Source organism: Protopterus annectens, chromosome 15.part0, assembly GCF_019279795.1.
Source record: "Protopterus annectens isolate FY-2018-M chromosome 15.part0, PAN1.0, whole genome shotgun sequence".
In the NCBI taxonomy this organism is placed as follows: domain Eukaryota; kingdom Metazoa; phylum Chordata; order Ceratodontiformes; family Protopteridae; genus Protopterus; species Protopterus annectens.
Genome location: NC_056749.1, coordinates 422,609,832 through 422,681,920, shown reverse-complemented (window position 1 = coordinate 422,681,920; position 72,089 = coordinate 422,609,832).

The window sequence follows — 72,089 nt, the reverse complement described above, 5'->3', positions numbered from 1 at the left end:
CAAATTAACCAATTAACCAATAAAAAGCTAAAAACTGAGCCCCGTTCCAGCAGTCTTCAATCAGACAAGTTCTAACTGCACACTCCTGCCACTAGGGTGCAGGGGAACTTTCCCCCCCAAAAAGCTGGCCTGGATTAGCAATGAAGTTATACAAACAAAACTAGGTTAAAAACTTCGCTAATCATGCCTACCACACATGCATAACACTGCCACACTTCCTAAACCATGGTACGCTTGATTAGCGAATTTAAAAGTCTTACCTATGAAATGTCCGTGTTTGCGCTGTCGATGTTTTAATGTGTCGGTGGAGTGAATGTCGGTCTTCCGACTTGTCGGTCGATTGAAATGTACCCATATATATATATATATATATATATATATATATATATATATATATATATATATACACACACACACACACACACACACACACACACACACACACACACACACACACAAACATCTTCAAAAGTTTGGAATTATTTAGTGTAGGATAGGGGTTACTTAAAGGAAATGTTTATTGTCCTTGTTTCATCCTTGATAGTTGTTTATATACAAATAAACAAAACAGTTAAATGGATTCTTATTTATTTCACTTTATTCCACTACTATGGAATAAATTGTCACTTTCAGAATAAAATGCAGAAACATTAGCTGCATTTAAATCTAGCCATGAGCACATGGAAGTCAGGAGATTTATGTTGATGCAAAGGGAATCTGCATTCCTTGATTTTCTTCAGACCTACATGCAGCTAGAACATACTATTACATTTTTCCATTTTTATCAAAACCAGTATATATATATATATATATATATATATATATATATATATATATATATATATATATATATATACCTGTAACCTGTACAAGTCAATTGAAAAACAAACAAATCTGTTAGGGGAAAAATATAAAAAATAAAAAATGTACAATATGCTGGTTGCATAAGTGTGCACACCCTTAAACTAATACTTTGTTGTGTGTGCACACACTTAAACTAATACTTTGTTGAAGCACCTTTTGATTTAATTACAGCATATCTGTTCATCAAACATGTCAATATTAACTCATGTTTGCCTTTTGCCAACAAACAGTGTTTATTTTCCTATAAAATTCCATATTTCCTATTAGTCCAGCTTCAAATACTATATTATTTTACTAGCTGTGGTATGAATCATAATGCTTAAAAAAAAAAAAAATATATATATATATATATATATATATATATATATATATATATATACCAGTCTGTTTTGAAATCCCAAAGCCCAGAATATCGATGTTTAAAATCCCAAGATGAAATAACGAAACTGCAGAAACTGAAACGTCGGATCTTTATAAGAGTAAGTATACACTTTGCCAACATGCCCTTATCTCCACTGTAGTGCGAACCTGGAGTTGTTATATATAGCTAGGGGTTGTGGGCACATAGTCCCCTTATTTAGGTGGGTTTAGTTACCTCGGTGCCAGTCTCATCATTTGGCCAAGTGTATACTTACCGTAATAAATATCCACTTTTGAGTTTCCATGGTTTCGTGATTTTCGTCTCAGGATTTTTAACTTCAATATTCTGGGTATCTGGATTTCAAAGTAGACCCATGTATATGTATATATATATATATATATATATATATATACAGTGAAAGAGAGAGAGAATGGTGAATATTTACTAAACATTGACTTCAACAACTGTATAAGTTTTGAAATTTTATGATAAAATATCCCATATACTTTTACAAAATGTACATTTCCATAATATGTGTTTTAATTTGGCCTGATCAAATTCATACACTCAATATATTGGTAAAGCATAATTACCCAGAGGTGATAATTTAATGGTGGTAAAATAATCATTATGGATGACCATAATTTCAACATTATATGAGTATATATTATTTCAAAAATTTATATCAAATTTCTAGTGATAATCCCAAATTTCAGACAAAATAATATTTGTTGTGTTCCTGGGTTCCCATTGTGTGCTTCAAGATCTAATTGTGTTAGTGCCCAAAACTCTGGGAAATTAAGGGCAACTGGAAGACATATATAAATATGAGTCTGAAATTGTGATGTTTTGGAGAATCCCCTTTTATCTAAGGTACAGTAATCTCAGAAGTAGTAGAGATCAGTGGTAGAGGGAGGGTTGCTCCACACAAAAACATTTGAATGTACAATAGTAGCTTTCATATTGTGATGTTAGAGCTGGCCAACAGGACAACCCATTCATCTGTAAGCCTTTAAGATGTCTCACTAGTGTCATGAAATATACAAAGTTAAAAAAATGAAAAAAATGAAAGGACTATTGATGATCTTATTGTAAAGGTTACATAATGTCTGTATGTCTGGAATCTAAATTGTCTATGAGTTAGCCTTGTTTCATTTCATTATATCTATGGTAAGTACAGGAAACAGTCTACATTCATTAACATGCACTGATTGATTATTACTTAGATTCTATTATCTACAAGTTATTTTTATTCTGACATATAATTATAAATATATCAGTTAAACTCAAAAAATGAAAAGTTTGAAAACAAGGTGGTGTACTCAACGTCTTCATTCATTGTCATACTAAGATTGTTTTAAATAGGATGACATAACATGGGTTCTTAAGACATTTAACCATTTCTGAAATAGGATGACATTAAACGGGTTCTTAAAGACATTTAACCGTTTCATTAAAAACAGTGCATCTTTAATAAGCTAAGAATTTCTAAACTGTTTATAAATAATACCACCAGTGAAATAAAGGAAAGACATTTTGAACATCACTGCATTATTCATGGAATGTTAACTGGATGCTGTGGATATAGCCAATAACTTCAGTGTATATTTTTCAAAAAGTTGTGTCATCAGTTGGTAGTGTAAGTAAAAATATTTAATACTCAAAATAAATAATTGAGCCTGTCCAAAACTTACAGAAGACATAGCTAATACTTAATTTATAAAAAGTTAAGGTAGTGGCATAGGTCCTGACTGTATAGCATGAAATTTTACTGTGAGTTTATGAATTCCCTGATAATTTTATTTAATCCACTGAAATGGTTCCACGGTCCTAAATGTTTGCCAATGTAGTACCCATTCAGAAAAACTGAATACATGGCACACTTAATAGACCAATTAGCCTAACATCTTTGTTTAGGAAATGCTTTGGAAGATGCAATGAGTTATGATAATAACATTGGTTTGATTACTTGATTGCAATCAACACAGTTTTACAAAAAAGGAGGTCAGCATTTCCCAGCTTGGTTGACTTTTATGAACTCATCTTCACACACGCAGTGTTTAACTTTGGAATTGATGTTTCCCATAGAAAATCACTACTGAAATAATATAGTGGTTGAGTGTGCCTGGTATTTTCTCTTCTTTCTGTAGTTTGCTGACCATGGAGTTAAGGAAAGAAGTGTGGGAGGTACACGGGTACTTGTTGTCCCCTGGAAATATGTCCATGAGCTGAATTTTTCACTTTTTTATTCCAGTCAACATTTCAGCTAGTTGAACCCTGATCTGCAGAATTATATGGGAAGCAATTTTGGATTTCCTATTGCATTAATCATAGGTGATCTCATGATATTTGCCTTTCTTGGATTCCATCCATTTTCTCCTTTTATTTGTTTAGGTAGTCTAAGCTTCTTAAACCGGCATACACAATAATATAGCTGAAAGTTGGCTACTTTTTCTTCTTCCTTCAAAACTTGGGTTATTAAGCTTATCCTTAAGGTTTCACTATTCCAAATGAAAGCCTTAGTATGATTATTCCTGCATTTTAAACTGTTATCAATACAATGAATAATATGCAAATTATATAAAACATTGAAACCCACACATTTTAATCGCTGATCTCATGGCTAAAATATTACAGTTCATAATGTTGCTCCTGTCAAAGTCCATATTAATTTCTTTGAATGACACATAATAAATTAGATTATTTATCTTACAGATAAAGACATTTTTATTATTGTCTGAGTATGTTATTTAGGTGAAATGTACTGTGTCCTCATTTTTTTAAACTGTTTCACATAGTTATTGATTAAAAGATAGAAGAATGGTTTTATCCAAATTTTACTATGATCCTGAAGAAGAAGAAAAAAAACATTTATAACTTGTAAGAGCCATATTATAAATGAAAGAAAGTGGTTGGGCTACCTTTGATATAACAATTGAGTTGGTTAATTAACAGAGTAAGGTAACCAATTTATCTTTCAGGGAGCAAACGGGAATCTACGAACACGTGTTGACATTAATAGGAAAAATAGTAAGTCATGAGATTATTTGGCATCATAAATGTAAAAAGGGATTTACTAGATTGTACGTATATGCCTATGTATCTAACTTTTCATCATGATCATCTTCTGTATATTCATATTTTTAGTTTTCTGGCACCTTTTCTTGTTGCCTGCTTTTGTCTACTGCAGGCTTGATTTCCATTGCCACTCCTTTCAGAAATGCTTCTACTCATCTGAGCAATGATTTCATTTTTGACTTGATTTCTTCTTGATTTGTAACTTTCACTATGTTTGGATCTGATGACATTAAATATATATATATATATATATATATATATATATATATATATATATATATGCAGTTCCAGAAATGCAAACCTATGGAGGCCCATACCTCCTGTTGACTGAGAGATATATTTATTTTATTTATTGATATTTACTGACATTTGATGACCAGGAAAGTATGACTGGGAGATATCCAATTCCATCAGAGGCCCAGGAAGAAAAGCTCCAAATTATCACAAAACGTTTAAAAACAATACTTTTACACTCTTCAAAAATAAAACAAAACATCTGCATTTTTAATAATTGCAACAAATTAGTGTTTATATAAAAATGGTTAAGAATTGTTACAAGTTATATTGCAATCATTTAATATTTCTAGACATTTTAGACAGTTTGTAGAGAAATTAAGGGTTATTTAGTCTAATGCAAACAGGAATTGGAATATGAAGTGAGGGAAAAACAGGCTTAGGCTTATGGTATAAAGCAGAAAAACTGTATAAACCAAAAAAATGCTTTGAACCTCAGAGACGCCGATAAAGTTCCAAACCTCATTGTTAAATGAACATTGAAAAAAGACTAAAAATGTAATGAGCGCTTTCATTTTAATAATAGGTTCATAGGTTCATAGATTAGTACTAAGCTAGCTGCCCTTGCGAGCCATTTTAAGCCTAGCCAATTATCTCTTGTGAGACTCAAACCCTGTACCTTGTGCTTGTAAGACAAACACCTTAGCCATTAGGCCACCCTCCCAACAGAACTCCTCAGATAAAAAACGTGTTACAGTCATGCTGTTTAAACTGCTTAAAATCATGAGGTCTTGCATAGCATGACAGACAAGCCTCCAACAAAATTATACATTTAAACTGGAAAACATCTTTACAAATACATTGAAAGTTATGCAGGTTCTTAAGACATTTAATAAAATGAAAACTAGATGCAAAGTGAAATAAAGACACTGTTATTCCCCAAAACACAGGGGTACAATGGTTCACTGAATTCCCATTTGAGCATGGTGTATCTCAATTTCAAGTCAACACTTTTAAGACACTACTTGAAATAGAGCTGAATATTCTGCAGTGTACAGGGGTTGCTATGGGCTCACTGTGTGGGGAACATTTTGCCAACAATTGTTATGACAAAATTAGAAGAAATGTTTCTCTTTAACTCTGACTACATGCAATTCTGTGATCTTTATACCCTTTATTTGGATGATATTTTTTTAGTTTGGAATGGTGACTATGCTAAATTTAAAGAATTTTTCAGCTATATTAGTCCAGAGGTTTCTCTAAATTCGTTTATGAAATCAACGCTATTTGTATTCCCTATCTAGACATTTTACTGATTAAAGATTCTGAGAACTGTAGGTACATTCTCAAAAGCATATTTGCATTATTCTAGTTCTCATCTTTATCACTTAAAGCATGCAGTAGTAAAAGGCCAGTTTGTAAGAGCTGCATGCATGGTGTCAAATTTTGATGATTTTTTGGATGAATGTGCATTCACTAAGAACATGTAGTTGGCTAGGAGCTACCCATGTAAGTTTGTCAATGATTTAATGTTTGAAGTTATAAATAAGTATGAAAGGGGGTGTATCTATTTTAAAGCACAGTTCACCTGCTAGTCAAGAACTTAATAAGCAAGACCTAGTGATAACTGATAATCAAGGACCTAATACTAGCAATGACAGGTCTGCACTTGTGAACAGTCCCTACCCAGCCACCACAGAATATATCAGCTTGTTTATTATACAGTACAATGCTGATAGTTCTCTGATTCAGAAACTACTTGATAAGAATTGGGGCATTTTAAGAGAGGACAAGAATATTCTTGAAAGAGTGGTTGAGAAACCTAGAATAGTTTATAAGCACAGAAGTAACTTAAAATATATTCTTGAATGTTTTGGCTCCTCAGTTAGTAAAATCTGTCACAGCAGTAGAATGTCAAAATGTGGGTGCTACTCCATCTGTAAACACATACTAACATGTGAATGTTTTCAGATAAATGGTTGTGATTTTTTCATACAAGGCCTTTGTAATTCTTACACTACTGGTGTGGTGTTCCTAGCTCTTTGTCAAAATTGTCCAGCCTATTATAAAGGCAAAACAGAACAAAGACTAAAAGACTGGGTCTCTAAGCATATTAATGACATCAAAAATAAGAAACAGACCAATGCTTCAGCCAAGCATGTTTAGGGGCACCTTCTCATTCCTTTAAATGTGTTATAGTTAAAACAGTGTCAGTGGGGGAATACTGTGGTCTATGGCAACTATTTTTAGAGAAATGTGAGCTATTCTGGCAACTAAAATGTAATGCTAATAGTTGGCCAGGGTTAAATGATCAAGTCTCAGTAAGTTGTTTGTTAAAATTGAATGCACTGCAGAGATGACTGGCTTTATTTCACTTTGTTTCTAATTTTCATTTTATAAATGTTTTAAGAACTTGCTTAACTTTCAATGTATTTTTAAAGATGTTTACCACTTTAAATGTATAATTATGTTGGAGGCTTGGCTGTCATGTGATACAAAACTTCATTGTTTTAAACAGTTTTAAACAGCATAGTTGTTAACACTTTATTTGAGGAAGTTTTAATTATTAAAACAAAAGTGCTCATCACATTCCTACTCTTTTGTAGTGTTTATTTAACACAGGTTTGGAACTTTGTCAGTCTCTGTGGTTCAATTCACTGTTTTGTTTTAGGCTTGTGGTATATTTAGAGAGAAAGTCAGGGAAGAGAATTTGATAGAAGTAGGGAAGTAATTGAAGAAGGGAGAGTAAGGCAGTATAAGGAGTGAAAATGTATTTGTTCACATTTGGAAATATAGTTTATCCTGGTTTTGAGCAAGAACAGATTTTAGCTAGGAAGTCTTTCAGAGTGGTTTTGAAAGATGGGAGGGAAGGCATTGACCTGATGGATGCAGGTAAGGAGTTCTAGGCCTTAGCAACCTTGTATGAGTACAGACAATGCCCAAGAGATGTGATAGGTTTGTAGACAAACAGTAGGTTTTTGGTTACTTGATCACAATGACTGACTGGGTACATAGTTGTGTAGAATGTTTTTTAGTGCTGGCAGATGGATGCTGGATAATTTTATAGGTGTTAAAAAGCTGCGTATATGTTGGTGAGGCAATTCTAACCAATTTAAGATGTTTAGTGCTATACAGTGGTGAGTTCTGAAAGGGGTATTTGCTGCAAATTTAGAAAATTTGTTATAGCATTGTTCACGTTTTAATTTTTGTGATGCTTGAAGATTGGTAAGTATGGGAGCACAATAAAGAAGTGTGGAAGGATATAAGTAGTGGCAAGTGTAGTTTTAGTTGTGTCAGTGAGAAAGTTTTTGGCTCTGTAAAGCATCCCTAGTTTTTGATAAGTTTTTCTTATGCAATTTTGTATATGCAAGTCAAATATAAGCTTATCATCCTTTAACACCGTTAAATGGATCCTTAGGCTACAGTCACATAAATATGGGCTGAATGAGAAAATAACTTTAAAGCCGTTCCTAGCATCTAGGTCACTCAAACACTAACATCTGGTTAAATAATACTCCAGTTAGGTGGGCTTAAATGTAATATATGTTCATTGGTTTTTACATGTTTTTATATGTTTTTATAGGTTTCTATATTTTCATAGGTTTAGTTTTCATGATTTTTCAGTTTTTAAGTGTTCAAATGTTGTTGTGAATCCTCACAGATGACACACAGAAGCCATAGTGATATTTTTGTACTATCACTATGAGTACAAAGCTTCCTTATGAATTAGATAGTTGTCTAATTTTAAATTGAAAAGCACTAGCACTTTAACTCATTAATAACACAGAGTCAATTATGTAAATGTGTTAATTAGCTTTCTATATACAAGATGTGATTCACATTGTATTTTATTGAGGTCTGAAGAAGCGTCTACATGACGTGAAAGCGCTTACCTTTGTTTATCGTGTTTTCTAAATAAAGGATTGGATTTTTGCAGCTTTGCAGCTTTGCCAGATTTGTTCACAGTTTATGGTGCACCATTGGGATTTTGTACTTGGTTTCTATAGCAGTTGTTATCCACAAGGTGCTTCACTCGAGAGGAACATCATTTGCGTATAAGTTAGAGTTTATGTCCAACCAATTGAAATTCACATCACCTAGTGGTATTGATTGGTCCTAAGAAGCACTGGATCAGTTGGACAAGAAAACAAAAAATTGCTTCATGCTTATCAAATATGTGAAAACATTAGAATGCTTCACAATCGTACTAAAAAACAAATATACGTGTTTTAATATATAATTTGATAAGCGTGAAGCAATTTTCCGTTTTCTTGTCCAAATGATCTGACACTTCTCGAGACCAGTCAGTCATACTAAAGCCATATGTTAGAACAGGAAGAAGAAGATAAGTTATAGCATGAACTTTATTACTAGATGTCAAAGCAGTTTTATACACGTCGTTGTGCACATTATAAAAAGCCAGAGTTTTTCATTAAAACTGCAGACAAACATTTCAACACTTCTTAACTATCAACCTTGATTTACTGTATAAAATAAACTTCTTTGCATAAATGGAAATAAGATGTGAGGAACGAATAACAACTTTTGTCACTTTTTAGCCATTCCAGATAGCTTGGAACTTAGCAAATTAAATTTATATTATCTTGTAACGCACAAAACAATAAGAAAAAGGTCACTCAGGACAGCCATATAGACAAAAATAAAAAAAACTTTGAAGCAGGCCTATGCGAAATATGCAGATGACACATAACAGTGGTGGTCAGACATGGTAAAGGGAGAGGAAACACCCAGGTTTTAGTCTGGGGTAGGGTGCGTGGAGATACATTCTCTACCAACATCCACACAGTGGGAATTGCTCCTCATCCTGGGAGTTGGGGGTTGGCATAATATTTACCTCACAGACACAAAGTACAGGGTTTGATTTTCACCTTTGAAAGGGAAATTGACTAGATTTAAAATAGCTCACAAAAGCAGCTAGCTCGGTATAAACCTTATTATTGTTGGGGGCTGGCATGATGGTTAAGGTGTTTACATTGCAGACAGAAGGTACAGGGTTTGATTCTCAAATAAGATAATTGGTTAAGCTTAATTATACAATGACCCCCTCCCCCCATTAATATTCCAAAATGTGCATGCTGATTGGTCAGCATGCTCGTTGTAAATCAGACTTATACTAATGGAAAAAAGTCCGGTCGTCCGGACTTTTTCCATTAGTATAAGTCTTGATTTTTTGTGTTTTTGATAGCAACAGAGAATGGAACAGCTCTGTTGCTGTAATCTCGCTATGTTAAACTCGTTTAACATAGCGAGACAGCTTTAAAAAAGGGAACGGAGATCTTCCTTTCTCTGTTGCTTTTTTAAAGCTATCTCGCTATGTTAAACTCTTTTAACATAGAGAGACACATTTAAAAAAGCAATGGAGATATTCCTTTTTCAGTTGCTTCCACACAGCTCTGATGTACTGCGCAAACATATGCATGCGCAGTACATCAAAACTGCCGCTGAATAGCAGACAGCTGCGGAAGGGCAGCACAGAGGCATTATACAATGCCATTATTTAAGAAAAGTAAGTATTTTTTTCTTAAATAATGTCATTCTATAATAGCTATAACCCACTTTTGGGTGTGGGTAATGCTGAATTTACCCACGTTTGTCTTTGTTTGGCCACTTGGGCTTCGCCCTCATGACCAAACCACAACAACCGTGGGTAAATTCAACATTACCCACACCCAGGTGTGGGTTATTGCTTAAATGGCCCACAAGGGTAGTTAGCCTAGTAATAACCTATGAACTTATGACCCCTTAAGGACAGGCAAGTTTTCCAGATCCACGGTTTCTGAATTGCTACTTTTTTTTTTTTTTACTTTTTATAGGTTTTCATTAATTTATTTAGGATAATAAAGCCACACCTCACGAGCTGTATACATGACATGTTTTGCCCTTTTCATAGGCTTGTCAGTGCAAGTCTACTTACTGATTTTGATAAGTCATGTGATGTATTTTGAGTATTAAAACGATGTATGAGACAATTCTGCGCGATAAGGTATCTTTTATTGGGAAGCAGTATGCAAGTGCTCACTAACCGATAGTGCAATAAACATGATTTATTTAGCTTTTATGCTTTCTGACCTTTCTCGTTTTTTTAGCTTTTACTCTCAGTCCACTTCTCAAAGAAACAATGCATATTTTTAGGTTTTTTCTGTGTTTTTCTTTCATTAAGGATAGGTTTATTTCATTTTGACTCAATTTTCTGTTTTTTTCTGCACCAGAAATATGTTTTATTTTCCTTCACCCTGTCTAAAGGTGCACGTTAGCTAATAAAAAAGTTATATATAAGACAAGTTGATGATAAAATAGAAATAATAGTTCTGGTTTTCAAAAGTTAGAAATAATTTGGGGAAGTCTGTAGGTGACTGCAAATGCAACACACACACACACACACACACACACACACACACACACACACACACACACACACACACACACACACACACACACACACACACACACACACACACACACACACACGTATATACATATGTATATACGGGTCCCTAGCAGATTATTGAAGTTTCAAAACTTCAAAAGTCATATGGTCAGGACTATATGATCAAAGGTTTGAAACTCTGAACGTTTTCAATGGAGATCAGGGTACAGTACAGAAAGGGAAATCAACCCTTTTTCACAATGCAGTGCAATCTCAGAGTTGATAGATTTAATAAGCAGGGGGTGTGGGGGGTGCAGGGGGCTCAGAAATGTTAAAAATAAAATGTTTCTATTTATTATTTTTTTTGTTTTAATCTTCAAATTTCCGAAACTTCGATCATATGGTCTTGTCCATATGAATTTTGAAGTTTCAGAACTTTGATAATCTGGCATATTTCCATATTTATACATATATATATATATAAATATATATTATATATATATATATATATATATATATATATATATATATATATATATATATATATATATATATATATATATATTATATACATATATATATATATATATATATATGTGTGTGTGTGTGTGTGTGTGTGTGTGTGTGTGTGTGTGTGTGTGTGTATATACACACACACACACACACACACACACACATATATATATATATATATATATATATATATATATATATATATATATATATATATATATATATATATATATATACATACATATATATATATATATATATATATATATTATATACATATATATATATATATATATATATGTGTGTGTGTGTGTGTGTGTGTATATGTATGCATGTGTATATTGGTGTGTGTGTTTCTAGTTTATGAAGTGCCATGATTATAGACCAGTATCAGGAAAAGGGAAATCAAGTTAAGCACTACTCTAGCATGAGACCCTATATTAACAGCACTTAGGTATGTAACAGCTGTTAAGCACCTTTCTTTCTAAAAATCTATGAATGTCAGGTCTCCTGCTAGGCACTAAATAACAACATGATCATATCAGCCTGTATACCACAGCAACAGTAAAAACAGCTTAGTTTCTGCCTTGCTGTGTATGTCTCACAACTTGCCCTGTCCCTCATAAACTTGTTTCATTTTTCTGGTAAATCACTGAGAATTACAGTCCATCAGGAATTCCAGAAACAGTTTCACACAGTATGTACACATCATTGTTTGTGCAGGATTTGTTATGGAGATAAGTTTAGGGCATCTGTCCTTTTATTAACATTTTAACTGAGTTAGAGCAATATTTAAAAACTGTGTGTGTGATCTTTTGTCCCACCCACAAATGTTAAACAAATAAGATGATTTGTGTTCTGCCACTGTTTGTTTGACAGAGCTCATTAGGGTCTTTACTGGGTTTTAAAACTGGTAAAATCCTTTGCACTTTTTTTTTACTGTAACCAGTAGTACATGAAGCAGACAGAGCTCCATCCACTACAAAGGATTGCAACTGGATCTCAGATTTTAACCTTTAATAATGTATTCTCAACATGGGTGCCAAGATTCACCTCTCAAGCTTTGCACTTGAGGAGAATTTCTTGGTATGCATGTCTCAAATACATAATAATGTGGTTACAATCAGAGAACAAATCATAATACTTTATATTCGTGTATATGTGATTAAACCTAAACATTGTCACCACAATAAACAGAACATGCTGGAGGGATAGATTCCTGTCCCAGAGACTTCCCATACTCTGGAATAAATTACCTATCTATGTCAAACAAAGCTCCTCATTAGCACTCTTCAAGAAAAATCTTGATGATTGGATATGAGATAGGAAATTCACCTTGGGGATCACGTCTGTGGCTCTGCTTAACGGGGGCACAGGAAAATAATTTTCTTGGGTGGCGAAAGCCAGTGTACCTTTTTGGATTGGCTTATATAGGCCCTAGGGTCAATAGCCTAGTACCTACTTATGAACCTATGTACATTTTGGCAAAGGTAGCTTTGACTGATATATAAATGGTTGAGAAAAAGGCCTGAAAGTATATTTCATTACAGGTACATTTGCCTGAACAGCCATTTCATTGAATACCTTCTATACAACACAAACACCACAAAAAAGCCCACTTGCAACCACTCTATGGGGGGGGCTCTATTTCCTACCATACCAAATTACTCGTTTTTTACTGAGTTTTGGGGTCCAAATGAAGCGGTGTCACAATTCCTGAGTGGCACCCCTTTATTTCCAATTTTTTTTCCTTTTGTTTTTTTAATTTTTTGATTTTCACATTGTCGGAGCTGGCGTCATCACATGCGCAATGACGTCAGCTCCATCAGGGCTACCAGCCAGTCGAAATTAAGCTCAAGGAGCTCAGATCATTTCCTGCTGGCCTGGAAATGCGAGCGGGAATGAACGATAATGGATGGATTATCGGCAGCAGCACTGTTCGGGGGAATGGGAAATCCTCAAGAAATGATAACGGACTCAAGTAAGGAACGAGGTGTGTGTGTGTGTGTGTGTGTGTGTGTGTGTGTGTGTGTGTGTGTGTGTGTCTATGCACAGAATCTTATCTTAGTTTCATACTACTTTGAGTTTCTGCAGAAATACATATATGAAGAGAATCATGTTTACAGTTGTGCCCAGTATTACATTTGTTACATTTTTTTCACATAAAACTTCTCTTTGGCAAGGTAAACAAAGAACTAGCTTCAACTGAAATGCATACAATTTTTATTTATAATATTAGCTTTGGGGCAAACAGTCTATAACCTGATGATAAATAAGAAAACTGTCTACCATATCACTGTCTAAATCTGCTTGTGGTGACAGTTGTAAAACAGGAACTTTGACTTTGTTAACATATAAGGACTGCTAGGTCCTTGGAGACTGGTCATTTCTACCTGCCCGTGTAACTAACAGACTTATCATATCTGCACTTCTTTGTCACTCCTTCCTCTCCCAACACATTCCTTCCAGCACGAATCCTCTTTATTTATCCCACAGATGTATCCAGAAATGTATCACTCTGTGTGACAAGGTGTTGTCAGATATATTTCTAGAATATATCATTACTGTTTAGGTCCATAGCAGGTGAGAATGTTTTAGAACATCTTTTTCCTTGACAACTTCCTTCCTATAAACTTTTTCATCACTTTGAAGGAAAAGTGGTAAAAAACAGGTGGACTTATTGTGAACTTAAAGAAATGAGGTGTTCACAAAGGGTGGTAGATTTCTGGAACAGACTTCCAACAGAGCTACAGAATATTTAAAATCAGTTGTGAAGCCAGCCAGAATGAAATATATATCTTTTGGTTCATGTTTCAAGTTGGCATCTGCCTTGCTAACCAAAATCAGCTATCCTCATGCCTGTTAGAGAATATTCAGATTAGATGCTGTCATTTAAAAACAAGGAAATGCGGATCTGTCCTGATTGTCAGCTACATTTCTTGAATCTCAAGATACATTGTCTACATTTATTTGCGGACCACTTTTCCCAACCTGACTAGCCTTCCCTGACCTCCCCATTCACCAGCAAAACAGACACAGCTCGTGCCACAGTGTCCTAGCCTGTCCTGTTAACTCATTCCCTCCAGTAGAGCTCTTTTGAGTGTGTACCTTTAACTCCTAGTGGGCGTGGCTTCAACATTTAAAAATTGAAGTTATCATCATACATTTTTAACAAATACCAGTTGACAGATGCATTTTCTTTGGATGTGGTATGGGTTTCAATGCTGTTTCAATGAATGTGAATTTCAAGGGCAGAGAAGTTTTAATGCCAAGTCTATTTTCATGGTGAGACAGTATTGCTTTATTTAGCAAATGTCTGTTAGTGTTTGTGCATTGTTGTGCTGCAAAATGTAAAAATAAAATCCAAATAATCATTGTAGAAGTAAAGCAGTATACACAGATTAGTGTTTATGGTAAATGGGGCGAAATAGCCAGGTGGTGGAACATTGGAATGGCTGCAGGGGAAATCTGGTACCATATTTTGGTTGTCTGTTCTTCAGTTTGCGTTTGAAAGTTGGTATCCCACAATTCCATTGGAGTGGGTGGGGTTACATAATTATGCATGCAAATTAGATGTTAATCAGCGTACAGATTTGTACCTATTTTTCATGGGCCTTCTCCAGATTTTTGATGTTTCCAGGTTGAGAGGTATGCTTCCCATACATACCCTTAATTATGTATTCCATTTCCACTGTCACTGTCATTTACTAGTGGAGAAAAGAAAAAAACAAAATACACAAAGACAAGCTTCTACAAATCTGAGGGCACAACTTGACAGTGAATATTTCCAATAAATAATAATGTGGTTACAATCAGAGACCAAATCATAATACTTTATATCCATGTATATGTGATTAAATCTAAACATTGTCACCACAATAAACAGAACATGCTAGAGGGATAGATTCCTGTCCCAGAGACTTCCCATACTATGGAACAAACTACCTATCTATATCAAACAAAGCTCCTCATTAGCACTCTTCAAGAAAAATCTTGATGACTGGATGGGAGATAGGAAATTCACCCCAGGGATCACTTCTGTGGCTCTGCTTGACAGGGGCACAGGAAAATAATTTTCTTGAGTGGCAAAAGCCAGGGTACCATTTGGCTAGGCTTATATAGGCCCTAGGTCCAATAGCCTAGTATCTACCTATGAACCTATGAATTCCAGAAAACGTTGAGCAAAAGAGTTGGTACATGAGTAGTTTCCCCAGTTAATGGTGGGGTAGTTGAAACATCCATTATTAGGGTGTTGGGTTGTACCCTAGTATTTTCCAGTGAATCAAGAAATGAGGAGTGGGAATCCTGGGGCATGGTGAGGAATCTGTAGCAAGCTACAATTTGGATTGCAGTCTTGCCCAGAGTTAGTTGCACTTGGATAATCTTGGATGCATTATGCTGAGCAAGTAGCCTGGAGGTGTGGATATCCTTAATGAATATGGATACACCTCCGCCTTTAGTATTTCCATCCAGGTTAGGTGGCCTAAAGGTGTGGTATGAATTATAGTCTGGTAATGCAGTGGTGCTTTCTAGAGCCTTAAACCAGGTCTCTGTCAGTGTACTCCCAAGAGCACCCCGGCACTATCAGGCTTTACCTCATATCATGCGTTCCGGCCCCAAAATCCGGACAACACCAAGAAAGGAGGGGGGGTGTCTATATTCATCAAGGACACTCACACCTCAAGGTTGGTGGCAATGCACGATGCATCGGAAACCATCCAGGTGCAATTAACCTTAGGCAAGACTGCTCTGCAATTTGTAGCATGTTACAGGCCACCCTCTCAATCTCAGGAACCTCACATAGCTTTCCTGAAAACACTGGAGGGTATAAATGTATCTCCAAACACCATCATACTAGGTGATTTCAACTACCCGAATATAGACTGGGATCACTACTCAAGCCCCAACACTCTAGCCCAAAGGTTCCTAGAGTTCATAAACTCAAATGCCATGGAACAACTAGTCACCATCCCCACAAGAGGAGATAACATACTAGATCTCATCATCACGAACATGGGGTCACAATGTTCAACACCGGAAGTATACCCCTCACTGGTGAGATCAGACCATAAACTAATCTCACTGGAAGTCCACATCCCGCCCCCACCTGAGATAAAAAAGACCACAGTGAAGAACTTCTCAAAAGCCGACTTCACACTTCTAAAGACTAGTGTGGTCTCTTTTAAGGCCCCCGAGACTGTGGAAACCATTACTCAAGCCGCTGAATCACTTACAAATGCCTTCTACCAGCACCTACAGGACTGCATGGATCAGGCAATACCAAACAAAACAAAGACTCTTTGTACCAAAGGCAAGCGTCCAGTCTGGTGGACCCCAGCCATAAACAAGCTCTACAAAAAAAGGAGGAAGCTACTACAAGATAGAGCAAAATCCTCAAAAGGGAAAACACCCTTGATCATTATAAGTAAAAAACTAAGATCTCTCTTAAAATCATCCAAGGCAAATTTTGAGAGAAAAGTCGCTAAGGACTCAAAGGACAATCATAAGGCCTTCTTTTGCTATGTTGGAAATCTGGGACGAAACTCCCAGATATGCTCAGAATTAGTTCAAAATGATGTAAAAATTACTGAACCTACAGACATTGCCAACATACTGGCTGACAGGTTCAGTGCAAACTTCTCCCCCCCCTCCCCCCCAAAAGGTGAGATATCTATACCAGAGAGTTATAGCCCCCCCAAACATCTCTAACGCTCAGGTGAGAACTGCTCACTCCAAGGCAAAAAACACAGCATCCATGGGACCAGATGGTGTCCCCGGATGTGTGCTCCACGAACTCAATGAGGAATTAAACCCGCAGTTAGGGCAGCTGTTTAATCTTAGCCTCACCTCAGGATACATGCCTAAGGAGTGGCGTACGGCAATTGTGGTCCCACTTCACAAAGGCGGTGCTTCCACCGACCCGGGAATTTACCGTCCCATCAGCTTGACAAGCCTGCTCTGCAAAGCTATGGAGAGGATCATAATGGAACTCATAAATAAAGACATAGGAGACTTGCAGACTTTGGATCTGACCCAGTTCGGCTTTGTCAAAGGCAGATCATGCCTTTTAAACTTGGTTGACTTTTTCGAGACAGTCACCAAGGCCATTGATGAGGGAAAGGCAGTCCACACAGCCTACCTCGACCTGGCAAAGGCTTTCGACACAATACCCCACTCAAGTATCATTGAAAAACTCATCAGCTTAAATGTAAACCCATACGTCACAAGATGGGTTGCAAACTGGCTAAGTGACAGAACCCACAGGGTCAGAGTTGCTGGCGCCATGTCAGACTCAAAGCCTGTCACAAGTGGTGTCCCACAGGGCTCAGTCCTGGGCCCTCTCCTGTTCGGCATCTACTTTTCAGAAGTACAAGCAAACACAGGAGGATTATGGCTGACAAACTTTGCAGATGACTGCAAACTGGGTGCCATAGTTGAGAACACATCTGACACAGATATCCTTCAGAAGGGTCTTATAGAAACGGATAACTGGTGCCAGAGCCATGGCCTAAAGTTAAATGCCAAAAAATGCATAGTCATACCCTTCAGGAAAAACAAGGTTACCCCTAGCTACCATATAGGCGGCAACCCACTAAGCACAGAAGAGGTTATCAGGGATCTGGGGACCCAGGTTGACAGTAACCTTTCATTTGACACTCACGTTGCCAAAGTAGTTAGGAAGACCTTCTACATTGCCCACCTGATCATGAAGGGATTCACATCCAGATCAAGGGAAGTCATCGTCCCCCTGTACTCATCACTCATCAGACCAATGATTGAGTACAATGCCCCATTCGGAATGTATCTGACACGACACCTGCAGCAACTGGAAAGGCCCCAAAAGTTCCTCACAAAAAGGATAAAGGGTCTCAAAAATATGTCCTATGCTGCCCAACTGAAGGAACTTCAGCTCTATTCAGTCGCCACCGTCTGCTCAGAGGTGACCTGTGCCTGACCTACAAGGCCATGTCCAACCCAGAATTGATGAACATGCTTCACCTCAAAAAATCTAGATCCCTCAGAACTACAAGGGCGGGAGACTTAAACCTTGGCACGGTTATTAATAGGACGTGCTGGAGGGACAGATTCATCACCCAGAGACTCCCTATGCTGTGGAACAAAATCCCGGTACATGTGAGGCAGAGCACCTCGCTGGCTTTGTTCAAGAGAAATCTTGACCAATGGATGGGAGATCGCAGATATACCCCAGGGATTATCTCAGTGTCACTGCTTGACAGAGGCACAGCAAAATAATGGGCATAGTATCCTCCAAACTAAAGGGGTGGCGAAAGCCACAAAACTCTGGGCTAGGCTTATAAATGCCCTTGGGCAGATAGCCTAATATGAACCTATGAACCTATGAACCTACAAATGTCGATGTTCTCCATTTTAAGGAGTGCCTTGAGTGAGTGCATTTTGAGGTTTAGACTTCTAGCATTGAGTAGCATTACCCTCAGATTTTGCTTGCTTGTACCTGTTATGATAGTGAATTTGTCATTTGAACCTTGCCTAAAAAAGGCATTATAGGGGTGGCAAGAGCCTTAGCCAGTATCTGGAATCCCAAGGACAATAGGTGCAGGGTATCTCTGGCAAAGCATCGTGGTCTGTCGATCATGTCATCCCAGGCAGACAGATACTGGATCCCCTTAGAATGACACCAGAAGCTTAGCCAATTGTTGAAGTCAATCATTTTGTCTTTGTACTGTGGTATCATTCTGGGTAATGGCAGGATGCTACTCAGGGCTAGAGTCGTACCTGCCTGGGCAACAAGATCAGAGAGCTCCTCCATGTCTCTTTTCATGTAGTCCAGGGAGGTACATATCAGATCATTCACACTAACATGGACAATGACAGAATCATATTTGTACTTCTTGTGGAGTGAACTGAGTGTGTGCATTATGTGGTGGATCCTAGCACCCAACAGGTAGCTAACAGTAACTTTCTCCTTGTTTAGCCTGGTGAGTGGAACATCAGTGTGCCTGACTATAGAGTCACCTATGACTAGAGTGTTGGGTATGTTGTTATGCCTTATGGGGTGTGGTTGAGTGGCACACTGTATTTCTGGGCTATGCATAATTTGGGTTGTGTTGGGCGGTGGGGTTTCCTTTAGTTTCTGCTTTGGCGGTCTCCTTTGCTTGGGCAGATTTTTACTGATGACTTCCGCGAATGTAGGTGTTTTGTGTTCTATGTGTGTGCTTTGGTGGTGTAGGTTTTGAGGGACTATGTGATGAGTGTCATGTGGTGCAAGTGTTTACCTTCTCCTCTTGACTGTCTAGTCCAGTCTTGGGTGAAGAGAGCTTTGCTGCAAGTTTGGCTATATAAGTGCATCTCTCACAGGTTGTAGTGTTGGGTGGTAGGAGGAAAGGGTTTTCTGTGTACGTGAGGCAATTGCTGCATTGCCCAAGGTGCCCAGATTCATCAGGTAGACAGGAGAAAACACTGTGAGCTGACTCTTACACATACTTGGATAGGTGCTTATTTATTAAGTACTAAAAACTGTTTTGTTGAGTGCTGTAGTAATTTGTAGCTTATTTAGTGCTTACAGCTAGTTTTGAACAAGTGCTAAGCTCAAAGAATCAGATTTTAGTGCTAAAACTAAAAACCTGGCTAGTTCTAAGGGAAAAGAGCAGACTTTATGGCGCCATGAATAGTTTAACCTTAGGTATGCGGCGATGCAATTTTTTTTATATAACAGTAGCAAATGAGCAAACTGATTTAAACAAATTAACCAATTATCCAATAAAAAGTTAAAAACTGAGCCCCATTCCAGCAGTCTTTGATCAGACAAGTTCTAACTGCAAACTCCTGCCACTAGGGTGCAGGGGAACCTTTTCCAAAAAAAGATGACCTGGATTACTGCTCAGGTTATACAAACAAAGCTAGATTCAGCAGGTCTGAATCTAGTCTAGGCTACAGCAAATAAGGTGTACCATTTTCAGAAAGAAACAGTTCAGATAAGCAGGCACAATAAGCCTTTAACCAGAAACTCCCAGCTCAGAAGGGCAGAATCCACCCTCTCCTCCACAAGAGTGCAGACCACACCTTCTTAATGTAAAATAACTGGCCCAAAGCCTAAGTGCTTAAACCAGGACTAATACACTTTTACAATAACAGACAGTAAGCCTTCAATCAGTAACTACCAACTTAGAAGGATGTAAACTACCTGTCCTGCCACAACAATGCAGACCACAAACCTTCTTAATGTAAAACAACTGGTCTGAAGCCCAAGTGCTTAAACTAAAGACATAGAATAACAGTTTAAATTTAATCAGGCCACTAACAAGCAGTAATAAATGCACCAGAATATATGCAATTAAGTACTTTTAAGAAAAGGCACCAAAAGCAAAATAAAGTAATAAAGTAGGAAGAAACACAAATACAGTAAAAGCAAATGAATACAGTGCAATTTTTTTGTTAGTAAAGTGCAAGGAGAGAGGAAGGAGGAGCAGAAGATAATTCAAGGTTGAGAACCTAAGTGGGTTGGCCCTCTCAAATGTTCTCTCTGTATTAGAGTGAACAGTAGACTGGGAGGGGTGTCCCAGATCAAATTTACAGTAGGGGCAGGCAACTGCAAAGCCATCAGGACAAATCAGAAACAGAAAACAATGCCTGAAAATATATACAATAATTCAGTTAGGCAAAAAAATAATTCATTCAGGCAATATTAAAATGTTAAAATGTCAATAAATACACTTATCAGTCAGTGATATATTTCCAGAAATGTCCCCCAACAACTCCCAGGTGCAAGTTTGGAGGTGACCATAAATATAATAGTGTAGTGTTCCATTTCATTGTAAGCTGCAAAAATAGATCAGGTAAGTCAGAAATTCCATTTATAGACTTTTACACTTTTCAGTGAAATGGCTATTCAGTTAAATGTACTTCCAGTCATTTTAACCTACCTTTTTTATTTCAGTCACATCTTCCTCTCTCTGCATGTGTATGTGTGTGTGTTTTGTATATATATATATATATATATATATATATATATATATATATATATATATATATATATATATATATATATATATATATATATATATATATGTATATATATATATATATATATATATATATGTGTGTGTGTGTGTGTGTGTGTATACATGTGAATGTATGTGTCTTATATCATCGCAGCCCCTGCACATGTCTAATAACATATTGTACAAATATTTTTACTGAATGGCTTGTCTACTTGACTTTACCCTTTGGTCTAGATGTTATTTGGGATATTTTGCTGGGCTCCTAATGTTTATAGAAATTAGGCTTGTTTTTAAGCTCTGTGTTTCTGAAGTATAGCCAAATAATCCATTTATGCTGTACTGATGATGCAAAAAAAAAGGCCAAAACACACATGTCTGCAGCTAGTGGGGTTTGGCTTCATTGACCCGAATGTACCCATAAAAACTTAAAAAAATGAGAAGTAAAAAGGCTTGGGCATTCAGAAGCCATGTAGCTAAAATACTGTTATGTCTCAATGGATCATTTGCATGTATCCCGTGGGTCTGAATTGTCTAGCATAGTTGGGTTGGTCTTGCAGTTTTTTACTAAATAAGAATATATACACTAGCATGTGTTTTAAAATTAATGAAGATGCTGTCTACAGTCTATTGTGCAGCAAATATTTATGGATGTATGAGTTTTATATCTGTGCCTTACTGTCCTGATTACCTCACAGTCTCTGAATATCTGTTTCATTTCTACCCAGTGCTGCACAAGAAATAACATAATACAATTAAAAATGCCATGACACAGCTTCACAGAAATGCATTTAAGATCTCCAGTTTGTTGTTCAATATCTTATTGATTTTCAACGAGGAAATATTATTGCCCAGTGATTCATCATTGTATATAAAAATAAAATAACAAATCTGTTCATGGCCTTTGAATATAATGTGTGGTGTTACTAAAACGTTAACACTGGAGCCTGTAATACCCAATTTTTTTCTAGCAGAGTTATTTCCAATCTGTCACATTTAGTAAAAGGCATACTCCCTGTAGTGAACAAGTCTTAGCAAAATGCTGATCCATTAAACCAACACCATTTTCATTGTCAAATAAAAGGTCAAAGGAAATCAAATAATTCTTGTCTAAAGTGACTATGCCAAACAGAGAATCCTTGAAAGAGGCAACTTTTTTTCCCCACAAAGCTTCAGTTTATGTTATTTATTGGAAAAGCCTGCATGACATTCTAGTTAGAAAAAATGTTTTGATTCAGAGGTATGAAGTCAGTAAATGTATATGCTTTAAAAAGAGAGTAAATGGCTGCATACAGCAGATTAGAATCACATTCTAAAACTAGTAAGATCTGAATGTTAGTTGCAGAAGTGAGAGAGTTGCATCATGCTTTCTTGCATAACAAGGCTCATCCAGGGAAGAAAACAGAAAGTGTTGAACTGCAATTATCAATCAGATTTGTACTAGATAGGAACAGATACCTCAATTTATCTATGCAAGGAGGAGTAAAATTCAGAGCCACATGAAGCCTCTCAACTGTTCGGATTTTTGCCAGTATTTTTGGTCTGTTCCTCATAAAATTTGTGGTTTTCAGGAAAATAATTGAGAATTGAAATCACTAAAGAATTATATACATTTGAATTTTAGACTTTATGTCCTTCAGAAAATTTATGCTAACTCAACACCTTTTATTCTAGCACTTTCTAAGTTTATAAGAGCGATATTTAAAATTTGTCCCTATGTTGGGTGTTTATCCCCCATTATTTGTGGCTTTGTACAGGTTTCTTGTGCTAATAGGTTGACAGGTACGAGACACAGTCACATGGTTTTCTAGGGAGCAATATCACTTGTGAGCATCAACAAAAAAAAAACAAGAATTAATTCAGTGCAGCCAAATGTCAGGATTAAACACCACACCATAGAGGTGCAAGTCAGACATTGTAGTAATGCTACTTGTATACCAAACTCTATAACTACTACCCTCCCCAAGCATAACTTTTTACCTATGAAGTATATCTTAAATGCAAATTGAAAATATTATAATAGTAGTTTTTAGTTCAATAGCAAGCACATTTATTAATGTATTTATTTTTTATTTATACTTTAACAGGCATTTACAACTTTTGGACACAGATGACTTTTTGCTGCCTTCAGCCATTTCCATTTGCATTATATGTTTAAATTTGGGACTTGTGGTGGCCTAATGTTAAACAAATGATGCCCCTTAAAAACAGATTATACAGCATAACTTACATGATATAAGTCTGGCTGCATTCATTGTGTCAACAATTTTAGGTAAGACAAATGTTAATAAATTAAAGTATTATAGTAATACGTTTCAGAAAATAAAAGCAGCAGCATCCGTCGAAGGGTCTAGCTTACAAGAAACATGAAAGGAAAATTGGATTAACACAATGAATAATAAATGGTACAGGATGGAAGAAAATGTGAACAAACTAATTTAAGACAAAGAGATGTAAACAGAAAACTGTGTATTCGTAGTATAGCACAGTAGGAATATTACTGCAGATTTTTAAGAAATACTATAGACAGCAAATTCATCTTGCTATGGTAAAGGTATAGATCTATGAAGTTTGAGCCCAGCTTCTAAGAATAATGTCTCTATGCAGTGACAACCGTACTTGTCACTGAGCTATCCCCTTCCCAAATAAACTTGACACTTTTATAACTTGTGACCGGCTTTATTACAGCATGCCAACACATCAATAACCAATTTATTGACAAATGAAACACAACCAACATTAAATTCCATAAAATCATCAGTCAGTATGATAGACTGCTCACCTCCTTCATAAACACTTTAAATAACTTCAGTCACATTTACAGAAACTAATCAGCATGTTAAACCACTAGCCACAAACCTTTAGCAGTGTCCTACCACTCACTAACCAGGCCTAGTTATACCAGGCAGTGTAACACTACTCACCTGAGCCAATGAAAGAGCCAAATGAAACACAGCAGAAGGGCAGGGGGCCTAGCCCTTAAACAATTACTAGGGTCCTTCTTCCATCCTATGAACTATTCAACATTAAGGGAAGGGAAGGGCAGGGTTGGTAACACAATCTTCAGTGGCAGAAAGGACTCCCCTCCCATATACATGCTCTTAAATAACCTTGAACTCCTACTGTGCATGTCACTCAAACTTCCACCTTCTCCATCCTATCAACCTCATCCAACTTAAAGGCATAGTCCATTGCAAATTAGTTTGCCAAGCAAACTCCATTTTGTCACTAAGCTATCCCCTTCCTGAACAAACAGCTTGCTACTGTCCAGTGCTGTAGCTAGAGTTTGTGCCCACCAGGGCTGTCTTTGAGTTTGCTGCCCCTACCCATCACAAAGTTCATAGTCATATGGGTATTCCCAAGCACAGCCCCCCACCCCCCCCCCCCGCAGCCATTCCATTGTCCCGTTACTTGGCTGTTTCTCACCATTTACCATAAACACTGTAATGTGCATACTGCTTTATGCTTTACTATTACAGTGATTATTTAGAGTTAATTTAAAACATATTTTAAATTTTATAGCACAAACACTGATAGACATCTGCTAAACAAAGCAATGCAGTCTCACGATGAAAACAGACTTCATATTAAAGCTTCTCTGCCCTTGAAACTCACATTTATTGAAACAGCATTGAAACCCACATTCAAAAAAAATGCATCTGGCCAGTGGCAGATAAGTTTACCTTTCGGCTGTATTCAAATCATAGGCCCTTTGCACACATATTTAAGACCATGTAAACATACATGTGTTCTGTGATTCACCTTCCTGATTGTATTAAATTAAGTTATATTCCTTGTATAATACAGCACACTTGTTAAAATGTGTTTTAAATTTGTTTTGAACATTTTTCCAGTAAGCAGTGAAACAAAATGTATGAATCAATAATGACAAAACTGCCCAATTCAGAACATTTCCATCATAAGTGTACTCAAACGTCTGTCATTACAATCCACCAAAATCAGTAAATATGCACAATATCTACAGAAGTAAAAGTTATTTAAATAATTCCACATTAAACAGGTCTGTGGTACTTCCTTATTACAGTGGCACTGGACGACACAGTTCAGGAATTACATATATGTATATTGTATTATGCATATATTTATATAATTTTGGACCATTTGTACCTGGTTTGTACCTGGCAAGACTGTTCTTGTGCAAAGGAAAGCAGCATAGACTCACACTTGGCATATTCCTCAGTAGTTGCTGCAGTATTTATTAGCCTTAAGTTTTGGATTTGTGTGCATGTTTCCATGTCAGAAATGTTACCCTATGTAAAGTGATAGCAGGAGTATTTTTACTGAGCCCATGATGTATTGTCTTTATGTAAGAGTACAAGTGATACTTCTCTCAGTTGATCTTGCTTCCTTTTTAGCTCAAAATTGGTTATTTATGGAGAAAGGTGGTGGATTACACTTATTATAATGTTTGTAGGCTTCTTTTACTTAAGAAAATGCACATTAATTCACATTCTCTTGTTCTGTCAACTTTTTACGTTGATAAGTGTCCCTAATTGTTTTTAGGTTTGCCTTTGATTGTGAAGGTAAGAGGTTGAAAGCTACAACCATTTTCCTGTTTGTCAAGTGTTTGATAACATGTTATTGTAATTGTAATGGGCTACATGTTTCATTTTTTACTTTTAAACATGGTGCAAGGTGCAGATTAATCACCCTGTCCCAAGGCCGCTATTGCTGGGGGCCGCTATAATAAGGAAGTACCAGATCTGTAAGTAATGAAGAGGTTTCTGCTAGCAAACAACTTTATATTTCATTGTTTCTTCTACAAGTGCCTGTTGCCTGTTGCCCTTGAAGGATAAATGACAAGCTGGTAATATTGCAATAGGGAATGAAAGACAAACTGATAACAGGCTCATAGTTACTAGGTATCTCCTCCAAAGAGGACATTCTCAGGACTGCAGCATCCACCCCCTTTAAAGTACAACATAGTACTGTATCAGCAATCCATCTACATATTGTGTGAGTAGAACCCACAGCCTTCTGCATCGAAAGCAAGTATACTACCTCTTGTGCTACTAACAATGCAAACAGATTGGGCATAAGCAGAACCAAACTTCTCTTCCCCTGAAACCCTCAGCTCCTTGTAAAATCCACTTGTTGACACTCAACTATATCTCCCAACTTTGCAACACAATAAATCTGGAAAAAGACAAAGTTTATGGGGGCGGGGGGGGGGGGGGAAGCAAAGGCCCAAAACCAGGGACGCATTTTAAACATTGCTTGTATAATCTTAAAAAAGTTGCATTACCATGTGTTTCCTGAAAGATAGGCAGGCTGAAACTTAAATGGCTATCATTATTTAATGAATTCGGTTCTCAATGATTTGCCAAAAATCACAAAAGAGGTGCAGACTAAAAGTATGAGCCAAACATTCCAAACATTCTGTGAAAATCTGGACAGTTGAGAGCTATGGACTCACCTCCTTGAATCACAAGTGGTGGTATGGGTAGAGAATTCAGGCTCTTGTTTCTTGTACCTAAGGTACAGGGTTTGAGCCTGAGTAACACTAACCCCCAGGAATACCTAACTGGAGCATTTTACACACACACACACACACACACACACACACACACACACACACACACACTGGCAGCAATAGGAAGCATGTACTGGGCAGCACTGTTGAACTGAACACACCCACTTTCCTAGCAAATTCACACACAGCAACAACTGAGCGTGGGTGTCCAGGAAGAACAGGATGTCTGTGCAACAATGGACATGCACAGCAACCAGACTAGCTATGGGATCATTCTAAAAAAGAACGCCCTTTATAACAGTTTTTTTTATTAAAGTAAATGTAAATAAATTAAAGTAAATGTGCATTTGACAGTTATCTGGACTTCTTGTTTGTTGGTGTACATTTGACAGTCCCAAAAGTGCCAGCTGTGGAGAACTGCCCCTCCCCCCAGCTATGCCACTGCCACTGCCATGACATGTGACTAACTTTATTACAATATGCCAGCACATCAATAACAACCAGTTTACTGACAGATGAAACACAACTAACATTAAATACCATAAAACAAGTGGGCAGCATGAAAGACCACTCACCTTCTTCTTAAACACTTTAAATAACTTTGACCACATTTACAGAAACTAGGCAGCATGATAACCCACTCACCACAGACCTGTAGCAGTATCCCACCACTCGTGAACCAGGCTTACCTCTACCAGGCAACATAACACTCACCTGAGCCAGTGATAAAGCCAACTGAAATAATACCTAGGGAAAAGAATGGCCTACCCCTTAGATCACTACTAGGACCATTCTTCCACACACCAGGCTGGTCTACATAATTTTATTCCCCTCAAATGCCCTGAACTCATCTTCCAAACAAATCCTGCACAAACAACATGTGTACATTGAACATGTCTAAACCAATGTCACTAAAATGTACACCATCACTGCAAAACCAGGCAAGATCCCTATCAGCAAAGTCCTAGTGCTCCATTAAAAAAGTCTAATGCCCCCACTCACCCTAGTGATCTTATTTTCAGGATTGCCTTAAACTTATCCATGCTTCTCCAAACCAACCTAGGAAATATGTAAACCCATACAACCTTAGCCCTTGGGAACCTCTGCATGACTAGTGACAAATCCCTTAATAAGTAGGTAAACAGTCTCCTTTTAGGTATGCTACTAATATCATTACCTCCCAAATGTATAACTAACCTAGCCAGTTAACCAAATTTCTGTTTTACCACCTCCACTGCTGGTAACAAATGACACCATAGCATACCTCTCGCACCTTGCCTTTGAACTTGCCAATGTAATGGATCCAGACCTGAGATTACTACACCAGGTCACATCTTTGCTCTTCTCAGCCAGACCCCATCTTTAACTGCCTTCCACATATATATATAAGTAATAAAAAGTTAGCTTTTTACATACTTTACAATAGGGGGAATGGGATAACCCCCAAATTTCTACATCCTTGAGATTCATCCCACCACTATTAATAATAAGGGATAACATCTAATAAACTCTGGCCCTCTAGTTAAATAGCTACTAACCTAAGCCAACATGAAAAGAAAAGAGGCCCAACACCAATTAGATCATTCTACCTTCTGCCTCAATTGACAGTTGTAGTTGCCGTGACATTAACATGATTACCCCCCCATTAAACTTCAGCCTATTAGTTAACTAACTCTTCCTGCCAATGAAAATCACTTTGCCTAGGCTAAGTGGTAACATGCACCTGTTGACCACCCTACCACCCTCAGACCTGACCCATCTAACAACATAGTTCCCTTTTGCTGTTTTAAACTTTATTAATGGTTAATGATTTCAACTGAAATTCATATTAAAAGAGTGGTTTAATTTTTCTTTAATCTAGAATTCTCTTCACTACCATTTGAACAGACCTCAGACTTCAAAATAATAAGGTCCATCTTACCTGGTGAGTGTCCAGATGACCAATCACATTTTAATGGCTAAAGTCTTTTTTTTCTTTTTCCAAAATCAGCACTGTTGATAATGGCTAAGAGTCAACCAATGACAGCCATACCTGTGAGAAGTTCCTAGGTTAAAATAATCAGTAACTGTCTGGAAGAAGCTGCAGTGTAGAAGGGGAGATTGACAGTCCTGCAAATATTCCAGTGGTTATGCCTATTGTGGATACTTTGACTAGTCATAGGTCACAAAGTCAATCCTGCATTCATTATCAGACAGAGCCTTATGGTCACTTGTGCTTTTGTTCCTGTTATAAATTACTGAACTTCATCAATAAGATAATATAAAATATGACATGAACATCCCATAGATTAAATAAAATGGCGGTAATGACCCAGAGGTTATTAACTGGCATAGAAGTGAACCTTGAATAAATCTATATGAGAGAAAAATAGGATCTAGTAAAACAAACATTGTTAGAAAATTCAGTTTTCTATGTACAGAAGGGGGAATGTATTAAGTAGAAAAGAATATACATGTCATATTTTATTTGATTTGTATGTGTTCTATGATTTGTTAAATTTAAGGGAATTGCAAATAATGAACTATTCCCTCACTGTTAAAAGATTCCTAATACACTGATTTCCACAGTACTGACGATAATTAACAGATGTTCAGTGAATGTTGAAAGAAATGCAATTTAGGTTTTTGCATTATATTTTATCGTCATCTTAACATATATTTTGCCCTTGTTTTTACTCTATGTACTCTCAAAACCATGTGTTTTCTGAGCCAGCAGGGCAAGGTGGGGCCAAATGGCCATTATCAGCATGTAGTTAAAGCTGTGAATTATGAGCATGAATAGATTTATAACGTCAATGTGTGTAAAACAACAACATAAAAAAGATACAGGTACTTTTCCTGTGTGTGTTTTTAAGAACTAAAAATACTTCCAAATGTGATAGGAAAATGACCCAAAAGCAAGGGAAACAAATTCTTAAAGAAAGTATCATGAGATTTTATTCAGCCTCAACAAAGTGTGCACTGAGGAATCTGACTGTGGCAGACATGCCAGAGAGTAGAAGAAACTGCTAAGTCATGCTTTTTTAATATTTGACAGTATCAGGGTCATTTTCTATGGGCAAACTATACTCTGTCAAAATTAAATGCTTTGGTTAGGACATGGTTGTCCTTTAAATATTGTGTAGTTTGTCAGGAATTTTAAACTAATAAAGATACTTCTGAGTTGAAACCTGCCTTTTGCATCTGTCTTTAAGTACTTCAGTAAAATATACACTTAAACATTTAAGCTTTATTCTGGTGCTGAAATTTTGTTGGACTGTGATTTAAATTATCGATGTCAAGCTTAAAAATAAAATCAAAACATTGGATGAGAGCCAAATAACATTGATGTAATGCAACCACCCAATAAAGTGAGGAAATTTGGAAATAACAATAACTCCACACATATTATATGAACCAGTGCCATTTCTAGGGTGGGGGAAAGGGGGTGGCTGCCCTATAAACAAGCCGTTAGGGGAACATAATCAGCAGGAGCCAGTGCCACAGGAGTGCAGTACCAGCATGTCATGAGGATGTCAAGGTCCAAAAAACAGATGCTGATACCTCATATATGGTCATGGCTGAAGTACTCTGTGTGTGATTAAAGGTTAACACGCTGCTTGTTGCATTTGTTGCAAACAGTTTGTTACAGTTGCAGACAAAAAGAGCTTAGACCTTTCTCTTTCTTTCTCACTTTTTTTTGCTCCTCAGTTTTGAGTTAGTGGTGGTGCCTATATGAAGAAGTGCATAGGATACCACATGTTGTCATATGAAAGCTTACTTTTCGTTAGCAGAAATGTTCTAACACTATTATGTTTATTCTGTACAGTTTTCAAGATATGCAAATTTGTGAAACTTTAGAAAAGGTATAATTTGGGGTGTGGGTGTATTATAATATATTACAGTATTTATGGAAAATACTATGACTGCACTATTATCATAGTAAAGACTACTTCTTACTGATAACATTGCTATTTGAACAGTTTTAACAGCATTTATTGTTCACAAAATATTTACATGTGTTTACCTTATGCTTTTTAAGTTTATTTTTCAGAAAATGCTCTGGAATGTAAGATGTGTGTAAGATGCCATGTGTTCATCCCAAACCCCATAGGTGTTAATGAGTTAAATATCTTAAAGAAAATAAAGGCACAGAATACAGTGACACTATTTAAAAAAGTGTATATGTCAATTAAAATAGAAATGTAACATGTTTGGGTTGTGATTGTGAATAATGTATATATGTTTACTTTGCGATTGCTTTGTTTGCTCAGACTTCACACATCAGACTAAACATCTGTAGGTAAAGCCTGCATTAGCTCACTCAAAGTAATATATTTGTAAAATGCATGACAGAAATCAGGAGTAAGTCGTGCATAATATGATGTAGGTCTCATATATCCTAGTTTTACAAATTATGAAGTGCAACAATCATTGTAGCTCTCATAAACCCGTGTACTATATGAGGAGTAAAATACTCCGTAGTTCTGAACAAGAAGGTGAAAATATGTGAACTGAGACTAATAAGTGACACACTGAGATCTACATAAAATGTAACTGTTAGCGTGAACATTCAGACTGCTGCTTTGCTTATATATTGTACATCATCTCAGACATTAGAGCAAGTGAGTAGACAGTATTTTATTTAATTTACCAAATAATATCATACTGAGAAAAATTCAAAGATCTGTGGATAGTAGGTTGAAGCTGGGGAAGGAGTAGATGTGAGTCATAGTATTTCTCCCTTCCTTCTTGTGACGTAATGTAAACCAACTGACCAGACATCATTGGCTTGCCAGCCACTGTATGATGGTTGATGGGAAAGGCCAGAGGGAATAATCCAGTGCAGTCTAGAATATACACTAGATGCATTCCAGTATGAGCACTTCTGGTTTGAGACATGCTGTGGGGTGGGGCAAAGCAGACATTCCAGAATGGTCCTGAATGAAATGACTTTAAATAAGTGAGAGATTCAACATGTCTGCTTAGCTGAAAACCCTGTGACTTCTAAATCTTTTTTCATAGATCTTTGTAATCCTCCCTAAGAACAAAATCTTTCTTTGGCCTATAAGATTCAAAAGTTAATTCTACATCTTCCTTTTAATTGTGGAATATTCAGGCCAGATTAGAAATCTAAATTGAACTCAACTTTTCAAAAATATACATGCAATTTGCGGCAAGCCTAGGAACTGTTCAGAAGCAAAAGAAACATATATCTCTGAAAGATTCTCCTGAATGGCTTGCACTTTTTTCAGACAGAATTATGAGAACAGTCCTTTAGCCTTAAAAAATAATATGGAGTCTGATCATAAAGAACATTTCAGTTATGTAGCAGGGCAAGCTAGCAATCTTAATGTTTCAGTGGATAAAATCCCTCACCTAGTGTGAACTTTAGGATCCTCCACAACTCTTCAGGGTATCCTTGCCAAGATTATCATACACGCAGCTGAAATAAAAACTCAGGTTCATACAGCAACAGACAAACACAGCAGACCAGGTAACAATGACCTAAAAGACTTTCAAACCCTACCTAACAACACCACACAGAGAAGTTTTTTCAAAGTATAGCTAACAAAAAAACATACAGCAAGCGCCAACATCTATTAATCTACTTGAATTTTAAATGGTGCAAGGTCCAAACAGCAGTTGCCAACCTGTTTGTGTCAGTTAGCCTTGAGTATACCTCATATTACCTTGAGAACAACAAAATATGATATACATCTTTCACTCACCCCAGCCTGACCCTGCCCCACACACACACACACACACACACACACACACACACACACACACACACACACACACACACACACACATACACACAATGACATGAAACTTCAAAATAATACTTACTTAATAGCCATAAACTAATACTGGCTGCACACTACCACCTTCTGTGGTTATGTAAGATGTATACACACATCACAATTCAGCACTTAAATTTGTAGCAGCAAGTCTGTTGTGTTTTTTTGTTATTTTTTTATGCATTTTATCCTTGAAGTTGTCTCATGGGCATATGCTGATCCAAGAAAACAAGAGCAGTTGAGTAGCGTGTACTGAAAGAGCCATACCGCTCAAGTGTACCTCATTATGAGGAACGTACCTCATTTGGGGTCTTAAAAAGTTCTTGTTCCTCGAAGTTCCTCAAAGTTCCACATTGAAAGACTGTCACACATTCAGTGTTAGGAATTTTTTTAAGTGAAATCCATTGTAAATAGAAATGAATCATATTAATTCATTAAAAGATCTTCTTTATAAGTAAAACCAGCATATTTTAACAATCCTATGACCTTCCTAGTTGAAGTTGTTAGTAAGCCATTAGTATGTGTTCCACATTTTGCCCATTTGTTCCACATTATGAGAGCTAGTGTTCCTCATTTTGGACATTAAGGGTTGAGAGCTATGGAAAGAGCACAGCCAATTAATTCATCTGCAGGCCAGCATTTCATTGGATGTTCATCGTGTTTCACTGTTGCAGTCATTACAATTGGGTTATCCTGCTGGCAGGCTACCTGCAGTCGGCCCGAGTTCCAAAGTCTAGGTCCGGCGTCGGTTGCTGTCGCCTCCTCCCTGATGTCAGTGCGCCAGGGGTATAAAAGATGCAGCCAACGCCATTTTCTTCGGTCTTTCTTGCCGCACGGTGCCCGAAGCAAAAGCAGTTCGCAAGTGCCGGTTGGCCGACTCCTGAGCTTTTTCAAATACGAATTTCAGATCTGAAGTCTTCATTAAAGCTAAGTACCCGGTTGGGGAAACTTTTTTCTTGATCCAGACCGATGTCAGAAAAAGTTAATAACTGTATTTCTTGTGGGAAGCAAATACCTCATAAGGATTTTTATTCTTACTGTATTCCTTGCCTAGGCCCTGACCATAACATTGCTAGTTGTCGGTTTTGTGCTGGATTTAACCAACGCACTATTAAGCGTCAGTACGATTTTGCATTCCATTACTTTGGCAGAAGATTTAATTATATAATGCCGTCGGATCAGCCGACTACCGGAATTTATAATAAACATAAAGAAAAAGAGAAGGACAGGCATCCGAGATCCAAAACCGACGATGAGGCTTCTTCTAGGCCTGTCGCTGGTTCGCCAGTTCTCAGTGAGGTGCTTTCGCAGCCCCTGACGCCCACTACCTCAGAGCCACAGGCTGCTTCCAACTCCCACGTGGAGCCGGCTAGGCCTCTGGAAACACAAGGTATTGGACACTCGGAAACTATTCCCTCAGATGGGTCAGGAGCCGCTGAGCAGGCATCGGCTTCTGAAGGTGTTTTCAGGCCTACACAGTTATATGTGAAACCTACTTCAGCTACAAAGGCAAAGACTAAAGCAGCTCTAATGACAAAGAAACAAGTACAGCATTCACCTGGACAGGCCTCCATGCCTAAAATGCAGATGCTTAAAATGGCCGAAGACCTTATTACTTTGATCAGAGGTTCCCATCCCCCTCCTGATAAGAGGCCTAGGCAAGAGTTAGAATTTGAATCTTCAGACCAGGTTTCCATTTCCTCTGATTCCTTCTGTGAACAGGATTACTCTATTCCTCCCTATGAGGATTCTGATGCTGAAGAATCTATCCCTTCAGCCTCTCCTCCAGAGGATTATTCTTTTGGGGAGACACTGCATACTATGAGGGAGCATTTCCACTGGGAGAGCCAAGATTACTCAGAATCCAAGAAAATGCTCAGAGACTTCCTTTTATTGCCCCAGCACAGGCCCCTTGCTATCCTACCTGTTTTAGACATTGTAGATGATGTATTTTTAGAGTCCAGTCTTTCTCCAGACTCTTTACCACCAGCCCCTGTTAAGCCAGACAGATACTATAGGGTTCCTGATTCACATAAATGTCTCTATAAGAACCCTGCAGCTGACCCAGAAACCATCTCTCAGGGTCCCAAATGGTTTCAAGGCTTCTACTGCAAAAAACCCTATCCCCTCTGATAGGGATTCTAGGGCCCTAGACAGATGGGGCAAAAAGATTTATACCTCTGCTACCTTGGCTGCAAGAGCCTTAAATTGCCAATTTCATATGCTTAAGTATCAACAATATCTTATGTCTTTGCTTAAACAGAAAATGTCAGCAAATACAGAATGTGCAGACAACAAAGAAATGCAGGATTTATTGCATGCAGCTGAACAAGTTGGAAAGCATACTTTGCAATGTGGTTTTGAATCTCTTGAGGACTCCTGCAGGGCTGCTGTTACATAGGTTCATAGGTAGATACTAGACTATCTGCCCTAGGGCATTTATAAGCCTAGCCAGAGTGTATTTGGCTTCTGCCTCCCTATTAGATTAGCCTACCGTGCCTCTGTAAAGTAGGTCACAGAAGGTACCCTTTTAAGATTAGTTTACTGTGCCTCTGTCTAGCAAGGACACAGAAGAGATCCCGGGGTGAATTTGCGATTTCCCATCCACGCGTTCAGATTTCGCTTGAAGAGGGTCAGCGAGGGGCTATGTCTAACATGAATTGGGATTCTATTCCAGAGTGAGGGGAGCCTCTGGGAAATGAATCTGTCCCTCCAGCATGTCCTATTTATTTTTGTGCTGAGGTTTAGGTCCCTGGAGCATGTAGCTCTAAGGGACTTGGATTTTTTGAGGTGGAGCATGTCCATTAATTCTGGGTTTGACATGGCTTTGTACGTCAGGCATAGATCGCCTCTGAGTAGGCGGTAAGCAACTGAGTAGAGCTGGAGTTTCTTTAGTCGAGCTGCATAGGACATCTGTTTGTAGCCCATGATCCTCTTGGTGAGGTACTTTTAGGGTCACTCCAGTTGCTGCAGGTGTCGGGTAAGGTACATCCCAAAAGGGGCATTGTATTCAATTATGGGCCTGATGAGTGATGAGTAGAGGGGCACAATGACCTCTCTTGATCTAGATGTGAACCCTTTTGTGATAAGGTGGGCTATATAGAAGGTCTTTCTAACCACTTTGGCAACGTGATTATCAAAGGAGAGATTACTATCTAAATTGGTCTACAAATCTCTAATTACTTCTGTACTTAATGGATTACCACCTATGTAGTAATTTGTGGGCACCTTGTTTTTCCCAAAGGGGATGACTATGCACTTTTTAGCATTTAGCTTGAGGCCATGGCTCTGGCACCAAGCATCTGTCTCTGTGAGACCCTTTTGGTGGATGCTTGTGTCAGCTGGAGATTCAATTATGGCCTCCAGTTTGCAGTCATCTGCGGACTTTGTCAGCCATAATCCCCCCGTGTTAGCCTGAACCTCAGAAAAGTATATACCGAACAAGAGAGGTCCCAGAACTGAGCCCTGTGGGACACCACTTGTAACTGGTTTGGATTCGGACATGGCACCTGTGATTCTGACCATGTGGGTTCTATCTTTGAGCCAGTTTGCAACCCATCTTGTGATATAGGGGTTGATATTTAAGCTGGTAAGTTTATTTAGGATGCCCGAGTGGGGTATTGTGTTGAAGGCTTTTGCGAGGCCCAGGTAGGCTGTGTGGACTACCTTGCCCTCATCTATGGCTTTGGTAATGGTTTCAAAGAAATCAACTAGGTTTAAGAGGCAAGATCTGCCCTTAAAGCCGAATTGGGTAGAGTCCAGTGTCTGAAGGCTCCCAATGTCTTTGTTTATGAGTTCCATGATAATACGCTCCATAACTTTACAGACCAGACTAGTCAGGCTTATGGGGCGATAGTTTCCGGGGTCCGTTGTGGCATCACCTTTGTGAAGTGGGACCACTGGTAGCTGTACGCCATTCTTTGGGTACATATCCTGTAGTAAGGCTAAGTTTGAACAGTGACTTAATGTGAGGGTTCAGTTCTTCTTGGAGCTCATGTACGACACAGCCTGGGACACTGTCCGGTCCCATAGATGCTGTGTTTTTTGCTTTGGAGAGGGCAGCTTTCACCTGTGCATCTGTGATGTCAGGGAGGTTACATTCAGTTGGGATAGGCATTTGCTCCTTTGGTGGGGAAGGGGGGGAGAAGTTTGCGCTGAATCTGTCTGCCAGGATGTTGGCTATGTCTGTAGGTTCGGTATATTTTGTACTATTATGCAACAATTCAGAGCATATCTGGGAGTTTCCGCCGATGTTCCTGGCATTACTAAAGAAGGCCTTGTGATTACCTTTAGTGTCTAGGGCAATTTTTCTTTCACAACTGGCCTTTGATGATTTTATGAGAGATCAAAGTTTCTTGCTAATACTGATCAGAGATGCCTTCCCTTTTTGGGATTTTGCTCTGTCATGTAGTAGCTTCCTCCTTCTGTTGTATAGCTTATTTATGGCCAGGGTCCACCAGACCAGTCTCCTGTTTTTGTAGGAGTGAGTCTTGGCTTTATTTGGGATAGCACAATCCATGCATTCCTGCAGGTGCTCATAGAATGCATTTGTAAAGGATTCTGCGGATTGGGCTGTATTATCCTCTGGCCCAGGGGCTTTGAAGGATTCCACCTCAGTCTTGAGAAGTGCAAAGTTGGCTTTTGAGAAATTCTTTACAGTGATTTCCTTGGCTGGGGGTGGGGACGGGATATGGATGTACAGGAAATTTGTTTATGGTCTGATCTTACCAATGAGGGGTTTACCTCTGGTGTGGAACATAGAGTCCCCATGTTGGTGATGACCAAGTCCAATATGTTGTTCTGTCTTGTGGGAGTGGTGACCAGTTGTTCCATTGCATTAGAGTTTATAAATTCAAGGAACCGTTGGGTGAGGGTGTTTGGGCTTGAGTAGTTTTCCCAGTCAATGTTTGGGTAGTTGAAGTCACCCAATAACATAGTGTTTGGAGAGACCTTCATATTCTCCAGTGTTCTCAGGAATGCCAAGTGGGGTTCCTGTTATAGGGAGGGTGTTCTGTAGCAGGCTACAAACTGAAAGGCAGTTTTTCCCGCTGTTAGTTGCACATGGATGGTTTCCGATGCTTCGTGCACTGCCACTAACCTGGAGGTGTAGGTATCTTTGATGAATATAGATACTCCCCCACCCTTTTGTGCTTCGGTCCGGGTTTTGGGGCCGAAACGCATGGTATGAGTTATAACCTGGTAGTGCTGGGGTGCTCTCAGGAGCCTTGAACCAGGTTTCTGTTACTGCACAGACATCGATTTTCTCCATACTGAGGAGAGCCTCGAGTGCATGCATCTTGAGGTTTAGACTTCTGGCATTGAGTAGCATTACCTTTAGTTTTTTTATCCTTGGGTTGTCTATGGAGTTGGGTTTGTCCTTTGAGCTTTGCCTAAAAAAGGCACTATGGGGGTGGCAAGAGCCTTGGCCAGTACACAAAAGCCTAAGGGTGACAGCCATCCCTAGCGAAACAACGTGGCTTGTCGAGCATGTCATCCCAGGCTGACAGACACTGGATTCCCTTTGAATGACACCAATACTTTAGCCAATTGTTGAAACTGATAATTTTGTCTTTATACTGTGGCATCATTCTTGGTGAGGGCAAGATGCTACTCAAGATCAGGGTCATACCAGCCTGGGCTACATGGTCAGAGAGCTCCTCTATGTCTCTTTTCATGTAGTCCAGGGAGGTACGTCTTAGGTCATTCACACCAGCATGGACAATGACGGAGTCATACTTGTACTTGATTTGGAGTGACCTGAGTGCTTGCATTATGTGGTGGATCCTGGCACCTGACAGGCAGCTTACAGTGCCCTTTTCCTTGTTCAGTCTGGTGAGCGGAACGTCAGTGTGCCGGACAATAGAGTCCCCTATAACAGGTGTATTTGGTGTGTTGTTTGGCCTTAAGGGCTGTGACTGTGAGGCACACCTATTTTGTGAGATATGTGATTTCTGGATATTGTTGAGGGGTGGCTGTTGCTTGGATATCTGCTTAAGATGTCTTTGCTGTTTAGGCAGATTTTTATTTAGAGTCTGCGAGGATGTTTTTGTGTGTTTATGTGTTGGGTATGCAGATGCAATAGGTTTGTGTGAGATTGGATTTGTGGTGTGGGTGGTTACCTTTTCCTCCTGACTGACTGTGCCAGTCTTGGGTTGAGAGAGCTCTACCTCCAGTTTGGCTGTGTAACTGCATCCATGCTTATGTTCCCAATCAGACACTTCAGTCAGAAGATCTGTCTCTACTTGTGGTTCCCGGGTACAACTAAAGATGAGGGGTGATAGAGCTTTTTCAGTCGCAGCTCCAAAACTTTGGAATGAGCTTCCATTATACATTCGACAGTCTTCTTCTGTGACAATTTTTAAGCAAAACCTTAAAACTTATTTTTATGAATTGGCCTTTAATGAGGTGAAATGATTGTTAATGTTGTTTTGTTTTATGTTATTCGTTATTTTTAGTTAATTTTTAATTTTATATGTTATTTATTGTTTTTTATGATTATTGTTTTGTAAAGCACTTTGGTGGCATTTATTGTCTGTAAGGTGCTATATAAATAAATTTTGACTTGACTTGACTTGACATGTATTAGAGTTTGTTGGAAGGAGGAGAGGGTTGTCTGTGTACATAAGGCAATTGTAACATTGCCTCAAAATTCCCAGATTCACCAGCTGGACTGGAGGGTAACCTTGAAACTGACCCTTGGACATACCAGATTAGTATAGGGAACTGGTTTTTTACTGATCAGATTAGGGAAGGGAACTGAATTTTCACTTGATCAGGAAGGACCAATCGGGAGCCTAATACTTATGAGAAGTCAAGGAGGGTGTAGTGATTTAGTAAGTTAGTGTTTCCTTATAAGAGCTGAGCAAGTGCAGGGCTTTAGAAAGAGAAAAGAGTGATTACTTTGACAGTTTGAACAGTTCTAAGGGAAAAAGTGAAGAGCAGACTTTGTGGAGCCTGGAATAGTTTAAACCTGTTTAGGTGGTGCTGCCCGACGCTGCTCAGTGAGCAAAACCACGCAAAAAGAAAGTTGTAGGGTTTTAAGAGAGAGAGATCAAGGAGTTTAGAATTGACCCAAAATGGCCAATAAAACTACAGCTTCTAGGTAGTAATCACTCCTCCAGGGACAGGCAGGCTGTTCAGTGTTAACCACTCCCACTGGTGAACACAGAGACTTCCCTTTAGCTCAAGCAAGCACTGGCCTTCTAGAAACTTCCAAACAGTTCAGAACAGCAAATCTGTAACTGAACTTTCTTAACTTTCAGAAAGTGGGAAAAAAGCAAGATTTTTTTTTTTCTTTTTGTTGTAGTTTAAAGGTAGTACACAATCAGCGAAATAATCACAACAGTGCAATAAATGACCCCACACTTGAGTGCTAGGCCAAAATCAGGTAAAATGCAGTTTTTAGAGAAAAAAACTATTTTAAATTAAGTGCAACACAGGAAATGCAGTAAACAGGCTCTAGATGTTTTCCAAGTACTGCTACTTGTTACAGATATAAACTTTAGCAAGCCAGAAAATGCCATAAAGTAGGTGGCAAAGCAGTAAAACTTAACAAAAATCAGAAGAAAATACTTAAAATCACAAAAGTGGCTCCTTTTCTTCTCTCAGCATTTTCTCCCCTTGGTAGGTGCTTCAGCAACAGCTAGCAAGCCTGAAAAGATGCCAAAACCATGAGGCAGCCGGGTTTTAAGAGAGACAGATCAAGGAGTTTAGAATTGACCCAAAATGGCCAATAAAACTACAGCTTCTAGGTAGTAATCACTCCTCCAGGGACAGGCAGGCTGTTCAGTGTTAACCACTCCCACTGGTGAACACAGAGACTTTCCTTTAGCCCAAGCAAGCACTGGCTTCTAGAAACTTTCAAACAGTTCAGAACAGCAAATCTGTAAGTGAGCTTTCTTAACTTTCAGAAAGTGGGAAAAAAGCAAGATTTTTTTCTTTTTTTTTTTTCTTTTTGTTGTAGTTTAAAGGTAGCAGAGATACACAAGCAGCAAAATAATCACAACAGTGCAATAAATGACCCCACACTTGAGTGCTAGGCCAAAATCAGGTAAAATGCAGTTTTTAGAGAAAAAAAATGATTTTAAATTAAGTGCAACACAGGAAATGCAGTAAACAGGCTCTAGATGTGTTCCAAGTACTGTTACTATTACAGATATAAACTTTAGCAATCCGTAAAATGCCAAAAAGTAGGCGGCAAAGCAGTAAAACTTAACAAAAATCAGAAGAAAATGCTTAAAATCACAAAAGTGGCTCCTTTTCTTCTCTCAGCGTTTTCTCCCCTTGGTAGCTGCTTCAGCAACAACTAGCAAGCCTGAAAAGATGCCAAAACCATGAGGCAGCCGGGTTTTAAGAGAGACAGATCAAGGAGTTTAGAATTGACCCAAAATGGCCAATAAAACTACAGCTTCTAGGTAGTAACCACTCCTCCAGGGACAGGCAGGCTGTTCAGTGTTAACCACTCCCACTGATGACCACAGAGACTTCCCTTTAGCCCAAACAAGCACTGGCCTTCTAGAAACTTCCAAACAGTTCAGAACAGCAAATCTGTAACTGAACTTTCTTAACTTTCAGAAAGTGGGAAAAAAGCAAGATTTTTTTTTTCTTTTTGTTGTAGTTTAAAGGTAGCAGACATACACAAGCAGCAAAATAATCACAACAGTGCAACAAATGACCCCACACTTGAGTGCTAGGCCAAAATCAGGTAAAATGCCATTTTTAGAGAAAAAACCTATTTTAAATTAAGTGCAACACAGGAAATGCGGTAAACAGGCTCTAGATGTGTTCCAAGTACTGTTACTGTTACAGATATAAACTTTAGCAAGCCAGAAAATACCAAAAAGTAGGCGGCAAAGCAGTAAAACTTAACAAAAATCAGAAGAAAATACTTAAAATCACAAAAGTGGCTCCTTTTCTTCTCTCAGCGTTTTCTCCCCTTGGTAGGTGCTTCAGCAACAACTAGCAAGGTTACAGGTTCTATCATTAGGAGGCATGCTTGGTTAAAAGAGCAAAATCTGCCTAATCATGTTAAAGCAAAACTATTAGATGCTCCTTTACAGCATGATACTTTGTTTGGTGTTAAAGCAGAAGAGGTGTTGAAGAAAATGGAGGACAAAGCTAAATCTATGCAAACAGTCAAGGATTTCTTGCAGGTACAGCCTCCCAGATTTAGCAAGAACTGGCCTACAAAGAATTGGTCCTTTCCAGTGTCAGATAGACCACAAAGGGGCAGATACAGATGCCCCAGAGGCAGATCACAGTCCCAAGGCTCATACAAGCCTAAACAATGGGGTGCTTCTACCTCCAAGAGCAGAGAGGAAAAGTCACAGCCATACAGGAAATAGTCTCAATGACTTTCCACTTCCAGCACCAAGCACTTATCTTTTGGCAGCCCCTTTGGGGGAATACTAGCACTTTTTTCACAAAATTGTAAATGATCACCCAGGACAAATGGGTTTTAAATATAGCTACAGGTTCCACTTTCACACCCTGCCAAGGCTAAACGGTATGCCAGACCTGCCACGCAATCAATGGGCAAAGGCACAAAAACAGGTTTCATTCCCTCAGGGACATGAGGGCCATTCAACAAGTGCCAGAGCAAGAGCAGGGACAAGGATTCTATTCAAGACTGTTCTTGGTACCCAGAAAGGACAACGCCTGGAGACCAATACTGGACCTATATATTCTAAATACATATCTGGATAGTCCAAAATTCAAAATGTTGACTCTACAGCAGCTTCTGCCCATGTTGGGCAAGAAGGCTTGGCTTGTGACTTTAGATATAAAAGAGGCATACCTGCATGTCCCAGTCAGACAACATGCAGAAGATATCTCAGATTCAAAGCTGGCTCAATGCACTACCAATTCTCTGCACTGCCATTTGGCTTATCTACTGCGCCCAGGGTCTTCACAAAGTGCCTGGCACCAGTAATTGTATTTTGCAGACAAAGAGGAATACAAATATATCCTTACTTGGACGACTGCCTTATTCAAGCGGAGAACAAGGACATTCTACTACAGCATCTAGCGTTTGTAAAAAGATTACTAACAAGTCTAGGATACACAGTAAATGAGAAGAAATTAAAACTCGTACCCTCTCAAGAGATAATATTCCTGGGTGCAAGCTTAAATACAACTGCCCAGAATACTTATCTCATGCCAGACAAATACAGACAACTGACTACTTATTTCAAAATGTTGGCAACAAAGACCCAGTTATCTGCAAGAAAATTTCTGCAGGCCTTTGGTTTCATGGCATCCTGCATTCTGCTAATTCCATATGCAAGACTGCATATGAGGAAACTTCAATGGTATCTAAAAAGTGTTTGGACTCAACATTGCCACAGCCTGGAAACAATAATTACCCTCATTCCCTGCCTGCAACAGGAGTTTTGATGGTGGGCAAAAGCCTGTCACCACAACATGGGCCAGCCATTCACCTTACCCACAGCTAGGCAGACATTGACAACAGATGCATCAGATTATGCCTGGGGGGCCCAAATGGCAGGAAGATGTATTCAGGGCACATGGTCCACAAGTCAAATGCATCTAAATATCAATCAAAAAGAGATGCTAGCTGTTCAGAATGCCCTGACAGCCTTCAAGGATCTACTTCATCCAGGACAACTACTAATAAAGATGGACAATACTACAGTCATGTGGTACATAAACAAGCATGGAGGCACGCATTCCTATCCCCTCTGCAGGCTAGCCATGAACTTATGGGACACAGCATTGACTTACCAAGTACATCTGCAAGCACAATTCCTGCCAGGAAGGACAAATACTCTGGCAGACGAACTAAGCAGAAACCTAATGGATCCCCACAAGTGGAAATTGGATCCACAAGTATTCAGAATGATAACAAGGACCTGGGGATGCCCAGACATAGACCTATTTGCCTCCCCTTACAACTACCAACTACAGAGATTCTGCACAAGGACTTATCACAAGCAAGCATGGAAAGTGGATGCTCTATCTTTCAGCTGGAAAAATCTAACAGTATATGCTTTTCCTCCTCTGCCTCTCCTCCCCAAGGTACTCCTCAAGGTCAGACAAGAGAAACCAAAAATGATACTCATTACCCCAGAGTGGCCCCACCAGCACTTGTACCCAAACCTGAAGAGCTTGTCTCAATTCCCAGCTTGGACATTACCTCACATTCCTCACTTATTGACCCAACAAGACAGTCAGATACTGCATAGCCAACTCAAGACCTTAAACCTGGCAGCATGGCAGATAATGTAGCCTCTCAAGACACACCTCTCTCTAAACCAGTGATGGATGTTATTTTGGAGGCCAGGAGGCCTAGCACCAGAAAATCTTATGCAGAAAAATGGAAGAGATTCTGTGCTTGGAACCAGGCACAAGGTATTGACACAATTGTTCCAAATATTCCTCAGATTTTGAAATACTTAACTGAGATGCTGGATAAAGGCCTTTCCTTTTCATCAATTAAAATTCATGCCTCTGCCATTTCAGCTCATTACAATACAGAACCACCTATTTTTTCTCATCCGTTACTAAGGCAGTACCTCATAGGGGCCAAAAACATAAGACCTCCAAGGAGAGCACCAATACCTGCATGGAACCTCAGCTATGTCTTGGAAAAACTCACACTGCCTCCAGTTGAGCCAGCCTCTGCAGCTGATATAAAATTCTTATCCTGGAAAACAGCTCTGCTTCTAGCAATAACCTCCGCTAGGCGAGTCTCAGAGTTACAGGCACTCATGGCTGTGGAACCTTTTATAATTTTCCATCCTGACAGAGTTTCTCTGAGGACAAACCCTACAGTTATGCCTAAGGTAGTGTCCAGTGTGGCCCTTAACCAAACAATTAATTTGCCTACCTTTTATCCAAACCCACAAAATAAGGGTGAGAGAATTCTGCATTCTCTGGACATTCACAGACAGCTATGCTTTTACTTGGACAGAACCAAAGCTTTCAGAAAGACTGAACAACTTCTAGTGGCATATGCTGCAGCATCACAAGGAAAGCCTATCTCAAAGCAGACTATTTCAAAGTGGATAGGCCACTGCATTCATTTCTGCTATTAACCGCATGGCAAATCAGTGCCTAAGGGCATTTGGCCACATTCAACCAGAGCAACAGCCACTTCAGCAGCCTTCCTCAGAGGAGTACCAACCAAAGACATCTTAGAGGCTGCAACTTGGAGTTCAGTGCATACTTTTACAAAGCACTATCACTTACCTCTCTACTCTAAATCCAGGGTAGGCTTTGCCACTGCAGTTCTGCAGGGCCTGATAGCCTCTCCTAATCCTATTTAGCACCAGCCTCCCAACCTTAGCTTTGGGATTCAACCCAATTTTAATGACTGCAACAGTGAAACATGATGAACATAGTACAGTTGTGTACCTACCATAAATGTAGATGTTCGAGTGTATTCACTGTTGCAGTCCAGGTTACCCTCCCACCACCCCCCTTTTCCTTGCTGGGACTTATCTGTACTTCTCTATTCTATACAACCCATGTGGTGTATTTGCTTGTAGATGAAGGAAAAGTTGATTTTTTGTGCATGCATGCTTATTGGCATAATTTAGCCTGCCATTTTAGGGGCACCTGACATCTGGGGCAAGAAAAACTGAAGAAAATGGCGTCAGCTGCATCTTTTATACCCCTGGCACACTGTCGTCAGGGAGGAGGAGGTGACAGCAACCGACGCCAGACCTAGACTTTGGAACTCGGGCCGACCGCGGGTAGCCTGCCAGCAGGATAACCCAAATGTAATGACTGCAGCAGTGAATACACTCGAACAACTACATTTATGGTAAGTGTACACAACTGTACTTTTTGCTGCAGTCTTCTGATATCTCAATATTAATTTAGAGAGTCAAACCAAATATTTTGTCTTTTAGAAGTAGAGGAGTACCAGAGTGGTTAAAGAAAAACAGTGTGGAGTATACAGTTGCAATGAGCATGCTTACATAGCTAACAAACTAACTAACTAAAAAATACTTTTTTCAATTAATGGAATTCTAACTAGAACACAAATTGAACAGCATATCATTGTATGGCTCCTTTTGGTCTGCTGTTTGCAATGCCTTGGAAGAGTACAAAGAATGCCCCGAGTATTTTGTAATCCCATTTCATGAAGAGACATTGGCTCATTTTTATACCTGAACTTACAAACTCTTTATTACTATTTTCAATTAGTAATTGTGAATTTCAATTTTTTGCTCTATTTGTAAAATGTTATTAACAATTTATTTTACTGTAGGATGAATTCAACACAGCTGTCATGATAAGTAAATATACTTGGTTATTTTACTTCTATTTTTTTATTATTTTGTGACTTCAGAGCTGTAGTAAACAGGTCTTATTACTATAGTCTGGGGAATATCTCATTCAGCCTTAGATGGAAACTCATAATTAAGATAGAACATAACTTGACAAGCTTATTTCAGCTTTCTTTCTGCTATGCATGCAACGTATTCCCTAGCCATTTGCCAGCAATAGTTACAATATTTTCTAATATTTCAACTTTTTATCGTGCATCACAATGGCCATCAGCTAGTTATCTTCGAAACAACCTTGTTAACAAAGTCCACCTCTGAGAGCTGCATCTTTACTTTTTATATTGTTTCCAACTTGTTCTCTTCTCTCAGCTGTTCTCCATCAAATTGTCTAGTTTCCAAGGCATTGATGCTGTATTGTTATGATTCTTTATTACAACTTATTGAACAAGTGATACTTATTGTCAGTCACTAGAGTGCTGTGAACAACCCTGGCTCCCAATAAAACATTTTCCATGATCACTAGTGTGCTACTATCTGGAGTTTTCCCAGAATATTGACTTTGTGGTGTAGCAGGGAGTTGTCTTTTTCCAAAGATGGAATCCCCCCAGAGTTCACACACACACACACACACACACACACACACACACACATATATATATATATATATATATATATATATATATATATATATAAATCACCTCAGAGTTTTTATACACACACACACACACACACACACACACACACACACACACACACACACATACACACACACACACACACACACACACACATCTATATATATATATATATATATATATATATATATATATATATATATATATATATATATATATATGGGTTACCTTCATTTCGTTGAAAGCTCATTTGACTGGCAAACATTTTAGTCGGACCAAATGAATGAAACTTCATTTCACTGACACTTCATTTCACTGACAGTTCATTTGACTGACAATTGGTACTTGCAGTGTCTAGAGCACTGTAAAGCAAGTAAAAGGAATATGTCCTTTTTCCCACTGCAGTGCGACCCTGGAGTTAGTATAAATAGTTAGAGGGGTGGGGGGGGCACAGCCCCCCACTTACTTTAGTTTTACTAAACAATATAAAACCAAAAGCAGAGAATATAACATGAAAGTAAGTGGGTGGCAGTGCCCCCCACCCCCCCTAACTATATATACCAACTCCAGGGTCACACTACAGTGGGAAAAAGGACATATTCCTTTTACTTGCCTTACAGTGCTCTAGACACTGCCAGTACCAATTGTCAGTCAAATGAAGTGTCAGTGAAATGAGCTTTCGATGAAACGAAGGTAACCCATATATATATATATATATATATATATATATATATATATATATATATATATATATATATATATATATATATATATACATATATATATATATATATATATATATATATATATATATATATATACAGAGATAGAAAGATAGATGTATATATAGGTTTACTATCATATGTTCGGATTCACTGTATTCGATTGTTCAGATTTCCAAACAACATGTTTGAAAATCAGAACACCAAACACAGTAAATTCCGAACTAAGCATTTCAGTAAAGTCGAATGTTGAACATGTTGACTCTACTGAAATGCTCACATCCGCTCAGCATTAAAACACACTTTTTGCAGGGGGCTGTGCCCCCCATGCATCCCCCACTTATATATACAAACTCCAAGATCGCACTACAGTGAAGGTAAGGATACATTTCCTGATCCCTTTAGTGCGATCTGCACCACAATTGTAATAGGGAACGTTCGCTATTACAAGGTTTGACATTGTGGTGCTCGTGTTTTCAGATATGCAAATGAGGTTTCACACATTTGTCAATCGATCGACTATGTGATAGTAAACCGTATGTATATAGATAGATAGACAGATAGATAGATAGATACATAGACAGATAGATAGATATAGATATATGTAAAACTACCAACATAGCAAAAAAGAATCAAAGCAACCATAATGGGACAGTACCAGGGGGTTTTTTGTTTTGATTCTTGTGTTTGTTGACATTTTCAGCCTGGCTTTCTGAGCATTTTCCAGTATTGGCTGAGGGGGTTGGGGAGCAGTGCCTGCAGGAAGTTTGAAAGTTCTTAGCCACATTCCATCTCAAACTGCAGTTGTACTCACAACAGCTCTCACTGAGTCATTCATTAGTTTTGCCTCTGCTTTTTATCCTCAGAGAAAAGTAGCCTTTCAGGAATTTTATGACCTGACTTGCTACTATCGTGCAGGAAAGTATATGAGCAATGCAAAGCTATCACATTCATAAATATAGTTTTCTATTCATTTCATTTCATATTTTATTTTGTTAGAAATGATGCACTCAAGTCCTGATGTTCTACATGAAATTGTATATATATATATATATATATATATATATATATATATATATATATATATATATGTGTGTGTGTGTTTGTGTGTAAAAAGGCAACCTTCCCTTAGGGAGCAGAACAGAAAATTACAAGCTAAAGAAACCTCTTCATCATTAAACACTCCCCTGAGACCCTGGAAGAACTAGATAATAACAAATTGATGGTACCTCCCTACAAGTTCCAGAGAGGCAAATAAAAGCATCCCCAAGATGCAAATGAGTCTACCAAGACTAATAAATTGTGAAGTTCCTCCAGAAGAACATATACTTGCAATATAATTCTTCCACTAGCACAAGAAAGGTGTCTGTTATTATATCCTGACAAAGGAACAGACACAGAATGTGTGCCAATAACACCTAAGCAATCTTGTAACACAAATAGAAATGTACTACAGAATGGTGACTCCATAGCTAGACACGTGGATTTAATACTAATGAGGCTGGATGAAAAACAAGATGATGGTGAGCTGAGTATGGCATGGTGGTGGCCCATACTGAGGTCAATGGCCTGGAGTGCAAAACCCTGAGGGATATGAAGAGAGCGAGAGAGAGAAGACAGAGCTCAATGCATCTGACAATTGCAGGAAAGACCCTAGTATTCAGTGGAATCTTTCTATCACCAGTATTGATGCCAATGTATTGAGAAAAAATGACTGGCTTTAAGAATTGCTTAAACACTTGGTGTAATTCAAGAGGGATCTAATATGTGTCAGCATGGGATGAGATGCTTGATAACTGTTTTGCTTTACCAGAGATGGATTGCACCTCTCACTGTAAGGCTTTCACTTAGTGGCAAAAGCTTTAGCTGCCATATTGTGCCTTTTTTTGGCAAGGCACAGCTGATAAGCCTTCCATTCTAACTTTCAAAACAAATTAACCACTGGATCATATCAAGGTGGAGCTACTTAATGATAGAAATCTAAACAGAAAACGGATGGATCTTGAGGCCCTAATGTATATGAAACACAACAGTGTGTGTGATGTTAGTGAAACTCAGTTTGATTGACAGTGAACATTCCCTCAATATCTAGGTAATGTACATGCCACTTGTTGATGTAAACTGTGGTGATATAGCCATATTTGTCAGAGACCACATTACTTCAAGACAGATACCCACATACAGAGCTTACTGAAATCCTAATCATGCAACATAAGATTACCTAATTTTTATAGCATGCTAGAAGCACCTCCATGTCTGTGGAAAAATCACAGAAGTGAACTCACCTCAGGCAGAAGCACTGTTATCCAAGGTGACTAACTACACAGTAATTAAGTGGGGGATCTATACAAGCAATGTAGGATATATTGAAAAAGTCCTAGATTTTATAAGCAAGTGTCCTGAACTATATTAAGGAATCTGCTATAAAGCAGAATATACTTCATCAAGTCTTAAACTTTGCATCTGTATGTACCATCCCCAAGATATTCCTCTTATTGGTCAAAGCAAACCACAAACTAGTAACCTTCTCCATCAGAATCTCCAAACCACCAGAAACAAACATCATAAAGTTCAAGGATTTCAAACATACAAGTATCCTATAATTCTAGGATGAAGTCTCCCAAATTCAAATATGACAGTATCACCCAATCAGAAAAAGCACTACTCACACCTGGACAAATGCATAAACTTGACAGTCCCACCTAGATCCAAGCAAATGGGGAGATAAAAAAGAAGATATTTTGTAAACCTATATAGCAGAACAAGTGACCCCCAAATTAAGGAGAACATGAAACAGCTACATAAGAAAAGAAAAAAAGGAGGTGTTTATCTCGGTTTACCTTTGTATGTGCGTTTTGCACACAGGCGAACAGCAGATGTTCGAAAGGACTTTGCAAACTTTGCAAACGTCGAAAGCAAAATGCTTCGAATGTGCAATGAGCAGATCCACAGTGACATTCGCTCATTGCAGATTCGGCATTTTGTGGCAGATTGCACTATAGTGGGGATCGGAAAATGGACCTTTTTCCCCACTGTAGTGCGATCTCAGAGTTAATATATTAAAGTGGGAGTGGGGGGTGCAGGGAGTCTTGTCCCCCTGCATTACACTTCGTATTTGACTTTTATGTTCGAAAATCAGCAAATCTGCTTTTCGATTTGCTGATTTTCGAACATTGGAAACTGTCGCGGTTTTGTGTTTTGTGCATATGAGTTGCTCATATGAGCAATTGCACAAGTGATTTTCGCATATGTAAAGGTAAACCGTTTACCTCATCTGAGTTGGAAAACACACAAATGGATTTATAGTGTAGTCATTTTATTGGCCAAAGAGCTCATCAATTAGATTTATTTTTTTCCTGTGCTGCTATAAATTCTGCATGTTTAAATGGGTTAGCAGTGCCCTGTACAATAGCAAACATCTAGAAAGCAAATTTCCCTGTAGAATGGTGCATAACACTGTACTATGTAAAGCAGTAATATAGAGCAAATACCTTATACGGCAACAAGCTTACAGCAGCATGTTTACAGGTTCATAGGTGATTACTAGGCAAATGGCACAAGAGCCTTTACAAAGTCTAGCCAATAATACCCAGGGTATGACAATATTTGATCTTAAATTCCCCAGATATGGGATGGGGTAGTATCAGGGTAGTGGGTCTTTGGGTGTTGGAACCCTGAGTCATTTTACAGACTGTCTCCATCCATACGGGACAGGAACAGTACCACAGGAGTGAATATATGGTAACCTATCCATTTATCCAAATTCTTTTTGAAGAGAGTGAGGGACGTGCTTTGTTTTATGAAGATGGGAAATTTATTCCATAGATGCGGTAGACTTTGAGATGCAAATCGGTCTCTTCAGTAAGTTAAGTAAGAGTTACAAATAAGGTTCAGGTCCATAGACTGCGTTATCCTTGTATAATTTTTCTTGCAAATATGTAACATTTTCATCAACACAAAACACACATCTACTTTCATGGAGGCTCTCAATAAAAATCTGCCCAAACAACAGAGACCTCAGAGGCAGAAACGCAAACAACCACCACATCCCCGCACAAATCATGAGACACATAGCTCACATAAACAGTGTGCCACTCAACCAAAGCCCATAAGGCAATTCAACTTACCGAATACACTAGTCATAGGTGACTCAATAGTAAGGCACACTGATGTCCCACTCACTAGGTTGACTAAGGAGAAAGTTACGGTCAGCTGCCTGTTGGGTTCCAGGATCAGTCACATAATGCATGCACTTAGGTAACCCCACAACAGGTACAAATATGACTTTGCCATTGTCCATGTTGGTGTGAATGACCTAAGACGTACATCACTGGACTACATGAAAAGAGATATAGAGGAGCTGTCTGATCTTGTAGCCCAGGCAGGTATGACCCTAGCTCTGAGTAGCATCCTGCTGTCATCCAGAATGATACCACAGTACAAGTAGAAAATGATTGACTTCAACAATTGGCTAAGTTTCTGGTGTCATTCTAAGGGGATCCAGTGTTTGTCTGCCTGGAATGACATGATCGACAGAGCTCTATGCTTCACCAGAGATGGCCTGCACCTGTCACCCTAGGTTCTTGCCACCCTTATAGTGCCTTTTTTAGGCAATGTCCTAAAGACAAAATTATCACCATAACAGCTACAAGCAAACAAAATCTGAGGGTTATGCTACTCAATGCTAGAAGTCTAAATCTCAAAATGCACTCACTCAAAGCACCCTTTAAAATGGAAAAGTGGCATCTGTGCAGTAACCAAGACCTGCTTCAAGACTATGGAGAGCACCCCAGCACTACCAGGCTATAATTCATACCACATCTTTTGGCCCCTAAACCTGGATTGAAGCACTAAAGGTGGTGGTGTCTCCATATTCATAAAGGATATGCACACCTCAAGACTAGTAGCCCAACATAACACATCAGAGATACTTCAGGTACAACTAACCCTGGGTAAAACTGCCATCCAGGTTGTAGCCTGCTATAGCTCCCCCACCATGTCCCAAGAATCCCACTCCACATTCCTAAACACACTGGAAAATATTAGGGTACAACCCAATACCCTTATACTGGGAGACTCTAACTACCCCTCCATTAACTGGGAAAATTACTCATGTACCAACACACTTGCTCAACGTTTTCTGGAATTCATTAATTCCATTGCCCTGGACCAACTCATTCTTACCCCCACCTGGGGTAGAAACATCCTTGACCTGATCATTACTAACATGGGTGACCGTTGTTCTACACCAATAATCAGTTCCTCCCTGGTCAGATCTGACCACAAGCTAATCACCATGGATATCCACATCCCACCCTCACCCCCCCCCCCCAAAGGAAACCACCATAAAAACTTCTCCAAAGCCAATTTTGGGCTTCTAAAAACAGAGGTGGCTAACATCATGACACCCATGGAAATGGAAAATAGGTGCATAACTGCTGAATCATACACCAATGCACTGTATGAGCACATACACAAGTGCATGGAATGGGCCATACCAAACAGAACCAAGATGCTCTTCTCCAAAAAAAGGAAGCCAATCTGGTGGTCCCCCATCATAAACAAACTCTACAACAGAAAGAAAAAATGTTGCAGAAAGGGGTGAAAAACTCCTTTATTAGCCTCACCAAAAAAACTGAGATCCCTCATCAAATGGTCTAAAGCTAGCTATGAAAACAAAATTGCTGCAGATTCTAAAGACAACCACAAGTCATTCTATAGTTATGTTAAGAATCACCATGGCAATACTCAGATCTGCTCTGAGTTACAGCACAATGGCAATACATATACAGAACCAACTGATATTGCCAACATATTGGCTGACAGGTTCAGTGTGAACTTTACCCCCTTTTCACCCCCTAAAGGGCCTATCACAATACCTGAAGAATGCCAAGTCCCTATTATCACAGCTACACAGGTAAAAACTACACTGTCCAAAGCCAAGAATACAGCTTCCACGGGACCTGATAATATCCCTGGCTGTGTTCTACACGAATTACAAAGTGAACTGGCATCACACATGAGTACTCTGTTCAATCACAGCCTTATTTCAGGCTTTGTTCCTACTGAATGGCACACTGCTATGGTCATCCCACTCCACAAAGGGGGAGTGACTACAGACCCTGGGAAGTACCGCCCAATTAGCCTGACAAGTCTGATATGAAGGCTATGGAGCGCATCATCATGGCCCTTATAAATAAGGACATAGGGAATCTCCAGACTCTGGGCCCCATGCAGTATGGGTTTGTGAAAGGTAGATCATGCCTGCTCAACCCGATAGACTTCTTTGAGTCTGTCACCAGAGCTGTGGATGAGGGCAAGGTAGTTCACACAGCCTACCTAGATCTTGACAAGGCCTTTGACACCATCCCTCACTAAGGAATCATAGACTCACTAAACTAGGCATAAACTCCTATGTAGTAAGATGGGTTGCCAGCTGACTCACTGATAAAACCCACACTGTGAAAGTAGCAGACACCAAATCTGACTACTGACCAGTTACAAGTGGTGTTCCATAGGGATTGGTCTTCGGTCCTCTCCTGTTTGGCATCTACTTCTCTGAAGTTCAAGCCAACACAAAGGGACTCTGGCTGACCAAGTTCGCAGATGATTGCAAACTGGGAGCCATTCTTGATTCTCCAACTGATGTAGACATTCTACAAAAAGGCCTCACTGACACCAATGACTGGTGCTAGAACCATGGCCTTAAGCTCAATGCCAAAAAGTGCATTGTCATTCTCTTTTTGAAAAATTCAGTGCCCATGAACTAACACATAGGCGGTAGTCCACTAAATACTGAAGGTGTGATAAGAGACCTGGGGACACAGGTTGACAGCAACCTCTCCTTTGATAACCACATTGCCACTGTAGTCAGTAAGTCTGTCTATGTGGCACATCTCATTACAAAAGGTTTCTCATCCAGGAAGAAAGAGGTCATAATCCCTCTCTACTCGTCCCTCATTAGACCTATTATAGAATACAATGCCCCATTTGGTATGTACCTCACTAGACACCTACAACTGGAAAGGCCACAAAAATACCTCACTAAGAGTATCTTAGGCCTTAGACACATGCCCTATATGGACAGACTCAAAAACCTCCAGCTATATTCTGTTTCTTATCGCCTACTTAGAGGCAATCTCTGCTTGACCTACAAAGCCATGTCTGACCCAGAGCTGCTAGATATGCTACACAAAGAAATCCCAATCCCTCTGTGCCACATACTCCAGGGATCTTAATCTCATTACCACAATAATCAGAACATGCTGGAGGGACAGGTTCCTAACCCAGAGACTTCCCATACTCTGGAACAAACTTCCCATTCTCGTCAAGCAGAGCACTTCACTGGCCCTCTTTAAGAGAAATCTTGACATGTAAGTGGGCAATAGGAAATTCACCCCATGGATCACTTCAGTGGCATTGCTTAACAGGGGCACTGGAAACTAACTTTGGGCGGCATGATGCCAGGGAATTTTCTAGGGCTAGGCTTATATAGGCTCCAGGGTCATTAGCCTAGTACACATCTATGAACCTATGAATCAGGGCTGGATCAGAGAATGACCTGTACTTAAGGCATAAGTCCCATTTCAATAAATGATATGAGATGGAGTAAAGGGATAGGGCCTTTAGTCAGTCTGCATAAGACTTGTCTTACGTTTTGTATTTTTTAGTGAGAAATCTCTGGGGCCACTCCATTTGGTGTAAGTGCCTGGTTAGGTACATGCAGAAGGTAGCATTGTACTCGATTATGGACCTGATGAGGGCTGAGTGCAGTGGCACTGTGACTTCCTTTGATCTTGATGCCGTGCCTTTACTTATAAGTTGAGGCCACACAGCAGATTTACTCACTACCGTAGCTGCCTGGTGGTCAAAGTTTAGTTTACTTTCTATTTATCTGTGTCTCTAAGTCCCTCAATACTGGGTCTACTTTCAGGGGTGTGCTACCAATATTATAATTTGCACGGATATCTGATTTACCAAAGGGTACGATTATGTATTTTTAGCATTTAGTCTCAGACCATGGTTTCGGCAGCAGTCGTTTGTCATTTTTAGGTCTATTTATAAGATGTCAGTATTGCTTGGAGATTCAATGATTGCTCCCAGCTTACAGCTGTCAGTGAACTTGATAAGCCAGAGGCCAACATTGGCATTAAGTGGCAATACCTATAGATTTAGTAGAATTCAGTACTGTGTAAACATTAAACTTAGCATAATGTAGTACTGTTTATCACAATCTGCCCCTGTAAAGCACCTTTATTAGTCTGCACCAACAAAGCACCCTAGATATCTGTTTAGACCCAATAAACTTCCCCCCTAGCCGACCAATTAAAGGGCTGAACAGCATGGATATGCAATTTCCTGACTTCTCTGTATCCACATTGTTGTATATGGGCATCTTCAAACAATGTAGCAATTGTCCCATGTTTATCAACAACCTACTTGATCCTTATAAAATCAGACAGAGTATTTGAGAGGTGTACTTTCACAATGACCCTAAACACTCACATTCAAGATCATATGAGATTCTCGAAACCATGCGCACATGAGCCACCTCACAAATCACACAACACACACACACACACACACACACACACACACACACACACACACACACACACACACACACACCCACAAACACATGTTGTGGCACTTAAAAGCAATCTTCCTAAACAACAAAGATAGCCTAGACCACCCATTGGCAAAGCTATGCCCCAGCAAGACTGAAGGCAGCCAGAAAAAAATACCACCTAATACCATACATGCACTCACTCTGGAGCCTCAGACACTAATCCCCTAAAGTAAGCAAACACACTTCTCAGGACTCTCATCATAGGGGACTACATTGTAAGATATACTGATGCCCTTTTAACAAGGCTGAACAAGGAGAATATAACTGTTAGTTGCTTATTTGGATGCAGGATCCACCAAATCATGCACGTACTGTAGTCATTACACCACAGGTACCAGTATGATCTCATTATAGTCCATGTAGGTGTAAATGATCTGAGATGTACCTCTCTGGACTATATGAAGAGATAGATTATGGAGCTTTCAGACTATGGATCGTATGAGCCTAGCATTGACCAGTATTCTACCTTCACCAAAGATTATGCCACAATATGAGCCAAAAAATTATTGAGCTCAACAACTGGATGTCTTTTTGGTGTAATTCTAAGGGGATCCAATATTTGTCAGCTTGAAATGACATGTTTAATGGACCACAATGCTTTGCCAAGGATGGTCTGCACCTGTCCCCTCTAGCCAAAGCTTTATCTACCCCATAGTGCCTTTCATTAGGCTATGCCAAATTGACAAACCTACCAACATAGCAAAATCAGCTCAACAAAACCTCAAGGTGCTATTGCTCAATACCAGGAGCCTAAAATAAATAAATTCATTAATTACACTCCTTCCAAACCCTCCTCACACTAAAGAATATAGGCATCTGAGCAGTTACTGAGACATGGTTTAAAGAGGCAGAGAGTACCCCTTCAGTGCAAGGTTTCAATACCTTCCACACTTTTAGACTAGCAGCTTCACAGTGAAAGCCTAAAGCAGGAGGTGTCTCAATATGCATCATTAACAAGCCTACCTGTAGGGTGGTCAAACAGGATTATGTGCTGGAGTTCCTCCATGTACAGATCACCATAGACAAATCTCGTACCACATCCTATCCAGCTAATGATCACCCTCCATGTCACAATAAGCTCACAATGTATACTTGGACCTGCTGGAGACACTTACCATACAACTTAACACTCTACTCATGGGAGGCTTTAATTACCCCTCTGTAGACTGGGAATCCTACATCACAATCTTCTAAAAATAGCCTTGCACATTTCCGCACATGCGTGGAACTTGGTTTTCTAATCCTACATGGCCTCACATCTACAGGCAGAGAGATTCCTGGACTTTGTAAATACAAACACCATTGACCAAACAGTAACATTCCCAGCATTGACTCCAAGATATTGGACTGCATGCTCACAAATATGGGAGAATGCTGCACACCCAATATTTCATTCTTGCTGGTAAGGTCTGACCCTAAAGTTGTCTGCTTCAGAATCAAAAATAACTTCATTATCCCATTAGAACCAGTAACAGTTAGGAACTCTTGCAAGGCAAATTGGCTGTTATTAAGTGATGGTTTGTAAAAATTCAATGCCCTCCAAACCCCGAAAACATAGCAGCCTACAGTGAATTTCTTTTAGAAACTCTGTACAGCCGTGTCAATGGCTGCACAGATGGTGCTGTACCTACTAAAGGAAGTCCAAAATTAGCCCCATAAACAAACTGTCCTGGTGGTGCCCTAGGTCAAGCAAAGCCATCTTTGAGGTTAAGATAGCCTCCCAGTTGAAAGATAATCCTAAAGCCTTCTTCAGCTATGTCAGAAACTCTTAAGGGCAGCAAACAGCAATGTGCTGAACTGGTGCTTAATGGTGCCACATTCACTGAGCCTTGTGATATAGCAAACTTGTTAGTGGATAAATTCCAATCCAACTATACCACTCTCATTGCCAACCATCCCCCAAGAAATACAATCAAACCTGACTCCTCCAACAATAATTAGGGAGCACAAACTGGCTGCACTCACTAAAGCCAAGAACACAGACTCAATGGGCCCTGATAACATCATAGGATGCCTTTTGAACAGCCTAAAAAATTACTTATCAGGATCCATGGAATCATTGTTTAACTATAGTCCAAAAACAGGCTTTGTGCCACAAGAATGGGGAACTGTGATGGTCATCCCCCTTCATAAGAGAGGACCTTTAACTGATTCTGGAAACTACAGATCCATTAAACTGACTAGTCTTATTTTCAAAGCCATGGAAAAATTATCATGAAAATTATCAACAAGGACATTAGAGACCTCCAGACACTGGGGATCCATCCCAGTTTGGCTTTGTCAAAGGGAGGTCATGCTTACTGAATCTGCTGGACTTCTTTGAAAAGGTCACTAAGGCAATGGATGAATGGAAAATGATGCATACTACCTACCTATATCTGGCTAAAGCATTTGATACAATACCCCACCCGGGCATTGTCAACAAAATTATGGAACTAGACATAAACTCCTTTGTAACATGCTAGATAGATAGCTGGCTCATGGATAGGACCCAGTAAGTTAGAACTGATTAGGCCACCTTCACAAATAAGCTGATCACCAATGGAGTCCCTCAGGGCTCTGTGCTAGGCCCACTTCTCTTTGGAATCAGATGTCAAAGCCAATGTCAAAGGCCTCAGGCTAACTAAGGTTACAGATAATTGCAAACTGTGAACAGTCACTGAATCCCCCAAGATGAGAACACCCTTGAGGAAGGTCTAACACTGGCAAATGTTTGGTGGCAAAGCAGTGGCTTAAAACTCAGTACCAAGAAATGCATTATTGTACTTTTTGGGAAGTTGGCTAACCCAGGTAACTGTCATTAATAAAACACCCCTAACAGTTGATTCACTACTCAGGGATCTGGGAACTTATGTAGATAATAACCTAGCCTTCAACCAAGTGTCCAAGGTAGTAAGAACTTCCTTCTATGCTGTTCAGCTTATAAGCAAGGGCATGGCATCTAGGTTATCATGCCATTGTATTCACCCCTCATCAGACCTATCATAGAGGATAATGCCCCCTTCGGTATGTACCTGACCAGGCACATGCAGCAACTGGAATATCCCCAAAGCACCTTACAAATAGAAAACAAAGAGTAAACACAGTGTCCTACAATGATCACCTATAGCCCTGAATTTTACTCTGTATTATACATCCTTCTAAGAGGTGATCTTTGCTTAGCATGCAAGGCATCCCTGTACCCTGTTTTGATGAACCCTTTGCACATCCGCAAGACAAAAAGCATCTGAATTACTACATTAAAAGACGTATATTTTGCTTGGGACATAAATAAGACATGTTGGAGAGACAGATATGTTACGCAGAGAATTCCAGTTCTCTGGAAGAGGTTCCCCATCTATATGAAGCACAGTTCCTCCCTAACTGTATTTAAGCGCAACTTGGACTGCTGCTCTGGTAATATGTACTTGAAGGACAAAGGTAGCCAGCAAATCACCCACTATATAAATCAAATTTGTGAGTCACTTTTGGGTTGCATGGCTAGGCTTATAAGCGTGCTAGTGGTCATTAGTCTTGTATGCACCTATGAACCTACAAGAAAAAAAAAGGCATCCTATAAACTCACCCTAGGTACAAAAACCAGAAATAACTATAGATCATTCCTTTGTACTGTCAGGAAAAATAAGAAAATAGAACCCAGAAGCATAGCTAGGGTGGGGTGAGAGGGACAAATGCTCTGGGTGCAAAGGGATTGGGAGTGATTGGCCATCCTTCATCACAATCTCTCTCTCTCTCTTTAGTGCAATACTGGCTTTTAAAAGATGGTATTGCATTTGCATTAAAACTTGAGTGTAGCACTGCAGTGCTCTGTGTGTAGTCTAGACTGTAGCAACTGTTTGCTATAGTTTAATAGAATTTTTTTTTTTAACTAAGACATGACCACCATAGGGCTTCATGCAGGCAGGGTATAAACTGTAGCAACTGTTTGCTACAGTTTAAAAGCAATTTTAATATATATATATATATATATATATATATATATATATATATATATATATGCAGATCAGGAGTAGGATTGGGGGCAGAGCACAGAAATGGGACCTGAATGGCTGTGGAGGAGGGGGTTTGTTGTGCATCTGGCCATTTGTTTGGTGCAGCAGTAGAAGGAACAGCATTTCTTTTTTGGAAAAGCTGGTGAGGGGGGTATGGATCTAACTGTAATAAGCCAATCTGTAAAATATAGAGACAGAACCCAGTTTATTCATAATGGCACAAATTACTCTGATCTAGTGGTTATTGCAAACATATTAACTAATAAACTTAGTGATAACTTCATACCAGAGATACGTATTCCTATTCTTCAGAAAATGCATGCTATCATAAATCATGTTATTCTAGCAACATTCTAAGTTTATAAGAGCAGTATGTAAAATCTGTCCTGATTTTTGTGTCTTAGTCCCCCCCAGTATGTCAGGCTTTGTCCAAATTTCTTATACTATGAGGTTGAGAAGTATGGAGAACTTGTAATATTACTATAATGCATTTAAAATTTTAAAAGAACAAAAGGTCTTGCATCTCTATACATTTTCTGAACAATAATATATATAAAATAATGTCTGCCATTTATTTGCCTGCCTGCAATGTTCAGTGACTGACAAAGTGTAGAAAAGAAAAAAAACAGAAAAATAATGGACTTAGGTTGCAGACCACCATACAGGCACTTGCATACTCTAGCACTTGCTCATAGTTGCACACTTGCACATGTGCATTCTCAATATGCGCCCACAGAGAGATCCACACACAGACACACTTTTATGTGACATAGCTGCAGTGAGAAGATACAGCCTGAAATGCTGAACATTCTTCATTCACTGATGTATGGTCAAAGGTATCAATGGGAATGTCGGTGCATTCCATAGTCAAGACAGTTCAGTGATTTTTTTTTTTTTTTGGTTAATGTTTGCTCAGTGATCCATTTTTCTATAAGTTTTCATTTATAAAATTAGGTATTGCATTTATAAATGACAACCTGCAAAAAACAAATCAAAATAAATAAAACAAACAAAAAGTGTCGCTGAGCAGCATTCTATGACTTACTGTCTAAATAGCTGTAATGTGACTTCTGGACTTGCTGACTTTTTAAAGTCCCAGACTTTAGGTTCAATGATTGCCCCCCCCCCCATACCATTTTTGATTTAGAGGCACAGTAAGTCTCAGAAGTACAGGCAGGAGTGGCCTTAGGTCAGCTGGTGCCCTAGGCAAAAGGGCTCCACGGCGCCCCCCACCACACCATCTGGTGCCCCCATCCTAGTCTACCTGCACCAAATAAATACTGGAAAAGTGCCCCTACTAGAGCGGCTCCCTAGGCGGCGGTCTAGTTGGCCTATGCCTAAGGCCGGCCATGAGTACAGGGACTGTTCTGTGATTTTTTTTTTCTGTATGTTGTCATTTATAGATGCAGCAAGTTCCCAAATAACTTCAAGACTTGCAGCATTTGTAAAGGATAATTTATGAAAAAAATACCTTGTGTAGGTAGATCGTTGGCATTGTTAGAGGCAAAGCAGCTTGTAGAGCAAAATAAAATTTAATGTGTGTTTCTTGTATGGAAGTGAAACATAAATGGAATGGCATATTCTCAGTAAGCTGATTGGAGAAGGAAGGACTCTGTGATGACACAACACAGTGGGTGTTACAGATAAGGACATTGTCACTGCCTGTTCAGAAAAAGAGTTTGGACCCAAATTGTAAAGGGTGGAATTTTCCCTTTAAAGTGTTACTTCTCAATGTTAGGAGCCTAAACAAAACCTCCACACCCAACAAGCATACCTCACTATGGAGAATATATACATCTGTGCCGTTCCCAAGACTTGGTTTAAAGACTTCTAAAGTACTCTGGCAGTACAAGGCTAAAGTGCCTTCCACACATTTAAACCAACAAAAGCACAGGCAGGGTCTAATGGTGGAGGTGTATCTGTCTATGTTAGCAATAAATATACATCCAGGGTGGTCTAACAAGATGTCTAACAAGATGATGCCATATAGTTCATCTATGTGCAGGTCACCTTATATAAGTTCCTTTACCATATCCTAGCAAGCTAGAGGTCACCATCTAGGCCCCGAGAGTCTCACAACTCTTACCTAGACCTATTAGAGTGGGTGATTTTAACTACCCTTCTATAAATTTGGAAACATGCGCTGCCTAAAATTCACAGGGACAACACTTCCTGGACTTTATTAACAAACACACCCTGAACCAGATAGTGCGTACTCCAACAAGAGGATCAAATGTACTCACCAACATGGGATAATGTTGCAACCTCTCCCCATGTCACAACTTCACTAGTGGGTTTGGATCGCATGCTGTCTCCTTTGAAATAAAAATAAATTCATAAAATCCAACTAAACCTGTAACAGTTTGGAACTATTCTAAGGCAAACTACATCCTATTAAGCAGCAGTTTGTCATAATTCAAGGCTCCCCTAACCCTGAGACCTCAGCTATCTATAGAAAATTATTCATAGAAACCCTGTACAAACATCTAAATGGCTGCACTGAGGCTGCTGTGTGTACCAGCAGTAAGCCCAAAACAAACACCAAAAACAAACCCCAGTGGTGGAATCCTCACCTCAACTGGGTAAATAACAAAAGAAAAAAGTCATGGCCAAAATCAGAAAGAGCAGCTTCCATAAAGAAAAGAGCTCTTTAATTTCAACTAAACAAGAATCTAAGAGGACCAATTAAGTCTAACAAGTCCAACTACCAGGTCAGGATAGCCTCTCAGGCTAAGAACAAGCACAAGGCCTTCTTCAGCTATGTCCAGAAACGTAAAGGTGACACACAGCAGTGTGAGGAACTGGTGGTTCATGACACCATTTTCACTGTCAGGGAGACATAGTAAACCTATTGGCTAATAAATTCAGCTCAAACTTCACCCCCACCCCCAGCTACCACCTTTTTAATCCCTACTGTTGTATTCTCCCCAACTATTAGCAGGGATCAGGTTCTGGCAGCACTAAGTCCAAAAATACTGGCTCACTGGGCCCTAACAATATCCCTCATTGCCACCTGAATAGTCAGTCTCACAATAGGTTATATATCAAGTGAATGAAGGACTCCAGCAGTCATCCTTCTTCATAAGGGTGGACCATCAACTGACCCCAAGAACTACAGACCTATCAGACTGACAAGTCTACTGTGCAAAACTGTAGAACAAATTATCATTGAAATAATCAGTAAGGACATTGCATCCTATAGACACTGAACCCATCCCAGTTTGGCTTGCCTACTTAACCTGGTTGATTTCTTCAAGAAGGTCATCAAAGCAATGGATGAGGGTAAAACAATTAATACAATACACCACGTGAGCATAAAGTTACATGCGGGTATAAATCCCTACATAACTCACTGGATTGCTGGCTGACTCACTGAGAGTACCCAAGAAGTCAGGATTGGTGAGACTACCTCTGCCAAGAGACCAGTCACCACTGAAGTACCTGTTTGGCATCAACTTTTCAGAAGTCAGTGCTAATGTCAAAGGCTCTTAGCTCACCAAGTTCACAAACAACTGTAAATTGGAGCTATCACATATTTCCCCATGACACCAACATCTTGCAAGAGGGTCTAACACATACAAAAGACTGGTACCAAAGCCACAGTTAAATGCCAATAAATACATTACAATTCCCTTTGGGAAATTGTCCATACAAATTAATTACTCCATCAATTAAACACCCCTAAGAGTTGATCTGGTAGTCAGGGATATGAAACATATGTAGACAGTAATCTGGCCTTCCACCAACATGTAGCAAAGATGGTAAGAACATTTTTCTATGTTCCCCCATTTATAGGTAAGGGTATGGTATTCAAGTCCAAAGAAGTTATAGTACCAGTCTATTCAGCCGTATCAGATCCATCATTGAGTACAATGCCCCCTTTGGCATGTACCTAACCATACAGTTGCAACAGTTGGAATGCCCATAAAGTTTCCTCACCAGGAGAATCCAGGGTATGAATACCCTGTCCTACACAGATCACCTAAGGGCCCTGTCTCCATCCTCAGTATCCTACAGGCTCCTGAGAGGTGATCTAGGCCTGGCTTATAAGGCATCCTCAGATCCAGCCCTGATAGAGCTTTTGCACATCCAAACTAAACAGCATTAGAAACACTAGAAGCAATCATTTGAACTTCACTTGTGATATAAATAGCACATGCTGGAGGGACAGATATGCGACTCAAAAAATGCCCATGTTATGGTATAATGTCCTCATCCATGTGAAGCAGAGTTCATCCCTGACCCTATTCAAACAAAATCTTGACCATTGGATGTGAAATGTCAAAGTCACCCTTGGTTTGACTCTCATGTCTCTGATGGACACAGGCCAACAGTAAGCATAATACTCTCTGATTAACATCCCCCCACACACTTAAGTCCCTTAGCTACCTCCTTACTCCTCCACCTTATAGATACCCAAGGTACATTGGGCAAAATTGGATTATAAATGCCTTAGTGGTTGTTAACCCAGTAACAACCCATGAACCTATCATATGAATGATCTTAAAGGATCTGAGGTGCAGCTTCACATGTTGGGGGGGGGTAATTTTTCTGATTTTTGTCTGCAAATGTTATTAGCATTTCTTTTTGAGTCATTGCTTTGTGATCACAGCTTTTTGAGGTAATCACAGAAAAGATATCAGCATATCAGAGAGACACTTTATCTCCTCCTGTTCTATGCTATGCAATCCATTGGTATGATACATGCAATTATACTGTATCTCCAACCATCCTTAGATAGCTTATCGAACATATTACCATTTGACAATTACATTTTATATTGATCGTTTATGCAGTAGTGGATACCTATCAAATAATTGAACAGACACATTGTCAAATGTCATATGGTCAAAACCGTATCATTGACAATTCAGTCCATCAAACCAAACTCAAAACAAAGATAACACCCACATATACCACAAAAACTGCTTGCTCCCTGCACCCCCCCACACTCCCTGCTAATTATATATAACAACTCTGAGACTGCAATTCAGTGGAGAAAAGGGCAAATTTCCTGATGTAATCCAATCTCAGTCAGAATGGTTAGAAGGACTGAATCGCTGATGATATGGGACTAACCATATGACGTCCAACAATTTGTCCATTCAGTTATGTGATATAAATTCTGCAGTAGTTTAGCTCAACTGCTGCTGGCATAACTTTTTAAAGGAATTCAGAGTAAAATACTAGTGAGTCAGACTAAGCTGCATCTAAATATGATGTCAGTGTTTCACTTGTGACTCCGCATTTTATAAATGCATAGCCTTACTTAACATGGTATTTCTTGTGCTTGGTTCAGGTCAACACTTTCCATATACCAGACCAACTCATTGTAGGGCTTTAGGAAAATCCAGTATTTTAATTTTGTTTTATCATTTATTGCAATAGCTTAAACAGAACTGGGCCTGCACATACAGGTATGAAATAAAGGCCATCTGCCTAGATGGAGAGCTGAATATGTGTATCCATTCAAACTTTGCGATGGGAATCACTTTGAGTCTTCACTTTCTAAATGATGTTGATATTACAGCTGTGTGCCTTATACAGCTCAGATATTATCAAGTAGCATAGTTTTTTATTAGTGTGATGTTGGTCAGACTTCAATAATTTATTATAAGACATACCTCCTCTAATCAAACCCACTTATGTTCCTCTGACAGGCTAAAGCTCACAGAGGAAATTTATATGTAATTTACATGAGCCATAATAACTTCTGTAATTCTGTAATAATCATCAGGTCACTCTACACAAAAGCATAGATAAGTGAGCCTGTTTGAGATGCAAACCCATAGATGGGCATTACTGTACCATTCACCTGAATAATCATCACTTGAAATATTTTCCCCGAGAGACACTTTTGATCAGGAGCCTGATTCTTCAGTGTATTTAATCACAAGTTACTCATAGCCCTATGTGAAAAGAACATCTGACATTTTGGACATGCGGCACACAGTCAAAATGTATTTGGCTGGCATACAGTGTTATCTTGTCTAACACTGCATATCTTTTAATAGCCAGTGTCAGCTACTATTGCAAAATTCAAAGTCATACTATTTGCAATACAGAATCACATTTATTAAACCTAACATAAACTTTTCCCATGCTAAAAGGTCAAGGTAGATCAGAGCATCACTCATCACATGGAACACATTTATGGCTCCATTGTGCTGGTCCATTCATAAATTCATCTAAAGCCAGCAAAAGTGGCCCTGTATGAAATAATGTGTTAGGCAGTACAACATCTTTGAAAAGCAAAGATAGTTTAGAGGTTTCAAATTTGTTTATGCTGAAAAATATAAATAGAGTTTTTTCATCATTGTCCTCAGTTTCTGTTTAGCATAAAATTTCATTTCCACGTTTATGTATTTTTTCAACATAGCACTACCAATGGACCCCTACTCCTTCTTGCTCACTTGTTATCCTTTCTTCACCTTCCCCAGTTTAGATTACTATTGACTTAATAAAATTTAATAAAAATGACTTGAAAAAGGATGACACTGTTTTAGATAAGCCAAGCACAGTTAGTTCATCCTTGATCTCTATTCGATGATTTATCTCACCTCCACTGAATGTTTGTATATTGTCTGGCAGATGGGGCCAATATCACAGAGTAATTGTGGATTATGATTCCACTATCATTTTCAGATTCGTTGTGCATTGAAATCATCAGTAGCACATAGATTCAAAGGTACTTACTAAGTTATCAATCTGTGAGGATCTTAAGCAGCTTAGCTTTGCATTCCCATGGCAGTTTGTAGCTCTTACATTCTGAGTATGAATAACCCACTGTGGGGCAGAACAAGGAAATGTTGGGATTTTTTTTGTTGCCCAATTCCATGAGGAACATGAGTACTAAACAATGGGTGAATTTTTAGTTTCCCATCCATTCATCCAAATTATATGTGAATAGAGTAAAACGTACTTTGCTTTATGTGGAGTGGAAGACCCTTCCATAGAAAAGATAGTCTTTGTAACAAATACGTATACCTCCAACATCTTCTATTCCTGTTGCAAAAAATATTGAGATTCCTTGAGCAGGTGTTCATGCTACCTTTAGACTTGTGAATAGGGTCTGTTGAGGCTCTATATGTGAGGCATGGGGAGTCTACTTCACATGGTCAAAAGACCATAAAACCAAAACTAATTTAGCCAAGAAGACAATACCGAAACTAAAAATGCCAAACACTGCCTTTTCCCCACTGTAGTGTGATCCTGGAGTCGGTATATATAGTAAGGGGATGTGGGGGCACAGCCCCCCCACCTAGGTGGGTTTCAAATAATTTGGTTTGCTGTAATGTAGTTTTGGGCAAGTGTTTACTTGCCCTGGGAAAAAGTACAGTATTTGGCATTTTTAGTTTTGGTATTGTCATCTTGGCTAAATCAGTTTCGGCTTATGATCTTTCGACTATGCAAAGTAGATCCGGCACAGGTGGCCTCATAGTAGCATGCATGATAACGAGTAGAGGATCAAGGCATTTAAAATGCATAATTCTGTGATTTAGGCCCATTTTTTAGTGAGAAAGAATTGTTCTTGTTCCAGTTGTGACAAGTGTTTGGAGTCATGAATACCTTTTCTGTTTTAACATACATTTAGGCTCAGCTCTGTTTCATAGTGAACGGGACAGACAGAAAAAGAAAGAAAAAATACCTGGCAGCATTTTTTAGATTTAGCCTTACATAGACTATAAAGGAACATTCTAGCTATGTGTATGCTTATTTTCCATTTGTTTTATGTCTTAGACAGATCACTTAAATAGAATACTATCAAAGCTCCTAATATCTCCAAAAAGGGAATATGGACCAAGTGAAAATTCTAGTGCAAGGCAGTTTTGTGAAGGCTGCTATCCCTTAAAGTTTGGTTTATTGCTCACTATTTGAACTGCTTTTTAATAAGCAATTTGTTATAAAGAAAATATGGAGATAATTTGAGCAATGATGTATGAAAGTAAAACGACTGCTGACAAGTAACATCCAGTTTTTTGCAGTTTTCTAGGGCTTACTATGAATGTTTATACTTCTGTCTTACAATGTTTGAGCCCCTAAAACAACAACAAAATTGCATTTAGAGACAGAGAGAGACTTCAGTTATGACTGGAAGTAAGGATATTCAGGTATAACTAAAAGGAAAGATATTGCTGAGTGAATGAGCACTGTGAGTTATTTATGCAATTTTGATGATAACCCACTTCCTCTGAATTCTCAGATAGCTGCCTGCTGTGAGATGTCTAAAATGGCTACATTTAATTTAGTCTGTTTTAAACTGTAAATCTTTTTACAACAAAGTGTGGGATCTTCTGACCTTGATGTTAATGATTTGGTTTTAAACGAGTACTGATATTTCACAAACTTCGAAGAAGCAAATCAAAAAGAAAAGGAAAAAGAAAGGCCTGCATTTTCTCTGGTACTGAATCTGATTGTGAAAGCTGATTTGAAGATGGCAGTGGTGATTTTATAGGCTCCTAGGAGGTTACTAGGCTAATGGCTCTGGGGCAAATGTATTTATTTTTAAAACAACTTAATTTCCTCACACTTTTAACAAGTAGCAGGGAAGATACTGAAACAGGTAAATATCTTCAAGAATCTGGGAGGGATTGCTGAGGAGAAGGGAAGTCTGAAATAAGACGTGAAAGCTAGAATCTGAGGTGCTGCAGCCAGCTGGCATAGAGTCTCAGGTGTAGTCTATGACAGAAGAATGCCAAAGAAGCTGAAAACTAAGGTGTACAAGACAGTGGTGCGACCAGTACTACTGTGTGGTACAGAAACCTGGGCAGTAAAGACAGAGCAGATAAAGAAGCTAGAGGTGATGGAAATGAAATGGTTCAGAAGGGTGATAGGAACCACGCTGTGGGACAGATGAAGAAATGAGGACATAAGAGAAGAAGCCAAAGTAGCTCCAATTGCAGAAAAGATCAAAGAGAACAGAATACAGTGGTTCAGACACGTGCAGAAAAGCAGAAGACAATCTGGTGAAGAAGATTTGGGACAGACAGGAAGAAGGTAAGAGGAAATGAGGACTCCAGAAAAGAGGTGGATGGATTGTGTGAAAAAAGATCTGCAACAGTCAGGCATTAGTGTTGAAGAAGGCAGGAGTGTGGCACTGAATTGAGAGAGATAGTGACAGTTAACGTGATACCCTGACCCCATGTAGAAAATTGGAACAAGGGCTGATGATGATTATGATGGTACGTGTGTGTGTGTGTGTGTGTGTGTGTGTGTGTGTGTGTGTGTGTGTGTGTGTGTGTGTGTGTGTGTGTGTGTGTGTGTGTGTGTGTGTGTGTGTGCGCGCGTGTGTGTGTGTCTGCTCAGATATGCCTGTGCATCTGAGGGTCTGCAATAGATTATACTTTATGGGTGTGCATCTGTGCGTGTGTGTGTGTGTGTGTGTGTGTGTGTGTGTGTGTGTGTGTGTGTGTGTGTGTGTGTGTGTGTGTGTGTGTGAGCAGTTAACTGAAATGCATTACAGTGATCACTAACTTATTAATTTCTTGGATTACATTCAAACATCTGAGTACACAATCAATGAAAAACCTATAATGGGTTTGTACAGAGGCAGTCTGTTGATAAAAGTGATTGACCTCTGTTCTCATGTGATGATATTCAAACAGTCCTTGACCTGGCTTGGCAGAGCTATTGTGCCATTGAATGAATCAAGTTGAAATATATCATTATGACCAAAATGTTCCTTATTTGATCACAATCAGACAACTGAGATGTACAGAGTCAATAAAATGGGTATAGTTGGTAGGAACTGAAGCAATACATGGATGAACATGGCTTGACATGGCTAGTGTATCCTGAGCAAAACAAGCAGAAATACAGAAATGCATTACTGTGGCCATTATTTTGATGTACTGACAGTCATACAGTTAAGGTGCACATCATCATTAAATTGATTATGAAAACCACATTTACCTGAAATAAGCTCTCTTTCTCAAAGTAGCTCTGCCATTTATTCTGAAGAAGACAATTTAACCTGAGCATATATGTATATTTTTAAAACTATAATACTGTTCCAAGCTGACCCTGCTGCAATATAGCACCACACCACTTAGCCCTGCTTATTTATAATCTCTAGCCACAACTGCCTCTTACCCACTCTAGAGGAAACCCTTTGCTTCACTGGCTTCAGGTGGTACTCCAGTTTGACCCACATCAGGAAGGGATCTCACTTCCAAGACAACCCTTTACTGAGAATGGACTCTGGTTCTCCTAATGAAGGTTCCAAGGGTTTATTCTACCCCAGAACTCTAAGTATGGGAAAGTCATGTGTCATCCATCATATTATGGCTCACGCGGTGATTTTATCTGACCCTACTGTCTTTTGCCCATTTGCTGATTTTCATCTCTCTTACACTTGTGCTCAGATCAGCTGTTTCACTATATTAGTCTGTCTCCCATTAGAATCTTCTTTTGAATTTAACCATATAGTTAGTCCTCTCTGATGGCGATTTGGGATTTATATTTTTCTAAAAATATCCTTTTTGAATAGTACTGGAGTTTTGTTGGTGTGCAGCTGTTCAAATCTACTTTCAAACATAACAACATAACAAAACACAATGGCAATTTACCACAGCCCTGCAACATTTATAGTTTCATCTGCAATTACTGCTACAAATTTACCAGTATGAATCTCTTGTTTTTAATTTTTTTCACTGCATCTTGTTAGCATGCCTTCCATAAGTTTATTTTGAATGGTTTTTGATGTTCCTTTCAAAAACAGTTGAAGTTATGTGGTCTGCCAACTTCTGATCAATCCGACAGGTGAAGTCTGAACACTCCTTCAGGTCATTCATACCCTTTGATGTCCAGGCATCCTCTCCACCAAACAATAAACATGGGAAGCAGTACAAACTGCTTCTTCACAACCACAGATCCAGGTGTGCTTGTCATAGTCCGAGCTGCTGAAGCTGCATGTGTATGTTTTTGACCTATTTTCACCTTGAGACTCCATCTTGAAATCAGGTGTGGGTCTTCCAGTCCTCTTGATTTTTAACTTTTCATCAAAAGTTAAGTCTCTAATATTAATAGATTTCAGATAGGCCACAGTAACAGTCTGCTCACTCATTCTGGTATGTGGTGGTCATAACCCTGAAGTAAACATATTATGATTAAGTGCTACAGTTGTTTACATTTAAAGTACAGCTTCACATGCAGTACTTCAAAAGTAAAATGTGAAAAAAGACTAAAAAATGACTGTCCACACCAGGATAATAGTTAAGCTCTTTCTTTCATTTTAATGCATATGAACTTCCTCGTTCATTTGCATTAAAATGAAAAAAAGTGCTTAACTATTAACCTGGTGTGGACAGTCATTTTTTAGTCTTTTTTTCAAATTTTACTTTTGATGTTCAGCTTATTTTCATGGAATTGGGTGTTTTTTAGTGTTACTGAGTCACATGCAGTACTTATTTCATTGACAGTCCCCCATGCTCATGACCTACCTAAAGTATTAATTAATATTAATGCTTTTATTAATGTATCTTATTTCTCCCAAATACACATTAGTCCTGCAAAGCCAGAATTAAAAGAATAAAACAGTGCCAGTTATTTCATTGCCCACTACAGTTTCTGCTGTGATCCTTCCAGCATTAAAATAGTATTAAATTTGTGTTAGTTTAATGTTTGCTGCACAGAGACAATAGTCACAGCCTGTATGCTTACCCCCATATAGATTAGTCTTGCAAAGCCAGAATTACAACAGTAAATGGCCAGTCATTTTATTCTCACACTGACATAGCCCCTATCCCAGTTGCCTACCAAAAGTATCTTATTTGTACCTAGAAAGATAAACAAAAAAAAAAAGAATAATAAAAAATACAGTTACATTACTGTTTTACTTTCACATAAACATTAGCCAGTGGTCAGCTCTTGTACTCACTCCATCTCACTACAACTAAATGCACAGCAGTCTTGGAAAGGCAGAGTTCTAACAGTAAATAGTAGGGGCACTCATTTCATTTACAAACGACTCTCCCATATCCGTTATCTACCTAAAGTAGGTGGTTTGGCCTTGACAGCTGCAGTAATAATGTTTTCATTACTGTATTGAACTGATGCATGCAAATCGTCAAGAGTTTATATTCTGTCTTATTTCACTCAACTACACATTAGTCATGCAAAGCCAGAATTATTACACCGAAGTACAGTGCCAAACTTTTCATCC